Source organism: Orbicella faveolata, unplaced genomic scaffold (assembly GCF_042242905.1).
Source record: "Orbicella faveolata isolate gen_17 unplaced genomic scaffold, um_ofav_v1 contig_2, whole genome shotgun sequence".
In the NCBI taxonomy this organism is placed as follows: Eukaryota; Metazoa; Cnidaria; class Anthozoa; order Scleractinia; family Merulinidae; genus Orbicella; species Orbicella faveolata.
In genome coordinates this window covers 10512501-10577500 of record NW_028301547.1, presented here as the reverse complement: position 1 = coordinate 10577500, position 65000 = coordinate 10512501, and the positions used below count along the sequence as shown (strand labels likewise).

Here is a 65000-nt window from a genome sequence, read left to right as displayed (position 1 = left end):
CGCAGTACGGACTGGAAATCATCTTAAGATCGAAAGCGAATTACTCAATTTCTGACAAACTTCAGTACACTTTTCAGATTTCAATAAAAATAAATCTATTGAATTAACATATCGTACACATTATATAAAAGACTAAAGTTTACGGACACCGTTTTACTTTGGAACTTATGGAGCTTTCACCAACATGATGATTTAACCTATTTGTTTGCCTGATATTTCCAGGTTCATGTATTTTCCATTTTTTAAACGCGCCTGCCTTTGTTTAAAATCAGACTCTTACATATGCATTAATTGTTTGTCAGTGACCTGATTCATATTTTATAAATTGTTATTTAATAGTCAATTTTATATATTTTCATTGCTCATAGTTTATATCTGTTTTATCGTTTTATTTAAGGTTACAGTATATCTTCAGGGGTGTCTCGCGCGCAAGCGATGTAGCGCGTGCAGTTTAAGCTGTAGATAACTAAACCCCTATATCAAATTAAAGCTTATGGAGCTGGCTATCAAACTATACCAACAATTTTGAAAGAAAATGAATTGTCGAATTTTTCACGACCACTAAATGCGAGCGCCCGAATCACCTTTCGAAAGCTACAAGTCAAAGCGAATTTCGTTTTTCGCCAATTTAATTTTTTCCTCGGTTTCAGGGCCCAAAGCGCTTAAAAAACGTGTCTGCGTTTTGGCATATTCGATTGCAGTAAAAAGTTACAGAACATTTTCGAAATAGGATTAAAAAAATGAGGAGTGATCGTACAAAAATCGCTCTCGAAGAAAAAGTATTTCGAAATTAACAATTCCCAGACACGCTTTTGTAGTTTATATGTTAAACTAGCCACTGTCCAAATTTAAGAGCAATTGAACAAATTTCCTTTGAGTTATAACTCTTTAAAGTGTCTGCTTCAAGTGAAAGAATTTATTCGAGAAAACAGCGCTAAAAAAATTTTCTGCTTTGCGAACAAACTCCGCCCACAAACGCCTTCAACTGGCTTCTCAGGTAACTAAGCCAATCAGTGCAGGGAAAGTTTACTACCGTTAACCTCCTGGTGAAATTTACGCGCGAATCTCTAAAAAACTCTTGTGTTTCGCAATGCGCTCAAGGAACCGAAGGCAGAGAGATAATTTTTCTGTAGCTCGGTATTTCTTGAAGCTGGTCTGGCAAAATGGGGAAGACTAAAAAAGGATACGAACGCTAGAGTGGCTGAGCGAAGGAAACAAACAAAAGACAGCGCGGAGAGCTACTGTGTGTGAGCAACTGTGCATGGATAATATTTCAAATGGTCTCAATGAGTCCGACGATTCGTCGATATCGGACTCATCAGAAGAGTCTCTGTCAGCATCCCTGTTATTGCTGTCAAGTTCCGAAATTTTTACAGAACCTTTCTTTTCTCTCACCACGAATATTTGCCCGCCTTATACGATGACTATAGCTTCATCCGCCTGGCGAACTTTCGCTTCTTCACTCATTGATGTATTTGCATTCGTTCTTCGCTGTTTTCGCTTTTTCGAACCGGTCCATGGTTTAAACGTGGTCTATGTTTACTTATAACTTAATAGAGACACGCCTAATATCAAAAATGCTCGGTAGTCAGAACGACAATGCTGATCAACTGAGTAGTCAATTCGTGACATCCATATAGGTAATTCCCGCGAAAATCGTCTCGGTTGATTGCATACGCGCCATAGGGCTGTCAATCAAGAGGTAAACTTTTACTTCCGGTGAAAACGTAAAACCGCCATTTCTCCGCCAATATTTAGCCTTTTTCAAAAAATTTTTTCAGAAATTAGAGATTATTCTTCGACCTCTATGACCCAAAAATCCAAATTTGAAGAAAATTGCCGACCCGAAGGTATACTGTAACCTTAAGGAAACGCCATAGGGGTCGACCCCTAGTTTTCCTTTTGACGATGTGCTTTTTCCTGTATTTTATTTTCATCACCTTGAATAAGACACGTTGTCATCTTGTCATCTTGTGATTGGTGATCGACCCGGAAACGGCAGCCTTGCCGCTTCTCAGAATTCTTTATTTTTTTAGCTGTACGACTAAAATTAAATGATTCTGGAAATAGATTCGCAGAACATAAGAGTAAACTCCCTGCTTTTGATAAAGCTTTCTAGCAAACTGAATCCAGTGCAAAGTGCCAGATAATTTCTACGGCAGTTTCATAAATATATAATCTCGTTTTAGTGTAATAGAAAGGTATATTATATGCCACTCTATTTTGTTTTTTGAGAAATAATAAACAGTAAGCTTTCATTATAGATTCATTAAATATACTTAAATAAAGATCAGCCGCTTAGAGCCGCTTGCGTGGCGGTTTTTCCCCCTGACTTGTTTTGTTAGCTGTCACGTCTGTTTGAGGGAAGAAAACCGTTTAAGTCGATTTTGTCTTCATCAAATCGAAAAGAGGAATTCAAAACAACCACACAAATAAATAAACTCCAACCAGTTAAAAGCTTAGACAAACGATAGTAACTTCGTCCCTCCAGAGAGTTATAACTCTTCAAGTTCAGCTCAGTTCACAACGACGTGAAACTATTCCTTTTGACGTCGTCAGTGACGAGTGAACGACGACGGATTTTTGGCTCGTGCTTACGCACTGACGCTCACCTTACTTCCCGTCGTCAACGTGAAATGACCGAACGTAGTTGTCCGTTTCGTAAACGGTCGATGTCATTTTCGCGACACTTAGAATTTTTTTTAACCATTAGCGAATTTTTCTCTACTAAATTTGTAAGTAAACCACCCAGTGTCTTCTGTTTCCTAACGTCCCTCTTATACCACTACACTACTAGGTTGATCCACCAAATTTTTAAAATTAAAATGATAGAGTTGCCCCAACCATCAAATAAAAGCTAACCGCAAGTGAACCAGTGTGAATGTGTTCAACAATTAAGCATTCGATGAGTGCGTTTTACTCCATCAACAAATTGTAACCAGCTTCTACCTGGTCCAGACCTAAACTAAAGCAGATATGGCATCGTCCATTCTGAAAGTCTTGGTTACCAATAACCTGCGATCATACTCTCCCTCCCTTCGAAAAAAACAAAAACTCCTGATTGCAGGTTAGGTCATAAATGATGGCATCGACCGTTAAAGGAGCTACGTCACGACCCGCGCCTGTGCGAAATTTGGCTCCGTTTCATTGAGATTCAAATGCATCCGCCATCTTGAATTTATCGGAATTGTTAAATTTTGCGCGAATTTAGCCGTTCTTGGTTAAAATTATTACGTATTTTTGTCGCGTGTGTGGATTTCCTCTCGTCGATCTACTTATTTTATCGCAGAGGCAAAATTATGGACGCACAAGAGGCAAGAAAGGCTACGGTGGTGAGTTTCCTTCTACTCCATTACGTGACAGATTTGAATGTGTGAACTGTTTCGTAGTTTCTGGGAACATGCTCCAACGCAATATCCATTTTCTCTTTCTTCTGTTCTTATCCTGTTAGGAAAATCGCATCTCCTGTTCGTGCGAAAGGGCTTTTTCCACGAAACAGAAAACAAATGCAAATCGTGGTTGCCCTTGCAAGATGTGGAAGTGAGTGCAAGTGTGGTTCGACAGCAAATCCGTGTCGAAAACACGGTGAGATTCCTTGTTTATGCACTTAGCTTTGATGTAACATTGTTTGTAAGTAGGTATTGAAGGCTGCGCGTGAATGGAACAACTAGATTTCTGGCTATTTTTGGTTCTGTTTGTGTTCAAGTCTTCATATGTACATATACTCATGTGTACAGCATGTTTTTTTATTTAGACCAAACATTTCACCAAGCATAGAGTAGTTTCGAGTTTTTGCAGTTTGATTTGTCTTTCCCTTGAGCTGAGAAGGTTTCTAGCAGAGTTTGATTTTTCATATACAAGGTACAACAGCTTAACATGACTCTTTTTTATCAAGGCTGGTGCAAGTACAACTTCATTTGTGGATGAAGAACTGCTACGGAGCAATAGGCGAAGTAGTCCCAACCGTTCTTTACCGCGACCGAATTATTATTATTTTAAGTTCACTCGGAGTATTGTTATGAGAATATTGTAAATTGCTCGCTTCCGAGCCCTTTAAATGTAATTTGGTTCAGTAATAGGGAACTTGCGGATCGCAGTTTTATTCACCAGTTGTTCATTTGTCCGAGTTGGAATGCATGTATTCGCTTTCGAGAAATATTAATGGAGTTTTTAATGCTTTCTATTCATAGGATAATTTTTCTTGCTGTCGGTAACACCAATTCAGAATTTCAAATTTAGGTATCTCACTTTTAATTTCCTAAGTTGGTCTATCTTAATCTCAGCCTGTGTAATTCTAATCCTAGCACTCTATTTTTAATTTTGGAAGCCTCGTGCTGTTGATTAGAATTCGCTATCTTAATTAAGTACTTTCCGCTCGTATTGTATACTTGAAGTTACATTAGCATATTGTAAACACTTGACGTGTAAAGGATGATATATAAGCAAGTACGTTTGTAAAGCTTTTTCGATTACATCGATTACATCGATTACATCGGCTACATCGTTACGATTTTACAGCGGCTACTCCGCCGAGTATGTCAGTTTCACCCTCGACGTTAGAGTGCAGAATAAACTACTGTTGGACCAAGTTATGTCTCTTCCTTGACGTCCGTAGTGAAGACCATTGAAGTAGATCCTCGTGTACCAGGAAATCGTGACGAATTTCCGTTCCCGCAGCCAAGCAGTGCTCGCCAAGAGTTAGATTCCCTCAGTTGTCAATTCAAGTGTCCGTTCAGTCCGAAAATTTACAGTGTTGCAGGAAAAACCTATCGTCACAGTAGCTTACCGAGAAAACTTATCGTCACAGTGATTGGAGAAGAGTGGTACTTTGTGGATCTTCCAAGGACGTTATCAAGGCGCCAGAGCAGATTCAAGTTCACCAAAGACGCTAGTTGTTGTAATCCCTTGAGTGCGAACAAAGGATAAAAGCCGCTCAAGTAACGTGAGTACAAAATCAATTCTTTGTCCTCATATATGAAGTCCGTGAAGAGAGTTTTTAAGAAGAAACTTTCGCCGTATAATTTACGAAGTAGGAAATCAGCCGTTCCCGTAGTTAAAGCCAGTACGCCTAAAGTAAATAAAGAAGTACAAGCTTCGTTGTCAGAAGAAGAGAATTGTACATTGTTGTGTGAATTACCATATTATCAAAGTGTCGTCCACGAGTCGTCGACGCACGCGTTAGATTTAAACGAGGAAATCCAGCCAAGCAAACCCAGCGACGGCCCACGTTTGTCCACCGCATTTTCCAGTCCAAGTCAGGCCGATAGTACGAACAGAGAAGCCATAAATATCAGTATAGATCAACGCCAAGAGTCGTCCATTGTTCAACCGAGTTCATCAAAACAAGCCACTCCCTGTGGACCGCGTGTAACAAGCGATAGCAGTTCCTTAGAAGACTTCACTCCAATTGACTCCAGGCAGTTACAGATTGGCCCTCAGATTGCTTTAGAAGTCGAAGAAATCAGCGAACCCGAAAACGAAGAGCCAGATCCAGAACAGAACTTGAGTTTCGCATACAACTCAAACCCGTTAATTAATTCACAGTTGACTAGTCACAGTCAAGTAGGAGATAGCATAAATTATAAAAAATCAAAACAAAACAAAACAAATACTCGCCGAGGATCTTGTTCCAGCGACGAAATCGGAAACGAAGGTTTTGAGCATCCATCTACAAGTAGTAGCAGAGAAGACAGCGAAGAAGAGGAGAGTGACGAAGGATCCCGTACACCTTATAAACCAGAACCAGAAGAAGTTATGGATCCGCATTTAATTCAAACTTTGACCGAAGCTCTACAACGGATTGGACAGCAACAACAGACGTCCATAGTTGTTCCAGAAACTATCAGGATACAACCTTTCCGTGGTTTGGATGGAGACGACGTTGTTGAATGGTTTGAAGTCTTCGAGAACCGTTTAAAACGGAGACGCATCCCCCTGGACAGCGAGAGTGCGTTAACAGAATTGGTACTCCATCTAGCTGGACCGGCCAAGGACTTCTACAGCGATTTAACCCCAGACGAGAAGGACACGCTCGAGAACGTAAAGCGAATCATGATAGAACACTACTCCAGCAGGGATCACGGCTATGGCCAGAGAGAATATCTGTTGAATAGGCGACAAGCTCCTAGTGAAACTCTGGATCATTACCTAACGGATATCTGTACTAAATTCCGCCGCCTTGGCTTAACAAACAAGGAGAAGATGACATATTTTTTGCAAGGTTTGCGTCCCGAAATCCGCCAGCTTGTGTACATGAAGGAACCGAAAACATTTGCCGAAGCCGAGAAAGCCGCCCGATTTGCAGAATCCATTTCTCGAGCTCCTCAATCGTCGGCCGCTGGTGCCGCAACTGAACACGAACTTATTGCTAACTTACTAAGCCAGAAAGCTGTCAAGGACGACAACGCGATTTTAACTAAGCTCGATGTCCTCATTAACGGACAGAATACCAAGACAGGGGACGATCAGATACAATCCTTAGTGTCAAGGCTTAACGGATTGATTGATAAAGCTACGAGACAACCAGCTGGTCCAATCACAGAAACAAAAACAGCGAGCCTGGCAGCGTATGCAGAACCCAACAAGAGGGAAAATCCGGATTTCATGCGCGAAATTCGACGAATGGAAGATAAGTTAGAAGAACTTTCTCGCCAGATGGATGCTCGGATTAAAGGGCTGGCTCGACGAAATCCGCCAAATCAGGTTGATCAGCCAAGACAACGAACACGAGAAGGTCGACCCATATGTTATACTTGTGGAAGAGTTGGACATATTCAACAAAACTGTAACCAGAGGTCTTCACTAGAAACCAGTAACTACGACCGATTCCAGCCGAACCAGCAGCGACGTCAAACAAGTGAAAATTATCCTTCCCGCTCAGGCTACAATCAATCCCAACGACGGAGCGAATTGCCTTCTCAGTTCAATGCAAATGGCCCACGAATGGCCGTGCTCGATGATGGAGACTACGATGATAGTTCCGTCGCTCCGTTAGAACAAAATACAATTCACCAGGCGATTCCAGAAGAAGGAGGCGAGTTTCCAAGAATAAACTGGAGCGATGTCGGATCGCAAATTGGCAAGGAACTATCTCGGCAGTTGCCAAATACGTCTCACTTGGTCCCAGAAGTGTTCCAGCAAGGTCAAGTAAAGGAAAACCAGTCGCCAACTGTGGTTATTGAAGTATCAAAACCACACTCCGAAAGTGGTCAACGAACAATGGCGCCGAATAATGAAAACAAAGCAACTGGTGAAGTAACAACCGCTGCCCGTCCCGAGCGCGAGTTACCTGGAAACCTGGCAACTAAGCCCGAACCGGAAATACGTCAGCCCCTGGTCACTAGTCCGCTGAAACCGAACAAACTCAGTGGAAACCAAAGGAATAACCTACCACAGAGTCAGAAAAACCATGATGTCCCATTTCCTAACGCTGTACGCCGTACCAAAACCAGAATTTCAGCGGATACAGATGTTATTGTTGACCTGTGCACGGACGAGAACATCCGGAATCCCTCGGACCCAGACCTCTCTCAGCCAAGACATAGTACTTCCGCCGGAAGAGAATCCACTGAAGTCAATAAGGACATCTTGCCTAACCATAAGCCAGATCCTGCCCAGACAGAACGTGAAACTTCACCTTTAACCGATGAACAGTGTAACATTACAAATAAGCAAGCCAAGCCACGTGACCTAACAGTCACCGCCCAGCTACATGGCCAAGACATTAAGTTACTCGTAGACACCGGAGCAGGCATGTCAGTAATTGATGAGCAGTTTGCACGAGACATCTATCAAGGTGAACTACCCAAGTTACAGAAAAGCGCCCTCGCTAACGTCAAAACTGTCAGTGGTGAGGAACTGCCAGTGCTTGGAAAAATTAAAGTCACGCTTCAAATAGCCGGAGGAAAATATCCCTGTGAGTTACAAGTAGTCAAGAACCTCACATACGAAGCTGTTCTGGGTCGAGATTTCTTGAGAGCTAATGGTGCAGTGATAAACTTACGACAAGGAACTTTACAATTAGATGACAGCCCCACAGACCAGTTGGCCGCCGGTATTTCTTGTCCAGTTCGAGTATTATCAACTTGTGTCATCCCTCCTAGTTCAGAAACAGTACTTCCTGTCAGTCTGGATTCCGAATTTTCAGCTGGGACTGTTGGCTTGATAGAAACATCTCAGCACCTGATGGACCGTTATCAACTACAGGGCGCCGCAGTTTTGGCTACTGCAACCGCTGACCACACAGTACCCTACAGGCTGATTAATCCAACAAGCAAACCTGTTACGCTCTATAAGGGAGCAAACCTTGGAACTTTTACCAGCCATAGTAGCAGCTTGCAAGTTTTCAGCCTTGACACAGAAGTCTCACAGCAAGGAAAACCTGAAACAGACATCCCTGACGTCCCTGTTGACTTCTCAAACTCTGCCCTGACGGAATCACAGCAGAAACAACTTCAGCAGTTAATAAACGAATACAGGGATATCTTCGCTCTGTCTCCAGAAGAACTAGGAAGAACCAACTGGGTCCAACACACCATAGATACTGGTGATGCCTCTCCCATCCGCATGCGACCTTACCGAGTACCTGAAGCCCAGAAAGAGAGAATAGAGAAGTGTATTGACGAAATGTTGGACCAAGGGGTTATCCGCCCCTCAGCCTCGCCCTGGGCAAGCCCAGTAGTGCTTGTTAAGAAGCCCGATGGCTCTGATAGGTTCTGCGCCGACTTCAGAAGGGTGAACGCTATTACCAAGAAAGATTCCTACCCATTACCACGCATAGCAGAGAGCTTAGATGCCCTGGCTGGTACCCAGTACTTCTCTAGCATGGATTTGATGTCCGGCTACTGGCAGATCGAGATGGACCCTGAGTCTCGAGAAAAGACCGCCTTTGTCACCCATGCTGGCCTGTTTGAGTTCAATGTGATGGCATTTGGTCTCTGCAATGCACCGAGTTGCTTCCAGCGCTTAATGGAGTGCGTTTTAAGAGGTTTAAACTGGAGAATAGCGTTGATTTACCTAGATGATGTGCTCGTATATTCCCGTACCTTTGATGAGCATCTACAGCATCTCCGCCTGGTGTTTGACCGATTCCGAGAAGCCGGCCTTAAACTCAAACCAAAGAAGTGTTCCTTTGGCCAGAAGAATGTAAAGTTCCTGGGCCATGTTATTTCACCAGAGGGAGTACAGCCAGATCCTGCAAAGATCGAGGCCATTAAGGAGTATCCAGTCCCCCGCAAGGTAAAAGATGTCCGTGCCTTTCTCGGTGTAGCAAATTATTACAGGAAATTTGTCAAAGACTTCGCCAAAATTGCAGGCCCTCTGCATGAACTCACCAAGAAAGGGTTAAAATTTCAGTGGACCAACGAGTGCCAAGCCGCTTTCGACCTTCTCAAAACAGCTCTGACCCAGGCCCCCATCTTGGCCTATCCTGACTTCACGTTGCCATTCGACTTGTACGTTGATGCAAGCGATGACGCACTTGGTATGGTTCTAGGACAGATACACAACGGCCGGGAGGTGGTAATTTCATACAGCGGACGCAAGTTACTTCCCGCTGAGAAAAACTACAGTGTCACTGAACGAGAAGCCCTCGCCGCTGTAGCTGGTGTCAAGTACTTCCAGCCATATCTGTACGGTCGTAAATTTACAATCCACACAGACCATAATGCAGTGCGCTGGTTAATGAATATCCGGGAACCAACCGGCCGCCTTGCTCGATGGGCATTACTCCTCCAGCAATACGACTTCGAAATTGTCCACCGTTCCGGGAAAAGCAATGGTAATGCTGATGCTCTTTCCAGAAGAGAATATGACTCCCTCGTTGCTGCATTAGACACCCCTGGAGTACAAACAAACAGAATTAAGGACTTACAACGCAAAGATCCCGCTCTTGCCGATATCATTGAGTACCTGGAATTTGAAGACCTCCCCGAGGACAGTAAAGCCGCCAAGAAGCTTCTCTACACGATTGAGCAGTATTACCTTGACCCTGATGGAATTTTGTGCCACATTTGGATTCCAGGAGGAAAACGGGTGCCAACGCCCAAGTCTCAGCTTGTGGTCCCTTCCTCCTTACGGCACGAAGTCCTTATAAATGCCCATGACGTACCGACTGGCGGTCACCTCGGAGTAAACAAGACCTATGCCAAGCTTCGAGATCGCTATTTCTGGCCTAAGATGTACATGGATGTCCAACATTGGTGCTTGAGCTGCGCACATTGTGCCATGAAAAAGTCCCCCAAGCAGCGCCAGACAGCACCACTCCTTCCAATCCCAGTGGAAGCACCATTTGAGAAGGTTAGCTGCGACATCAGTGGTCCGTGGCCCGTAACACATAATAATAATCGCTATATATTGGTCTTTGTGGATATGTGTACGAAATGGACAGAAGCATTCGCCATACCAAACATCGAGGCCAAAACCGTTGCAGAAATCTTCGTGAACGAAATTGTCAGTCGCCATGGTGCCCCACGTGTGCTCTTGTCAGATCGTGGATCTAACTTCCTTTCCAGCCTGTTCCGTGAAGTTTGTTTCCTAATGAATACCGACAAGATCTTCACAAGCGGATATAGGCCCCAGACAAATGGATTAGTGGAGAGGTTTAACGGTACCTTGGCACAAAGTCTCTCTATGTATGTCAGCAGCCATCAAAAGGACTGGGACGAGCAACTGAGTTCCGTTCTGTTCGCCTACAGAGTGTCACCTTCAGAAGTTACCGGTGAATCCCCATTCTACATGCTGTATGGTAGAGAACCGCTATTGCCAATGGATACCGCCCTGCTGCCCCCAAGGGAAATGTCCCCGCTGGTCGCCGAGCATAGAGCCCGTGTAGTAGAACACGTGGAAAGGGTGCGGCGAATAGCGGCAGAAAACACACAACGGGCGCAACAGAAGATGAAAGAACTCCATGATCTCCAAGCAGTACCGCCTCCGTTCTCCCTTGGAGACAAGGTGTGGGTTTATACCCCCAAGAACCGTAAGGGGCTTTCCAAGAAGCTAGCTCACAATTACCATGGCCCTTATCGTATCGTCGAGTTTCTCTCTCCAGTACACTGTGTTCTGCGTGCAATGGATAACCGCCGTGTATCCACGACAGTTCACGTAGCTAGAATGAAACGTTACGTGGACCCAGCGTCCCGTCCAATACGTCAACTTCCCGACGACATTGACGAGCCTTACCTGTTGGACAGTGACCTCCCAGACGATAGTTTTGCCGGCGCCCATGTTCCCTCAGCGGACGCCCCAGATCAGATGCCAGAGTTAATCGACTGTTCCGACTCTGAAGATGATGATAATGCCAGTACTGCCGGGGAATTAAACTACGACGCTGACCAACCCGATGATATTTATACTGCGGAAGAAATTGTTAAACACCGATTGCGAAATGGTAAACCAGAATACTTTATCAAATGGTTGGGCTTTCCCGCCAGCCACAACACATGGGAACCAGCAGAAAATATCCTTGACAAGCGCCTCATTACTTCATTTTACAAGAAACACCCCCGCGCTAAACGTCTCGATGCAGATCCAGACTATGCTCCTACTAATGTAGCATTACTTTCCTGGACGGAACGTTCCGCCAGTACTGCCACAGTGGCCGCCCTTGCTCCAAGCTACAAACGACGCGTTTCCCGCCAAAAAGAACCGCTGACCAGTCCTGGATACGTCTCTCATGTGCATGCCACCGATTTGGCCGCTAAACCAAACCTGACCCAGGTTCCTGTGATCCACGCAGACGTTCACAAGGGGTTGAAACCTAGTGCGAACCCAGTTCCCCGCCCACGGACACGGTCTTCTACCAGTGACGTAACTTATCGCGCCCACATCGCCCCAGTTTCCTCTCCCTGGCCTCGACACAGATCCTGGTTGTCACAGTTCCCAGCTACCCGTTTCTGGTTATTTTTGTTGTTCTCGCTAGCAATGGTACCAAGCGGAAGCGGAAATGAATACGACGCGACAGGCCGAGAAGTTTCATTTTACCCTAATGCAATGATGTTAGCCACAAATCCAAAGGCTATGGTTTTCTTTCGAGACACCAAGCTCGTGAGCGTGCATTTGAATTTACCGCACGTTCACAAAGGAGATTCAACTGTAATAAATCCCCTTTGTGATCCTGAGTTGGCCAAATTTTACGATCGCGTTCTTATGTCTATCCGCGGGGTACAGCGCGCAACTAGTCGCCTCCTCTCAATTCAGGGAGTAACAGACCTTTTGGAGTGTGACTCGTATCTGCGACGCTTCTACGCGTACGTTACCGGTTCGCAATCGACCCTACAGTGCCAGAAACGACATTATGCAAATAGCCTTCAAGATTGTAAAAGTTGGGCCTTGCGTGATTGTCACGCAACCTCCCCACACGAAAACGCTTGGTTGGGTAGTACGAATGACCGCAAACGTCGTTCTCCCTGGTATTGTTATGCTGGATTGGCTGGCATTCCGCGATTTTTCTACACCCTAGGTGGTGGACATTGCGATTCTCCAAACTATTTCGGTCTCACCACGGTCTTACGAGAATACGCCTCAACAATGGACGCGGCACAACGCCTGATTCGTGTTGTTAATGGGAAAACGGTCTACTTAGTCAAAACTACAGATATGCTGAACTCAAAATTAAATCAAGTCATTCATTCCCTTCGCTTGATGGCAGGAGCGTACTCTGGTTGGAATACTCGCTTTGCTGAATACGCAAAGGACCAAAACTGTCACTTTAATTTGCATCATGAGTTTATTTCCCTCTACACAATGGAAGTAAACAACGCCTTGACCTCTTTGTTACGCTTAACAGAGATTGATGACCTATTACGGCAACTGGCGCACGTTTCTCGCACGAACTTGGTCAGCTATGCCGATCTTCCTGGTTTTCTGACCGCCGATTTGTCAATCAAGCTTGCCACTGTCCCTTCCCTCGCGAACACTCTCGATGCTTTAAAAGATGGTTTCCCACTGCTCATGGAGCCTTTGATTGACTACCACATTGCCAACTCCAGAAACCTTCAATTACATCTTTTGTTCACTCTCCCAACATTGGATCAACATGCCGCTATTTGCACAATGGAACAGTTAGTTCCATTGTCTTATCAAATTAACAACAAGTGCTTTGGCGGAACAATAGCGCGGCATGATCTGGTTTTATTGACCTGTGACAACAAAAGGTATGTTTTGAAACAAGCCGAGCTAGACCAATGCTTCAAGGAAGAAACCACACTTCTGTGCCCAGCTGATGTCCTGTCTACTGTGGAAAACCCGTTGTGGCTTGGTCTCAAGTGGACCCCCCAAACTAAGCTTTCTTTTCAACATGCCCATTCCCCATTACCCCATTGTCGTAACTTAAGACCACTTGTGCATCTGGGGGGGCGGTTTTATTTATCCACCGTTTTTAATAATATTTCTATTCATACTAACCACAGTTCAAAGTTATTAATGTTACAGCCATTCAGCATTTACCATTTTCCATGTAATGTATGGTTTTCACACCAACGTACTGGGTTAGGACGTTGCCCCGAGCAGCTGAGGTTTCAATTCCCTTTGTTCCATGACGGGCAATTTCAGTTTGTACCTTGGGTTGCCCTCCCCTTGCAAAATGACACCGTATTTTCCGTACCCAATTTTGTTATTCCGACTCCGTTGCACATTGATAATTCGACTCTTCAGTCCCTCGATACCACTTATGATACCCTAGACCAAGATTTGACCCGTAGGCTACAAAAAGTACGAAAGGATATTAAGAACATTCATCAGGTTTCCCACCCGAGTTTGTTTACAGTGCTAATCTACCTTTGTCTTGCTTTTACCATCTGCAACTTTATTGTTTTGGTCGTGTTTTATCGCTTATTGTCCAAAAAGGTCTCCGGTCCTGTTCCGCCGATTTCCCCTCCTCGCCCTCTGGAAAGCATTCCCCTTACCTCGCAAGCAACCTCAACCCCTTAAGCACGGCAATCATTGCCTTGCGTTCTTTTCATTTTTAGCGATATATCTATACCTCTACATATTTTTTTTTCCCCGTTTTTTCCCTCATCTTGTGTATGTGCGTGTCCCTTAACCCACGTGTTCCGTCGGTTTAGCTCCAGTTCGGGAATTAAATTTTTCGGTTTCTGTGCGCCGCATCTGCACCCCTATTCATGTGAATTGTGTTCCTTTCCCACTTTTCATGGCCGATCTCATTCTTTTCGACCCCTATAAAATCGGGTTCATTTGAGACCAAGTTACTTTCAATTTTTCGCTCTTGTAGCCGTTATTTACTCCGTGTTAGCTCTAGTTTCAACCATGTCTGCACTTTCCTTCGTTGTGGAGTGTGATGGTTTCCAGCATGGAAACGACGAATTTTCCCTGAAGTGTATGGCGGTAGCTTGTGGCCGTGCGAGGACGACCTATTATAGGATCTTCAACACTAACGCCCTACTGACTAAAGGTCCGGACGCCTTGCGGACCTATCGGTTCCAGACACTCCACCATGGTCTCGCCCTGGCATCGACAGGCCTTCCACAGTCAATGGCCCGTCCGGTCCTCATACACGCCATCCTTGAGGCATTCTATGACCTGTACGAGCGGGGGGAGGCTGTGCCCGCCCAAGTTATCATCTGGACCAAAGGGACACAAAAGACCGCACTTGTCAGGGACCTCGTTAACTGCCCCGGGTTGCCCTGCCCCTTCCTCGTCAGAAACTTGGAGGACGTAGCTTGTCCTACCGCCAAACAGCTGCAGCCCGCAGATCCTGGCCCGCTCCTGACCCAGGAAAAGGCCCTTCTGTTCAGCACATGGTTGCTCACGGAAGGCCTAGATAGCGACCCCATCCGACGGCGCACCCTCTAGTCCACGGCCTGATCTCCGGAGGTAACTCACCCGAGACCGCACGAAGAACTCATAGAACTCTTAATTCCGTTCTTTACCTCGCCCGGAGGTCTCGAATTAAGGTGGGAGGAATGCTACGGAGCAATAGGCGAAGTAGTTCCAACCGTTCTTTACCGCGACCGAATTATTATTATTTTAAGTTCACTCGGAGTATTGTTATGAGAATATTGTAAATTGCTCGCTTCCGAGCCCTTTAAATGTAATTTGGTTCAGTAATAGGGAACTTGCGGATCGCAGTTTTATTCACCAGTTGTTCATTTGTCCGAGTTGGAATGCATGTATTCGCTTTCGAGAAATATTAATGGAGTTTTTAATGCTTTCTATTCATAGGATAATTTTTCTTGCTGTCGGTAACACCAATTCAGAATTTCAAATTTAGGTATCTCACTTTTAATTTCCTAAGTTGGTCTATCTTAATCTCAGCCTGTGTAATTCTAATCCTAGCACTCTATTTTTAATTTTGGAAGCCTCGTGCTGTTGATTAGAATTCGCTATCTTAATTAAGTACTTTCCGCTCGTATTGTATACTTGAAGTTACATTAGCATATTGTAAACACTTGACGTGTAAAGGATGATATATAAGCAAGTACGTTTGTAAAGCTTTTTCGATTACATCGATTACATCGATTACATCGGCTACATCGTTACGATTTTACAGCGGCTACTCCGCCGAGTATGTCAGTTTCACCCTCGACGTTAGAGTGCAGAATAAACTACTGTTGGACCAAGTTATGTCTCTTCCTTGACGTCCGTAGTGAAGACCATTGAAGTAGATCCTCGTGTACCAGGAAATCGTGACGAATTTCCGTTCCCGCAGCCAAGCAGTGCTCGCCAAGAGTTAGATTCCCCCAGTTGTCAATTCAAGTGTCCGTTCAGTCCGAAAATTTACAGTGTTGCAGGAAAAACCTATCGTCACAGAACACAGCCACACCAGACTGACAACAGGCCAAGTGAAGAGCAGGAGAGGATGACATAAAATAGAGGTGTGAGGGTCTGCTTGTATAGAAATATATTTTTATTTATTTTTTTATTATTCCAAGAACAAAAATATGCCTAAATATGGAAAAGACCACAAAAATCAAAGCTTGAACACCAATTCAAATGCATAAAGTTTAGCAAGGCAAGATTTGTTTTGTTCCTACATTTGACTTTTTATATTTCTAGGCCCGCTTGACAAAAACTCTGTGCTTGCTAGCAAGCTGTCAAACTTGAATCTTTGACACAGTTGCTGGCTCTACCTAAAATAAATCAATTACAACACTTAATTTTGTCAGGCGAGCACAAAATACTTTACAGTACTGTACTTTGTTGGTGATTACCTCTATAATGTTCTTTTAGGAATTCATTCAAATGCTTGATGAAGCAACGTGTGCAAACTGTGTGCCAGAAGCCTGCCTAGAAGAATTGACAATTTAGATGAGACCATCAGTGAAAACGACATTTCTCAACCCACCCCTGGCACATCCACAGAAGGACAGATGACAAGTGTGGATGGAATGCCTAACCCTGCACCTCCTTCTAGCAACTCAGCAATACTATTGTGCAATTGTGGCATGTACCAAATTAAACCAAAACAAATGCAAGTAGCAAGTTATTTTTCCCTGAAGAAAAGCCCACAAAGAAAGCATTTAAAGTAATAATGGAAGAGGCAGTTGTTTTGTTAATTTAAATCACCTCCACACCTGGTTTTCATCTTTATCATTGCACATTCAGGATGGGTGTTGGTTCATTATGCTGAAATAAAATTCATGCTCAATACATGGTTCTGAGTTGAAAATTCACCAACAGCTAGTTCATGAATTTGTTGCCTTTATAAAAGGCCAATGTTTATTACTGGAAAAAAAAATCAATACAGAAAAAAGATCAATAAGTTCATGGTATAGACAGAAAAAAGATCAATAAAAACAAGGTATAGACTAGAAGAGCACACTCGGATTTTTAATGAACCAGATTTTCAAGCTACATCTCTAGGCAGGCTTGTGCAATTTTAAAAATATTTCCCTACAACTGATGGCAGTGCCAAAACCCAAAACGAAACCACTGAAATGAAACTCCTCACAACTGTCAACAGCCAACTGTAACCTGAGTGTTATTCAGGTTAACCAGAGTTTTATAGGGTTAACCTGAGTGCTATCTTGTTGTTTCATTTTGTTGGCAGAGCTGCAAATAACAGTCGGTCATCGGTCATTGGCTGACCAAAATTTGCTCATGTCCAACAAAATCCCAACTGTGGGTGGACATGATGTCTGGACAATTTTTTATCGGAAATTACTTCACAGTAAGGGTGAATAAAGATCTGCTGTGAGTAAATCTTACTTTTTTTGGTGATGCCCGACCACAATTTGTTTTGTCTGACCAAGATGGTGTTTTAGTAGGACATATGTCCTTTCAAGAGAAATAAATTATTTGCAGCCCTGGTTTGGTTATTTTGTTTCTGGTTTTAGTACCTGACCTATACAATTTTCCATTTTTGCTCGCAATGTTTCATAATATCCAGTAGTTCTAAAAGACTTTGCTTAATTCATCAAACACCCTGGGACGTACTGTATTCAATAACTAGTCATGGTCAGTGCAGTCACCAAATGGTAATCAATAAATTTTATTGGCTATATACATGTACTTTACTGGAGATGTAATTTATTTTAGTGTGGGGGAGAAGTAAAAATTAGCTTGATCATGTCATTGAAATGAAAGAATATTGGTACACATTGTAAAAAATAAACACTTTGTATGTTTGAGGACAATTTGATTTGAAGCATCTACACTGTATTGGAAAAATAATTTATTTGACAGTATTAAAAGACAACTGTTCCCATGGAGATGCTCTAAAAGAGGCCATATCTTGTAAACAGGACTTCCCTATATGTTTCAATAAGATGCTGATATGCCTGTAATATCAACATTGGTAGAACTCGCTGTAACATCAATATCCTCTCTGCAACAAAGACATTGAACACAACACATATTAATCTACATTCAGTACATATATGCATAAGTGAAGCCTTGGAGCCGGTGGCTCATAGCTGCCGGAGTTTATCCTGGTTTCTGTAGCATGAAGCAGCTAGGAGTATTTCTACTACCCCTGGATGGGATGCTAGTCCATCACAGGTCACTCCCCTGCAATTTGTTAGGTTTCCCCAACAATTTGCCGCTACCCATTTATACTCCTGGGTGGAGAGAGGCACTGTGAGAGTTAAAGTGCCTATGAAGTAAAAAATAATTCCTGCTTATTTGAAAGGCTTTTCAAAGTAAAGAAGAATGGCGTTTTCCTTTTTGGAATATCTTCTTTGTTTTAGAGATATTCACGTTTTTGTATTATGCAAATGAGGAAAGTGATGACGTCATAGGTGGTTCCACTAAAACAGCACAACACTCGATCGAGAATAACTCTAGAAATATTAAAGCAGTGTTCTTTAAACTTGGCACCAGGAATGTACATCACAAAAGAAACAGAATGACAACTACTATGTTGTTGCCATGGCAACACTCTTGACTCCAGTCTGTTTCTGTGAAAAACCAAATATCCCCATTTGCAACCTTTTAAGGTGGGACAAAGGGTCTAACTCAGAACACACATGATTCCCATATTGTCTTAACTCTCCACATTAGATTGGTGGGGGTGGATGATCCTTGTTTAAGATAAGATCTGGGAATTTTAGTCTTAATTAGGACAGACCCAGCGGCATAACTGTTGTCATGGCAATGGCGCGACTGGTGTCATTCTGTTTCTTTTGTGATGTACATTTCTGGTGCCAAGTTTAAAGAACACTGCTTTAATATTTCTAGAGTTATTCTCGATGGAGTGTTGTGCTGTTTTAGTGGAACCACCTATGAGGTCATCACTTTCCTTACAAAAACGTAAATATCTCTAAAACGAAAAGAGACATTCCAGAAAGGAAAACGCCATTCTTCTTTACTTTGAAAAGCCTTTCAAATAAGCAGCAATTATTTTTTACTTCATTGGCACTTTAAGTGTCCTGCCCAACAACACAACACCGTGTCCCTGGGCCAGGGCTCAAACCTGGACCACCCGCTCCAGGGATGAGCACACTAACCATACATGCATACATATACTTTATTGGCTCAGCCGCATATAGTTGATGTTTGAATGCAACAAACAAAACAGTGACAAATATATAAAAAAAAACTATCAAAATAAATGCGAAGTCACGCCAAGTAAAATTTTGAGCATTACTGACAAGGATACCGGTAAAAAATATAACATGTGGAGGGCAGGATGACTGCAAAAAACATCAGTTACTTGACTGGGCCTTTATGATCATGACCATTTTCTCTTGTCATGACTGATCATCCACCCTTACAACAACAGAGCCAAGAGTTTATAGTGATAATAGTCCTGATGATGCACTAAATAACACACTTGTAAACCATACAGAATAGCAAGGCATACTAAATTTAAGTGTAAGTGGCAAATTATTTTGTTTTGAAAGGGGAAATTTCACTCGTAGAAAAATCTAGTTCATATGCCCAGTTAGACTAAATGAAAATAAGTAAACAGGTTGTATTGACTACGAAGGAAATGAATTAAATGAGACGACTACACATAGTTATTCCTCCTCTAATAAAAGTCAAAGTTGCGAGTGGTAACTTGTTTACAGTTGCACATATCAGCTCACCTTCGACATGGCGCCGTCATTTTGCGGAAGGGCTATCTTTCCGTATCTTCTCTCGTCTCGTAATTTCCTCTACTGACTTACTTTCCTTTATTTGAGAAGCAAAAGAATAGGAAACATGTAAAATGACCAGATAAACGATAAAAGCAAAGTGGCAAACTGCACGTGAAAGGTAAACGAAAGGTACTTGCCTCCGTCGTTCCAGGGAAAGAAAGTGGCCAGCAAACGCTGAATCACTCCGATATTCGCCATAAATCATCGCAGATACTGAGGAAGAATAAAAGCGGCAGTCTAGCAAAATCCTTCGATGGCCTTTTTACCAAAACGTTACTCCCTCAGAAACTGAAGTGTAAATCCTCTTTCGACCACTTGCAGATCGCCGACCGCCTTGAGAAGACATCACACTGCATCACAACATCCACGAAAATTCACTCACAAAACATCGAACACGAGCCAAAATCTACATGGAAATACTCTACAACAATCAATTGACTTATAACCGCTATCAAAAGAATAGACCACTCAAGGATGGCAGAGATATTTTCCGATGAAGTTATGAATAAGTCCTTGCCAACGATTTTGAAAGTTTGAGGCTAAAACTTTCAAACTGTTTCGTGACCGCACGCGCATACGCGACCGTGACCTAGCTCCTTTAAAAATGGCATCGACCGTTACGGAAATCAGCGTCGCCGTCCTGTCATGGTTAGTAGGGACTTTAAGCAGCGGGAACGCGGACGGCGACGGGGACGCCGAAACCTGTGAGAAGGCTGGGGAGAGAACGCCGTTGTCGCGGGAATTCACAAACATTAAGCAGCACCGTCGGAAACCGCGGTTTCCGCACTGAAAGCTTATTGACATTATCGATATTCGTCCTCTGTTTATCAGGATGAACTAGGATCACTTTATTGAAAGAAGTTCGCAATCAACTCTTGATAATCCACGATGAAGGTGTGTTAAACGATCACGAACTTTTACTCTTGTACGATTTAAACCGGTCGAATGATCTCGACCAACCTTATGATTCCTTTCCTGATTTTAACTTCGATGGTTTGAAGACGACGAGTGCCGGTCTGAATTTCGCTTCCACAAACGCAACTTGCCCCTTCTCGCTGAGTTGTACAATGAAGTAAACGAACTTGTTATCAGCAGGTGTTTAATCAGACTGGCGCGACAAAACAGTGTGCTGACTGATAAAGATCTAAGTAAACCACTGATTTTACGACTGAAAATGGAAACAGCTACGCACGTTTTAATGGTGTCTACCCTTTTAAATGTGTTAGAATTTCACCATCATGAGCCATTTGACATTTGAGTACTTCTCGAAAGGAAAAATTTCGATTGAAATTCATGTAAGTTGTCTTTATTTACATTAGCTTTCAAAAAGATATTTCACGGTACTCACATGTTCGCCGACTGGCTTGAGTTCGCTTCAGATTTCCCGACGTTTCTTTAAAATGAAATATCTCACATAACAAGAGAAAACAAGCATTAAAGTTCCTCGAAATTAGTAACACGGGTTATTTAGCGTTGACACAGCAGAGGAAACGAAAGCGAAAACTCACGTTTTCAGACAACGCGAAATGAGCTTCACTCACGTCGGGCTCGAACGCAGAACGTCAACTTGTTTCCCGCCAGTCATGCGCAGTGGACCTTTTGGCTTTTCCCTGATCTTATGGCGTTCCCGTCGCCGTCCGCGTTGTCTTTGCTTAAAGTCCCTAGTTAAACTCCCTAATTCAACTTGCTAATTATTACCACTTATGGACGAGAGACATAAACTCATTAAGCCTGAGATTGTTCGCATATCTAACGAAGAAAATCACATCATACATTTATTAGAGCTTATGCTCTAGTGAAAACCAGCCGCTAAAACTGTAATATATTATGTGAAGTATATATGAAATAATTCATATTTGAACTGCGGTAGTAGATGAAAGTGAAGTATGATCATCGCAGTTAATTTTCCATTTTAAGCAACTGGAAAGAAGAAGCCTGAAAAAAATCAGGGCTTCAACGGGATTCGAACCCGTGACCTCCGCGATACCGGTGCGATGCTCTACCAACTGAGCTATGAAGCCACACATTGGGAGCGAGGTCAATTAATTGAGTTCATATCTTCCCGTGAGTGAAATTATATATATATACCTCGCTCCCAATGTGTGGCTTCATAGCTCAGTTGGTAGAGCATCGCACCGGTATCGCGGAGGTCACGGGTTCGAATCCCGTTGAAGACCTGATTTTTTTCAGGCTTCTTCTTTCCAGTTGCTTAAATTGGAAAATTAACTGCGATGATCATACTTCACTTTCATGTAATATATTATCTTGCAGATTACGAATCTTGCGCAGAATCTTGATAAAATGAAAATGTAGCTGAACTTACCTTGACTGTAGTGAGTTAATAAACTTCTCTACGACAGATTCAGCTGTGTTGTTATCAACAAGCGCGTTAGGTTTGAGCCATTCGTCCTCAGGACGGTTCTGTCTAGAATGCAACATATTGGTATCATCTCGCGGGAATACTTGTGACAAATTTGTCAACGTGACGCCCTGATACCGTTTGAGTTTTTCACGAACCAGAAAGCTCGGGCTATATAAGCAAGTTGGAATAAGGTTTATGTATTCTTTCCTGCTTATAAACGGAAGACGACTAAAATAATATAAATAACTCTTGCTTCGAAGCGTTCTTTTATCATGTTTACCCGCGTGCAGGGGTATAGATTCGTGATCAGTATTTTCCCGAGAAAAGCTGGACAGATATTCGGAGGAAATAATTTCAAGTGTTGAATTCCCGTAAGACCAAAATACAGCAATATGAGCGGCGCCAGAACCTTGCTTACTCAGAGACTCGATGTAATATTTCTTGCCGGCGTGAAGAAGGATTTCTTTAGAAATTTGCTCAGGATATTTTTTGTAGTCTCCTTCTACAGTCCAAGCCGATTCATGAGGCGAATAAACCCGCGCGATCATCTCGCTTGAAGCGGGATCTTCATTTCTACTCAGCCACAACTCTGATGTATCATCTGATGTGATGGCAAACTTATACATGCCGCTTACCTGTGGATGGACAAATCCAAAAATTCTTTCTCCGTTGTCTTTCATATTCAAAACTTGAGTTTTACGAAATTCCGAAACAAAAGAACGCTGGTCTGGAAAGTAAGGAAAATGAGGCCAGTTTCTTAAAATATCCACGTTCATTCCACATATTCCAGACCACATGTGAGCATTCAAACTTCCGATGGATGTCGAGGAATCGTGTTCAACCTTTCGTTCACCTGCAAACGTTCTTGTCGATGTCACGATCGCTTCTGTTTGTGGTTTTAAAGTGCTATTTTGAGTTTGTTGCTTAGTTGCGCAAGGGCAGTCACATACAATGTTTGTCGAAAGCATTTTTCCAGGCACCGAAGTAGAGAGTCCAGTTTCTGAAGAAGAGAATAGAAGCAGGTATCCTAAGAACGGTAAACTTGCAAGCAGTACACCTGAAGTGAAACGTCGCTTGATAAACAATCTCCTGATGAAACTAACCGCAATAAGCCGGAAAGCCATTCTTCATAGCACGAATACTTCTTGTAACGGACAATAAGAAGCTATGGATTGTTCTCCAAGTATTTCCTCGCGTAAAGATACGACCGAACTACTATTTATGCTGATTCGATGATTACACAAACGCAAACGGAAGAAAGACAGTCTCAGACAGTGTAGTGCGTCCTTCACACTTAATTTGCATATCATGAGGCGTTATTGACAGCTTTCACGTTCCGTTAATGATTAATCCTACCTACTTCTTAGGTCTCGACAGTTCGCCACGGCCAATTCCTTTGGCTCATATGAGACTTTATATACCAGAACACGTATTTTGATAACAACGAAAAGCGATGTACCTTGGGTGGTAGAGGGTTTTTTTTTGGTTTCGTGGCGAAGCCGCAATCGACAAGAAAAAGAACCCACCCAGGTATAATTAAGCGATGATGAATATTGATATGAATTGAAGTCTTGCAATATTTCAGGTGATCACGGTTCAGTACGTTTGACAGACAGACAGAGATGGACAACCTTTATTTAAGCAAGGTGAGCAGATATTTAAAGGTAGCTCGCCAAATTGAAGGCTAGTAACTCATAACAACTTTCTGTCGAAAGGAATTCTAGTTTACTATCAGGAAACAAGTCAAATTCGACTGGAAATAATTCCACGTATGTTGAACCATGACACCCAAAGGCAAGTTTTTAATGAGACTCATAACACTGATTAGTATGCAAACTCCGGTTTTAGCGTGTGAGCGAAAATGATCTCTGAACAAACGTTCGTTAAAGCCTGGTTCACACTAGCGACAAAACGACATCGAAATAACGACACAAGGAAAAATTCAGTTTTATCCTGAGTGTTATCTTTATGCCGTTCTGTTCATGCTGTTATGTTGCTAATACATGTTTGTCATTATGTCTACATGTTCACACTACAAACATCGAGATAACGTCCTTTTTGTGTCGTTCGTGACGATGTCGTTTTGTCGTTATGTCGCTAGTGTGAACCAGGCTTAAGCCCTGGCGAAACGGACAACATATTAGTCAATGAAACTGACAGGATTTTGGCTGAAGAAATGGTTTAAGTTTTTGCGACCTGCGTGCACTTGAGTGGAAACTTGCGAGTCCGTTTGGCCACCCAACACAAATCTCTACGAAATTTCAACTTGCGGGCTACTTGCGACTACTTGCCAGTCCGTTTGGCCAACTGAGATTTAAGAGAAAATCACTTTCTGTTCCCATCTCACAGCTAGAAACCGTGACACCTTTTTACTGATCCAGTAAGTGAAATGCGGTTAGAAGTAAAGATAATTATCTTTGTACTTTGATTGTTGCGATCGGTAGACGTTGATTATTCAGTTGACTTAAATACATTTCGTGTTCAGTTTTTACGTGCTTAGTGAACACTTGTGCAGAGTTTAAACTGGAAACATTGAAAGGAGTGCGCAGGTTTCCTTTGTTTCAGAGGCTACAGTTTCTTCGTTCCAGGATCAAAAAATTTTCCAATTAGGTGTAGGCCAAAACGATATTAAAATTCCCAAACAATTGAAATACGAAAATTCCTGAGTATATTTTAAGTTATTCAAAATATGCTTCTACATAACGGAGTTATTGTGGTTTCTCAGTGCCACCTGCTGGTATCCTCAATTGAAATACAGAAATTCCTAAGTATGTCCTGTTAAGCTTCTACAAAAGGGAGCTATTTATATTGAATGCCGCACTTGTATCCTTGATATCTGTTTGTGGTGAAATCGCCCAGCCGTCTCGAGCTCCGTCCGCAAAATTAAAATAAAATGTTAGTGCTGAATTCGATTCGTTTATGTCTATGGAGAGACATGCCACTTCGGTGTGCAAATCAGCTTTTTACCAGCTTTTATCCCCACATAGACACATCGCTGGTTTTAATTTATTTGCATTGGCTGCTTCTTAGAGAACGTGTTAATTTTAATATTTTTTTTGTTGAGTTATAAGACAAACATGGTTGGCACCTACTTATTTGGAAGATCTTATTAAAACTGAACCAGTCAAGTGTTAACGAGTGTAAGCCGAAAAATCTACTGACCATGCGAAAATATGAATCAGAGAGCTGTGGACCGATCCCTCTCTGTCGCAGTACTGTGGAACATTTTACAAGATAAGATAAGATCAGTAGCCTTGAAATGGTTTAAGTTTTTGCGACCTGCGTGTACTCGAGTGGAAACTTGCGAGTCCGTTTGGCCACCCAACGCAAGTCTAACTTAGGGCTACTTGCGTCTACTTGACAGCCCGTTTGGCCAAAGATTTAAGAGAAAATCACTTTCTGTTCCCCTCTCACAGCTAGAAACACCTTTCAATGATCCAGTAAGTGAAATGCGGTTAGAAGTGAAGATAATTATCTTTGTACTTTGATTGTTGCGATCGGTAGACATTGATTATTCAGTTGACTCAAATATATCCGATTTGTAGAAAAACGGACGTTCGTTATAACGTAGCTCGTGTTTTTCCGTGCTTGAACACTTGCGCAGAGTTTAAACTGGAGACACTGACAGAAGTGCGCGGGTTTCCTTTGTTTCAGAGGCTACAGTTACTTCGTTCCAGGATCAAAAAAGTGTACAAATACGGTATGGGCCAAAAACGATTAAAATTCCCAAACAATTGAAATACGAAAATTCCTGGGTATATTTTAAGTCATTTAAAATATGCTTCTACATAACGGAGTTATTGTGGTTTCTCAGTGCCACCTGCTGGTATCCTCAATTGAAACACAGAAATTGCTAAGTATGTCCTTACTTATTTCGAAATATTCTTCTACAAGACGGAGCTATTTATACTCAATACTAGCTCTTTCCTGCCGCACTTGTATCCTTGATATCTGTTTGTGGTGAAATCGCCCAGCCATCTCGAGCCCTCCGCAAAAATTAAACGTTGGTGTTGAATTCGAGTCGGTTATGTCTATGGAGACACATGCCACCTCGGTATGCAAATCAGCTTTTTACCAGCTTTTATCCCCACATTGACACATCGCTGGTTTTAATTTATTTGCACTAGCTGCTTTTTAGAGAAAGTGTTAATTTTAATATTTTTTTTGTTGACTTATAAGACAAACATGGTTGGCACCTACTAATCTGGAAGATCTTATTAAAAGTGAACCAGTCAGGTGTTTACGAGTGTACGCCGAAAAATCTACTGACCATACGAAAATATATGAATCAGAGAGCTGTGGACCGATTCCTCTCTGTCGCTTGCCCCAGTTCTGTGGAACAGCACACAAATAAGATCAGACAAGCAAAAGTGATGGACTCTTTAAACCTCTTTGAAAGACACATCTTTCAAAACAAGCTTCTCAGTTATACATGAATTAGTATGTACACTAACTATAACTTTTCGTCCTGTTCTAAAATTTTTAAATATTTTCTTGTGCGTGTACCTTATTACAGGAATATAACGAAGCATGTTAACAACACGAACAAAATTTACGCGTCATAAAATTAACGCGAATTTTCGAAAAGTTATGTTTACATACCTTTTATTAACGCGAATATCCGTGTGGTACGTTTGCATAATTAAGACGCGAATTTGATATTTTTCGCACTTTTTTCGTTAGAAAATAACAACGTCCAACAACAAAATTTGCTCTTTATTTCCAGCAAAAAACACAAGGTAGCCATACAAACTAGGGCGTGAATGGGTCCAGGGTTGGAATGAGTCCCTTCCTTTTCTGGATATGCTTTGAACTCTTCTCTGCCATCGTGACGTTATCCGTCGGTACGAACTTTGATGGTGTTTGGTCAACGTTTAGAATAGGTTCATCGGGAATTTCATCTTTAACTATAGCGGACGCTATATCATGTAGAAACGTTGCGTGTACTTCCAGCCAAGTTGCTTTGCTGATAATAAAGGTGTCGTAAAATAACGCTGCTTTCAATTAACGTCATTTTAATTAACAGTGAGGTAAATTAAGATACATAAAATTAACGCGAATTTTTAAAATTCGCGTTAATCACATGCATTGTTAATTTCCTATAATTAGGTATATTGTTGTTTTTTTTTCTTACGTTTTAAAGCGCCATTGGATCGAATTGGTGTTTCGGATTTTCGCGCTACATTTAACAAATAAAGAAGCCTCGACTGTGCTCTGTTCTGTTGCAAAGCACGCAGGAAGCGGTAGAGCACGAAAGAAGTGTAGGGGAAAACACGAGACGAAGTCGAGTGTTTTTCCCCACTTCTTGAGTGCTCTACCGCTTCCTAAGTGCTTTACAGCAGAACAGAGCACACTCGAGGCTTCTTTATTTGTTTTATGATAAAGAATCTAATAATTTCCCCACGCATTTGGCTGAATTTTCAAACCAAACTTTATTTTCCAAACGAACAAAAGTGGCGTCACCCGTGCACTGTTCTCTGATAAAGCACGCTAAAATAAGCCAATCACAATCCTTGTTAGAATTGTTCAAATAATTTGATTGGCTAACGAAGCGACAGCTGTCAATCACTAACTGGACTTCAGCTAAGCTTTCAGTTTCGAGTAGTTTGAGCGGCTTTTGAGAGAAGAACGATGCCTTCAAAGTTCGCTTTGAAGTTAATTTTTAAATACGGATCTAAAGGCAGGTGAAGGTTTATAGTCCAGAGGAATCCGGCCGTATCGTGGCCCATGGAAACGTGCACTTTTCCAGTGGAAATTACGAAACGCGGAGCTCAAAGCTTGTGGATGAAAATGCGAAATGCCGAGTCGAATTTGAAAGGAGCTACAGTTATTTACGGCTTGTAGCCGCATGCAGCAAGATTGCCCGAACTAGCGTAAAAGTTAGAAAGACTAAACGGCTCCCACTGGTTCTACTCCGAGCACAGAAGAGAATATCAGAGCAAGCTTTGCACTGAGCACTCGTCGGTTCACTTCGCTGAGATGACCGGACAACGAGCGTTACTACACTGCATGTAAGTGTTGTTCGAGCAATTGAGCATTTTTACAAAAATAAAGCTTCTCATCATAAACAGAGACACTTCAATTGTTGTTTTCTATCGTTGTTTTACTTCTTAAGTATAATTTCTGCCTTCGTAACAAATATAATGTCTTTTATCGAAGCACTGTTTAGGTTGAGAATTTGTTCATTTCGTTACGTGTTTTGTCGGCGGGAATCTAGCAAAACTTGTTATTTTAGTACAGTTTTAACAATGGTCTCTGTGAGCCATATTTACTACAGACAAATAGCTCGTTTCCACTGCGTTTGTCTGAATCACAGGGGATGTTTAATTTGGCGCAAATTTGTCAAAATTCCGACGCAAAAATTTGAAAGCCAACTTACCGTCATCAACCCGTGTTCTCTTCTCTGATAAAGCACGCACTTTCAGCCAATCAGAGCGCGCGTTATATGGAAACTTTATTATAATTTATTATCGTGGTTGTTGACTTGTCGATCTACGCACCACTGTGTTTACAACTTTTTGGTCCAAAGACAATGGGAGTCATTTTTGAAATTTCCCATGTTTTTATTATTATTATTATTATTATTATTATTATTATTATTATTATCCTGGACTTGGGGTGAAATGAAAATTTCAATTACCGACTGTCTGCCATGTTTACTTGCCTTGATGGCGAAAGTGGCATCGTGACAAAGTGTAGCTTCGTAACAAAGTTTAGAAGTACCGAGTAAGCCGAACTCGTCGATGTCAAATGAAATCGCAAACAGCAGCAGTAATTAGTTTGTGGTTTTGTGGCTTGCTCGCGTGTCCTGAACTTCAACCTGATTGGTCACAACACAAGCAACACTTCCTGAAAAAATTTCAGCTGTTCATGGCTTTCTGAAATTGACAGTAATATTAATGATAACGAGTGAGAATACAAAATAGTATTATTAACTATATTATCTTTTACACATCCATGCTTTACAAATCCAGAACATGTTTTACAACACCAGTCCAGTCAATATTTTACAGTAGGTATATCGGCTATTTTGTTAAAGAACAAAAGTTCAATATTATAGAGAAATTTTTTTGATGGAAATTCTTGATGGAAAAACTCGGTAAATACTTAATTTGCGTGTACTTAGGATTAACTTAGCTCAAAGACTTTCATTGAGTTTCGAAGTTGGTTTCATTTAATTTTAATCGGGACGGTAATCTCGATCTAGGTTCAGTGTTTTGGCCAGGTGAAATATTCTCAATTTAGAGTTATATTTTCTACGAGGTAAAACCAAAACAGACCTTAGTTCTTTGGTAGAGATTGCAGATGGGCAATGTTAGCTAAAGCTAAATATACAGTACACTTTACTTAAGAAGAGGTTTTTGTACGCGGAAACCTTTTAGCAGAAGTCGGTTTCCTTCAAAGGAACTCTGATTATTACTTCAGAGTTTTACTTCGAAGAAAATATAACTCTAAATTAAGAACAGAACACACCAACAACAGCAATAACTTGTTACAGGAAAATGGTCAGGTAAACTAGGTGACATTTCTCTCGAGAATGATCGGAGTGTTTAGATTTCGTCGTGTTTCTTTGTCAGAAGGCTGTTGCATAGCTACTGCAACTATGTGTAAGATTAATAAAGTGTATTATCGTTTGTCTCACGATGTAGTCACTTGAGATGTAGATCGTGACGTTTCGACTGCTTACTGCTAGTCTTCTTCAGGCGATAAGGTCGACTGATTGCACGGTATCATTTATATCACAAAGGTCGGCTGTGATTGGTGCATTTCGATCCTCCTATTGTTCCATCATTCCGGCGAGTAGCTGTTCCCTCAGTGGTCCGCTGTTGTACCGTTCTCCTGTTGTTGTGTTTCTTGATCGTGGGCATCCATGCTTCAGGAATTTCAATTCCACTATCCCTGTTGATGTTATTAGGGTGAAGTCTTATGTGAATAGCTTCCTTGACCCTACGTGTGTACCAGTGAGGATCTCGTTCAATAAACTTGACCTCATTCCAGATAGGATAGTGGCCGGTCTCGTGGGTGTGTTCAGAAACGGCGGAGGTCTGGGTACGGGCGAGTCGTATATCCCTGTCGTGTTCTTTTATCCTCTCCTGCACAGATCTCCCTGTTTCCCGATGTAGACTTTGCTGCACTCACAGGGAATCCTGTAGACAACACCATCTTGTTTAGCCGGGTTGACGGTGTCCTTTGGCCGCACTAAGTGTGACCGAAGTGTCGTGTCGGACTTGAAGACGGTGCGAATGCCCTGTTGTTCTAGGCAGCGGCGGAGAGACTCCGAAACTCCTTGGACATAAGGTAAAACGGCGGTGGATTTAAATTCCGCGACGGGCACTCTTCTTGGGGTTGTTCGTGCCTTTGTGATGTTCTGTACAAAAGAGGATGGATATCCGTTGGAAACAAGTACAGATGACAGATGTTTCTTCTCTCCAGCGACTACTGATGCTTTGGTCACGAGACGTTTAGCCCGGTCGTACAGACACTTCACAATACCGCGCTTTACTGACTGAGGGTGGTGTGAATCATACGCTAGGTACTGATCAGTATGTGCTGGTTTCCTGTAGACGCTGGTGGTAAGGCGGCCATCAGGTTCTCCATAAACTGAAGTGTCGAGAAAGGCGATCTTGCTGTTATTCTCGATCTCCATGGTAAAACGGATTGATGGTTGTTGACTGTTTAGGTGTTGCAGGAAGACGTCAACTCTATCCCGATCCAGGATGGTGAAGGTATCATCTACATAGCGTTTCCAGATCTTAGGCTTCCAAGGTGCGGACTCTATTGCTTGTTCTTCAAATATCTCCATGTAGAGATTAGCAATAACCGCTGATACAGGGCTCCCCATGGCTGCGCCATCTCGTTGTTCCTAAATCACCACGCCCACAAAACAGGAACTTGGTACTTCTAATATCTTAGGGGTTCTTTTCAAAGTTTCCGGCGAGTAACCCCTTCCTTTTCATATGGGAGTTCCCCCGGGACCAGACTACCCATAGCGAGACCAAACAAGCCAGATCTGTCACCGAAGAAAAATGAAAAGGTGTGATTTGGAATTTACCGTTCCCAAATTTGACAAAAAAATCCGGCCATATCAGGTCAGCGGCTTTATATCGCAAAATATCAGTACAGCGTCTGATTGGTTAATTGTGAATTTGGGTAGACTGAGCTTACATATCCTAGCTGTTATTGTAGTTGGCCACATTACCGTCCGAAGTAAATCAAATGCGAAATGTAGCTAGTATCGACAACGAAGACAGCAAAATGAGAAATAACCATAGGATCGAAACTATGTATCAACAGGCTAACCAAGTTTATTAATACCTAATTAAGAAAATAGAAAGCATGTTTCTACCCTGGTCCCAGAGGTTTTCTTGATTTTTCTCCGCATGAAAGAGCTGCGAGAGAGCCGCGAAGCGGTGAAAACACGAGTCGCGAAGCGGCAAGAAAGAAAAACCTCTGGTTACTTGAGACTTGAATCTCATTTTCATGCAGACGCCAGGGTCAGGATCTGACCCTCGGTCTCGGATTGGTTGATATTTTTACAAACACGCAAATCAATATGATTGGTTCGTTTGATTGGTAATACCGATTAATACGGATTGGTAATACACTGATTTGATGGTGATGATGAGCTCTCAACCGAAACACGTGAGATTTCTCTCGAAAATGTTCAGAATGTTTAGATTTCGTCATGTTTCTCAGTCAGAGGGCTGTCAAAATCCAATTTGCTGCTACATACGCTAGTGCACTGAAAATAAATGTATAGAAATGCAAGAAAGAATAAAAGAGAGTATTCAATTTTTCTGATCTAAGACTTCCATTTTGTTTGTTTGTTTATGGTCAAATGTTTCTCTCTTGTTGGTATTTCAGGTGAGTCGAGCCAAATTTATTCATAAAATCGAACCTAAGTACAAGTTTCTATCAATCTCTAATTCCAGCTTCTATTTCTGGAGTGAAAATGATGATAAAGACCCGGATGTTTTATTCGTTCCACTTCCACGGGTAACATCAGCACTCGATCTAGCAGATCCCAGTCTTCCCCGCCCCACTTGTATTTGTAGTCCTCAATATTCATTCCTAACGATGAAAAGATAACAGTTAATTGGAATAATCGTAATTGTTAGAATAAGGGGTGCAGAGCCAATGGAAATTTTATTCCTTTCTAAGGAAGCACAGAACAAACAGAACTAGAATAAATGGCTAGAAAAAAATAATGAATTTGTTACAAGGAAGGCAGTTCAAGATGTTTACTTAAGAGATAAATGGAACTTTCTGTTGTAGCATGCATGAAGTACACCCCATTCTTACACCCCTCTGTTAAAGGCCGGGTTAAGCCTTAGTGTTCGTCAGGGATTCGGTGAAGGGAACTGAAACTAACTCAAGATAAATTTCCTAAGAAAACGTTCATTCCTAAACAAAAAAAAAACAAAAAAATAGGGGACCCTTCCGAAAGCGAACACGCTTGGGACCGGAGAGAGTGTATTCTAAGGAGGGGTTCTCGTTAGGGTATATATAGGTAGGTTGAAAAAGTAGTATTTTGTTTCATCATAGCCCTGGTCTACAAGACTTATTTGTAAGAGGAAATATTGGCCTCAGTAAACCAGCCCTTCTGTAGTAGTGTCAGGCAGCCTTGCATTAAGTTTGGATTATAAAAACTAGTGTCTGTACATAGTTTGCACCATGGCTGAGTGGCAGCTCACTGGAGATGTCTACCTACGGTGGATGTCTTTTAGTGAAGCTTCGACTGCACTCAGAATTTGATCATTTCACTTTGTTATTTTCCTTGTCCAGTCCCTGATCTCCCCTCTTCCACACGCTATATAGGGGTTAAACCCTCACGGGTGAAGAGAGGGTGCAGGTGTCGATGCAGGATAACCTGTATGCGCATGCTCAAAGCGAGCCAATCAGAGTGTGATGTGAATTTAAATTGCTCGTTCAAATGACGAATTTAACATGTTAAGCTACGCGACTAAGCTCTAGCAAGACATTTTGTCGCTAATTACGTCCAAACCTATTTCTTTGAGCATGTTCAAAGACCAGGAACGCCAGGATGGCCTGAAAGGTTTTTTCTTTTTCCGCCTGAATTAATCAATTGCACTCACCACCAAATCTGTCCCAGTCTGATTTATAAATTGCTAAAAGTCCATAGCCATTCAATTGCCAAAAGCCTTGATGTTCCACAGAAGAACTTCCACAGTCAAGACGGCCAACTGCAGGGAAATAAGCCATTCGACCTGCAATGGTGTTCTGAGAAAATAAATCACTACTTTGATGTGTTATAAATCAAATGAAACAATGTTAAAGCCGAGTAATCAAGCCTGTTACACTGATTAGGCCACAAGACAGATATATCAAAAAAGCAAACATATCGTGATACTGAAAGCCAGTTTTAAATGTAATAACCTTTGACACAGTATGAGTGGTGAAAAGTGAAAAATGTGATCAGCTTTGACCCAAATGTGATAAGATACTTGATATAAAGTAACAAATGATACCAAAAACATAGCATAGCACGAAACATGATTTTCATTTCTGCTGATAACGGATGGGTAACGAGCATAAACAAGCTACCTTAAGGTTTGTTTTAATGTTGGAAAAAGTTACTGACGTTTTTAATTTTGCTTTTATACTGGGTGATCATAAGCCCTGATCCGAGATAATACATTAGTTTTATAATGGTAATTGAACTGAGTGGAGTGCAATTTGGTCTGAAATCATACGCGTGATTTCAAAATCGAACGAGTGCGCAGCGCAAGTTCGATTTGAAATCACAAGTATGATTTCAGACCAAAATTGCACGACACTCAGTTCAATTGCCACTTTATTAGGTCCATTTTGAAATCGCACAATTTTATCGCCTTAAATTTTAGATTTTTGGTGTATTGTTCCAGTAGCCGGTTTGTTAAAAAAAAGCGGAACCGGAAACGCCGTTACGTCTAATTTAGTAGGCAAAACGATGTCATGTGACGAAAACTCATTCGAGCATGACAAAGAAACAAGCAATTCTGATCTGAAGTCGAAAATAGTCTACTTCAGGTATAAAAGTGCAATTCTCGTCGCCTGAATCAATTATGGAAGGCCTACCTTTCTTCTGTGGTTGAGGCTGCGACTTTTCATTGTCTTTGGAGAAGAAATTTGAAGGTGCATATCCTGTGTAATTCTGCGATCGATTTCTTTTGAGTTGTGAAACTCCCTCGAGTGTACGATGCCAAGTGGATAGTACGTTTTTTTTCTTTTAAATGCCGTTCAATGGTATGATTTTACGGGGTCCAGCTCGTTATCATCTCCGTTTCTTTTTGTAACCTCGGCGTAGGACTCAATACTCAGGACCTTGTCAAGTTCTGGCAGCGCCATTTGTTTTAACAAAAGATATTTCCAAGATGGCGGGACTGGCACCGGCTTCGTAAGACGTTCGTTCATTCACTATTTTGTGCAGTGTGGCGTATTTTGACTATGTTTATTCACAGCAACAGAGTTGAGCTGTTTTGTGGCTTCGTTTGAAACTACCGGAAACCTGGAAACATCTACCTTCTTGAGATGACTCTGAATTTGTTGTTGTGTGGTTTTCGTTTGTTTATGTTTTACTGGACTCAGTATCATACGGATCTTGAGCAGATGTTGAAGAAAAATCGCCAAAAATATTCGTCAAAATGGACACTGAAAGTTGGGAACTTCCATTAAAGTAGGTCTTCAGCCTAAAGGAGCTCATAATCGTTATTCAGAAACTGTAATTAATTAAATTCGTCAATTTTTTTGGAAAAAAAGCTACAATAACAACAAAGTTTTGGCAATAGTATTTGCAAAATTCTCCACACAGTGGCTTTTTACCTTTCATTTTCCTGAAATTTTATTGATTACTTTAAACTAATCTTCAAATCTGATTGGTTGTTTTGTTTTACTGGCCCATTCTCATTGGCTGAGAAAAAGATGTGATTTAGAGCAAAAAATAGTGCGATTCGTGAATAAATCGCACCACTGAGAGCCAATCAGATTGCAAGGATAACCAGTGATTTCAAAATGGATTTAATAAAGAGAGTAATATACTGATATTAATACCTAAGGTGTTGCGGGAACGTACTTATTCCTTGCAACCTATGTTTAATGCAAACTTTCACAGTGTTAAATAGCCCACTTTTAGTTATACTTGAGAAAAATTACCTGTCTCTGACTTTATCTGCTAAGAAGAATTACGTGTCTCTGACTTTATCTGCTAAGAAGAATTACCTGTCTCTGACTTTATCTGCTAAGAAGGACACATACATGAAGTACTTACCATTCGAACGTGGTCCATTATGTCTGCGGGCACATCAATATGCAGATCAAACAGGAAAACTATGTCATGCGCATTCGGCACTTGTTCAACCGCCTTGTTTAGAGCGAGAGTCTTGAAGAATTTCCCCGTTAATGAAACAATAGTATGTCTACTGCTGAGAAGAGATGTGTTAAACGCCTTGCCCATATCAATATCTTTGCTTTCAAAATCAACAACTATGACGTGAAAGTTCGTATCACCGGTTAATGAGCTGGCATCAGTCAGCTGATTAATAAAATGATGCACCCACTTTCCTTGCTCCTTAACAGGGAGAATAAAGTACACTGTAGCGTTGTTATTCCAGTTAATTCCTTCAGGAAGGCACAAGGTGTCATTTCCCTTTATCTGATACACATGTTCTGTCAGTCGAAATGATTGATTGGTGTTGTCTAAGCCAAGTTCGAGGTTCAACAGGAAACGGTCGCCATTCTTGGGGTCTGGCTTGTGAATCACTTTGTGGATTTTCTTCAGGTAATATTTTCTGTTAAAAAGGAGCAAAATAGAAGTTGCTAAACAGTTTTAATCAATAGAACTTTTGAACTTTTTGAATACGAACCATTGCACGAGCAAACTCGCCTGATTAGGCAAAAAGACTCCAAGTATTTATTCAATTATGTAGAAACTCTTTTAATGATACCACGATGGAGCTTTTGAAAAATGAGTGCGAATGTTTCCTTTAATTTTATCAACCTCGTTACCAGGGTCTCTCATCTTCCCGTCCTCACTCGCTCCCAGAGAGCGGAAAAATGAGAAACCCTGGGAACGAGGTTGCAACAACACAATGGAACATCTTTTTCGACTTCCCGTAATCACGTGACATCCATCGGCGGCAAAAAAAGCGGCAAAATGAAGCGAGGATACTCCAGGACGGCGACTTAAGAATTTTCTTCAGATTTTCTCCATGTCTAGCGTGGACATCGCTTATTCTTCTCAATCATGGTTAAAATTTTATTGGCGGCGAGGAGTTTGTAATTCTAGTGACATGTTAGAGCCAAACAAAATCCAGGCTTTTAGATTCTTTGCGAAGCTAACCCAAAATTTGAATTTGATAGCTTTTGATGAAGACGCCGAGTCAGAGTGTCTCGCCGGATTACAGAATACATGGTTGAAAGATTTGCTAAACCGCCTCCCGTATTCAGCATGGTTTATACAAATATTTTGATCGACTGCAGTAGAATAATGATATGTTCTCAGAAGTCTGATGTTAAATTGGAAAGGTGGTTGTACCATCTCAGCACATTACTATATCGTGCTTATTTTCATGTCAGCTAAACATGGCAAAGCCGGTGGAGTGCTACAAGTCAACTATTCCGCTTTTGATCCGTCTATACATTTGGTTGTATTAGAACTACCAAAGTTTGTGGGGAAATGTACAGCTCGCTTAAAGATGCTTTCCAGTCCGTACTGCGCACTCTTGCGAGTTTGTTTACGTTTTTTTTGTTTCATGTAAGACATTACAAAATGTAACATTTCGTAACTACTTACATGAAGTAAATTCAAAGTTGTCAACCGCCATTGCCTGATTTCAAACCGAAAAGGACTAGGTACGAGTCTGTAAATTATGGGATTAGCAACTATTGATCCATATAGTCATAAAATACAGACCAAGCTTTACAAAATCCCCAAGTTTGGTGTAAATAAACCCAATAGTAGGCAAGATATAGCCATTTGAAACCGTCAAAATTTACAAAGAAATGTATGGCCATCCGGACCCTGTGTCCGGATGACCAAACATTTATTTGTTAATTTTCGTGTTTTCAAATGACTGTATCTCAGTCAAAACTAGCCTGAGTAACACTACACTTGGGGATTTTGTGAATCTTGGTGTGCTCTTTCTGGCTATGTGGATCAATAGTTGCTTATCCCATAATTTACAGACTAGTACCTAGTCCTTTTCGGTTTGAAATCAGGCAATTATGGATGCGAAGCTTTATGCTTCGTTCTTTGTTATATCACTTGATGAAACAACTTCGCAGCAGTAAAAATCAATGAAGCTGTTGGAAAAAGAATTTCAAAGGCCTCAATTGCAAAGATAAGATATGTGGGTCGTAACGAATGACATTGATTCGCATTTCATCGAGTGAGACACATAAACATTAGGGTGCTGAGACTGCGCAGTACGGACTGGAAATCATCTTAAGATCGAAAGCAAATTACTCAATTTCTGACAAACTTCAGTACAGTTTTCAGATTTCAATAAAAATAAATCTATTGAATTAACACATGGTACACACTATATAACAGACTAAATTTTACGGACCCCGTTTTACTTTGGAATTTATGCAGCTTTCACCAACATGATGATTCAACCTATTTGCTTGCCTGATATTTTTTTGTTTTAGGTTCATGTATTTTCCATTTTTTAAACGCGCCTGCCTTTGTTTAAAATCAGACTCTTAAATATGCATTAATTGTTTGTCAGTCACCTGTTCATATTTTATAAATTGTTATTTAATAGTCAAGTTTATATATTTTCATTGCACATAGTTTACGTCTGTTTTATCCTTTTATTTAAGGAAACGCCATAGGGGTCGCCCCCTAGTTTTCCTTTTGACGATGTGCTTTTTCCTGTATTTTATTTTTATCATCTTGAATAAGACACGTTGTCATCTTGTCATCTTGTGATTGGTGATCGGCCCGGAAACGGCAGCCTTGCCGCTTCTCATAATTCTTTATTTTTTTAGCTGTACGACTAAAATTAAATGATTTTGGAAATAGATTCGCAGAACATAAGAGTAAACTCCCTGCTTTTGATAAAGCTTTCTAGCAAACTGAATCTAGTACAAAGTGCCAGATAATTTCTACGGCAGTTTCATAAAAATACACTCTCGTTTTAGTGTAATAGAAAGGTATATTATATGCCACTCTATTTTGTTTTTTGAGAAATAATAAACAGTAAGCTTTCATTATAGATTCATTAAATATACTTAAATAAAGATCAGCCGCTTAGAGCCGCTTGCGTGGCGGTTTTTCCCCCTGACTTGTTTTGTTAGCTGTCGCGTCTGTTTGAGGGAAGAAAACCGTTTAAGTCGATTTTGTCTTCATTAAATCGAAAAGAGGAATTCAAAACAACCACACAAATAAATAAACTCCAACCAGTTAAAAGCTTAGACAAACGATAGTAACTTCGTCCCTCCAGAGAGTTATAACTCTTCAAGTTCAGCTCAGTTCACAACGACGTGAAACTATTCCTTTTGACGTCGTCGACGAGTGGACGACGACGAAATTTTTGGGTCGTGCTTACGCACTGACGTTCACCTTACTTCCCGTCGTCAACGTGAAATGACCAAACGTAGTTGTCCGTTTCGTAAACGGTCGATGCCATTTTGGCGACTTTTTTTTTTAACCATCAGCGAATTTTTCCCCACTAAATTTTTAAGTAACCACCCAGTATCTTCTGTTTCCTAACATCCCTCTCATACCACTACACTACTAGGTTGATCCACCAAATTTTTAAAATTAAAATGATAGAGTTTCCTCCGAGTCAACCATCAAATAAAAGCTAACCGCAAGTAAACCAGTGTGAATATGTTCAACAATTAAGCATTCGATGAGTGCGTTTTACTCCATCAACAAATTATAACCAGTTTCTACCTGGTCCAGGCCTAAACTAAAGCAGATATGGCATCGTCCATTCTGAAAGTCTTGGTTACCAATGATGGCATCGATCGTTACGGAAATCAGCGTCGCCGTGCCGTCATGGTTAGTTAAACTCCCTAATTCAACTTGCTAATTATTACCACTTATGGACGAGAGACATAAACTCATTAAGACTGAGATTGTTTGCATATCTAACGAAGAAAATCACATCAAACATTTATTAGCGCTTATGCTCTAGTGAAAACCCCGGTGTGGGGGGGGGGGTACTCCCTTATATGGGCTATATAGGTATGTGCGGCCCCAAAGGGTAGGGTTTTTCAGCCGTTTTGGTCATAAATATAGGGTAGGGAATATAGCATAACTAGGGTAAGGGTTTTGGGAAGCGGGCCGCACACCCCCAGTCAATTTTTCTGGAAGTACCTCCCCCCCCGTGAAAACCAGCCGCTAAAACTGTAATATATTATCTTGCAGATTACGAATCTTGCGCAGAATCTTGATAAAATGAAAATGTAGCTGAACTTACCTTGACTGTAGTGAGTTAATAAACTTCTCTACGACAGATTTAGCTGTGTTGTTATCAACAAGCGCGTTAGGTTTGAGCCATTCGTCCTCAGGACGGTTCTGTCTAGAATGCAACATATTGGTATCATCTTGCGGGAATACTTGTGACAAATTTGTCAACGTGACGCCCTGATACCGTTTGAGTTTTTTACGAACCAGAAAGCTCGGGCTATATGAACAAGTTGGAACAAGGTTTATGTATTCTTTCCTGCTTATAAACGGAAGACGACTAAAATAATATAAATAGCTCTTGCTTCGAAGCGTTCTTTTATCATGTTTACCTGCGTGCAGGGGTATAGATTCGTGATCAGTATTTTCCCGAGAAAAGCTGGACAGATATTCGGAGGAAATGATTTCAAATGTTGAATTCCCGTAAGACCAAAATACAGCAATATGAGCGGCGCCAGAACCTTGCTTACTCAATGACTCGATGTAATATTTCTTGCCGGCGTGAAGAAGGATTTCGTTAGAAATTTGCTCAGGATATTTTTTGTAGTCTCCTTCTGCAGTCCAAGCCGATCCATGAGGCGAATAAACCCGCGCGATCATCTCGCCTGAAGCGGGATCTTCATCTCTACTTAGCCACAACTCTGATGTATCATCTGATGTGATGGCAAATTTATACATGCCGCTTACCTGCGGATGAACAAATCCAAAAATCCTTTCGCCAATGTTTTCCACACTGGCATGTTGAGTTTTACGAAATTCTGAAACAAAAGAACGCTGGTTTGGAAAGTAAGGAAAATGAGGCCAGTTTCTTAAAATATCGACGTTCGTTCCACATATTGCAGACCACATGTGAACGTCCAAAGTTCCCGGGGATTTCGTTGATTCGTGTTCGACCTTTCGTTCACCTGTATACGTTCTTGTAGTCGATGTCCCAATCGCTTCTGTTTGTGGTTTTAAAGTGCTATTTTGAGTTTGTTTCTTGGTTGCGCAAGGGCAGTCACGTACAGTGTTCGTCGAAAGTATTTTTCCAGGCACCGAAGTAGAGAGTCCAGTTTTTGAGGAATTGAGTGGCAGCAGGTATCCTAAGAGCGGTAAACTTGCAAGCAATAGACCCAAAGTGAAACGTCGCTTGATAAACAACCTCCTGACGAAACTAATCGGAATAAGCCGGAAAGCCATTCTTCACAGCACTGGGAATAATTTACATTCGACAGGAAACAGATAAAGCTCTTTTTCCTAATTATTCCGTCGCTTAAAACAGTACTCCGTTGAGCTCCGTCAGCAAGGAACTGAAACCATTTCAGACAAAACATGCTATTATCACCAGCGGCGGACATGTAATAAATTTGCATACAGCAACGAAATAAAATGTTGACTTTTGGATATTTATCTATTTCAGCTATCATTATTTTTTCATCCATTATCATTTAATATTTAGGTGTATATTAATTAATCATTTTAGATAGTGCAGGTCCACATCAGGACTTATTGTCTTGCCAGTTCCTCAACCTGCTTTACCAAATAAATAATGTTTGCGTGTACGTATGTATGTGTATGTATGTATGAAATACGTGTAATTCAACTTTCATGGTCTGACTCTCTTTTCATAATAGTACAATACAGTGAAAGCCGTATTGAGCGGACACCCTTGGGACATTCACTGATCGATGGCTTCGGCCTACTAAATTATCTTAGTTATTCAGCGGACACCGATATTAAGCCATTTTGTTGCCCAAAACCTGCAATAAGCGGACACTTCAAGGGCTTTTTACTTCTAAAAGCTCAGCTTAGACTGGTATGCTAGCTATTCTTATGTACAAGGTTAAGAACAAAATATGTCCCAAGTGTATTGCTAACCTATTTCAAAGATCTGAGAGGACTGAAATACACCACGTGAAACAATAAATTTTTTACCCATAGATTTAATCCAATAACATATGGGAAGCACACTATCAGATATACTCGGCCTAAGTTATCAAATCTTGTACCAAGGAATATAATAGAAGTTTTGTCAGGCTTTAAGTAAACATTCGCAAACTTGACTTGGATGTTGATTGATAGTTGTAGTAATGATTTCATGTGCCTCTAAGATGGCTTTTATGTATTTTTATCTTAGATATCTTATGCATTTTTATCTGACAATTTTTATATTGTAAACATAATATCTAGATCTTGTTATTTTTATGTTTAAGTGTCCGCTTTTAATAGTTTTATTTCTGCCATTTTAGCCTGACACATGAATAAGGGTATTCATTACTTACTAGATTCAGATTTTGGAATCGAAAACGAACTCGATTAAAATGAAACAGACTCATTTCAGACATTAATTTACAAGTTTTTAGCTAGTCCTAAATGAGGTTCACACGTTCACACGTTCTTAAAAAACATTTATACCGTTGCGTTTTGCGTTATTGCTGAAGAAGGTACTCGGCAGCCCTGCGTTTTGACTGTAAACTTGTGCCCAAAGTTTTCCTTTTTTTCTCTCTCAGTCGAATAGGCCAATTCCGTTATATTAAACTTCGCTCCGAGGTTTAGGGGAATCAAACAAAAGAAATTAATTATTCATCTCTCATCCTCGATGCGATTTCTTTTGTTTTATTCCCCTAAGCCTCGAAGCCAAGTTAGAATTTTAATATATCGAAATTGGCCTATTACAACCGTAACATCGGACCTCAGCGACGAGTTCAGTTTTAAGTCAGTAGAAGAAAGAAAGCGGAAACTCAAACGGGTTTTCGCTTTTTGGGTTGGTCTCATTCGTTCGATTTCGTGTACATTATTTTAGGCTAGCCTTCGTCAATTTCTTTTAAATTTGGTCAAAATTTGAGAAATGCTCTGCCAGAGAAGATGTTTAAAAATTCATTAAATACAGTTGAACCCCGCTATCAAATTCGCACACGTGCACGTGTACCTTATAAAATCATTTCAGGAGAAGACACTCGTATAAAAACGAAGTCCCGGCCCTTTTTGATCAAAGGCCCGTTCACAAAAGCGATTTTTTTGTCGCGCGCCCCAACCCCCTGATGCAGTTTTGTTACGCCGAAATTGCGAAAAACCAGCTGCGATTTTAGAGCGATTTTACACGGTGATGTACAAGATCTATTCGCAAGAGATTCCGCGGCAACTGCCTGGTTTGCTTGCTCTCCCTTCCCCATTCCCGCGTTTTACGATTACTACACAGGTTAACTGGCATTCCTGGCGCGCCCTGCGAGTTACAGGTCTATTCCGACCTGTAACGCAATCTTTCCTAGAAAATCGGCGTTACTTTCGATTCTCACCAAATTTGGACAGTGGGATGATCTCATCATTAGCCAATTACAGGCCATTTTTTAGCTCTTTTCCTCATATGCCCCCCTCGGGAGAGTTTTGGCAAGTTAGGTTGTCTGGACCTTTGGTAATTTACCCGCTAATTCCTTACTAGTTACACTTGATGTTTCATCATTATATACTAATATCCCACATAATGAAGGTATTAATGCTTGTGAGCATTTTTTACGTACTTCCTCTCATAATACCATTCCTACTAGCACACTCTGTGACCTCATTCGCATGATTTTCACCATGAATAATTTCTCTTTTAATGATAACCACTATCTTCAAATCCATGGCACCGCCATGGGTACTAAAATGGCCCCCTCATATGCTAACCTTTTTCTAGGTTATTTGGAAGCCAACGCTTTGGAAAATGCCCCATTTCAACTCCACACTTGGCTACGATATATCGATGATATTTTTATGATCTGGACCGAAGGTCCAGACAACCTATACATTTTCATCGATTATCTTAACAACATTCACTCCACCATTAAATTTACCAGTTTACACTTTTCTACTAACGTACCTTTTCTTGACGTTAGTGTCTCTTTGACTAACGACGGTAGTATATCTACTGACCTCTACACCAAACCTACAGACAAACACCAACATCTACTCTCTTCATCTTGTCATCCCTTACATACTAAAAAAGCCGTTCCTTTCAGCCTAGCACTCCGCTTACGACATATCTGTTCTACCGACGTCACGTTTAATACTCGCGCTGCTCAACTTACCACTTACCTCCTTAAACGAGGTTACAACCGTAACTTCGTCACCAAACAAATACGACGAGCCGCCGACATCCCCCGCAGACTCACTTTACAAACCAAAGACGTCAACAAACCTAAATGTATACCATTTATAACTACCTTCAATCCATCACTTCCTCACATCTCTAATATCATCAAAAAAACATTACAATTTGTTGCTCTCTTCTCACCGCTGCAAAAACGTTTTTCAGCGTTTGCCTGTTGTAGCGTTCAGACGCTCCCCTAACCTTCGTTTCTTACTAGTTACAGCTTAACTCTCTTCTAATTCTTCTAATCCCCAACTCCCTTCTGGTTCTTTCCGTTGTGGCAAAAACTGTGCTACTTGTCCCTACATTTCTCACAGACTTACTACACATACCTTCTTTTCTACCGGGGAAACGCGCCGCATAAAATCTAACCTGACCTGTGACACTAAAAACCTCATCTACATGATTCAATGTAATCGCTGTAATTTACAATACATAGGAGAGACGAAACGACGATTAAAAGACCGATTTAATGAACACCGCCGTACCATAGATAACCCTAACAACAAATCTAAACCTACTACAGCCGCCGAACATTTCCTATCCTCTCCTAACCACACTGCTAACGACATGCAATTAATCCCCATCGAAAAAATCTTCTCGAACCGAGACTCTATCCGTAAGGCCAGGGAAGCCTTTTTAATTCAAAAAGGCAGAACAATTGATCCTAATGGTCTGAACATCCGTAAAGAAACATATTAGTGTGTTTCCATTTGTTTTCTTTTATTATGTTCTTTTATTATGTTATTTTATTTTACCGTATGTTTATCTTTAATTTACACTGTCAATTAGTTTTACGTATTTCCGGTATTACGAAAATATCGGCTACATAAAAACACGTCCCAATGTAAAATTTTCATTGTACCTGAAGAAGGCTGGTTTGGCCAGCCGAAATATAGTATACCTTCAAAAAAATCATCCTGGGAACGAGGCTGAAGGAAATACAAAGGGTTTTTCCAGATTAGGACCATGCGGAAAAAGTAGATCTTTGCCGGACTTTTGTATCACCCATAAATGTAATAAAAACCATAAATGTAATACCAACCATAAATGTAATAAAAATTAACCATAAATGTAATACTAACCATAAATGTAATACCTTTTAACCACAAATGTAATAAAACCACTAACCATAAATGTAATAAAATTTGCCCATAAATGTAACAAACTGAACAACCATAAATGTAATAAGGCTTAACCATAAATGTAATAAACTGGCTGTGACTTCCAAATCAAGGGGCTACAAACTTGCCATTCTCATTCTTCGTGAAATTGACTTGAAATTTTCAATAAGACAGTCCTAAACGAGGCCCATACGGCGTGAAATATCGCGGTTTTTCCCGAGACACCCTAACGAGACCAAACTTACTAAAGAAATTTAGATCCCAAAGTATAGGTCCAGTAAGGTTTTGCTATAAAGAGTGACATAGTGTGTGTGACACCTCTACAATACGGACAACGGACTCTTAATCTCGGCCCCAGAGATCAAAGTACACCTTATTCCGGACAAATCCGTCTGTCGTGTGATTTCCGGATGAAGTCCGTTTCGTTCCAGAATTCCAGAATGTATATATAGGAATTAATGAGGCACTCAAGAGTGGGCGTAAATAAAGAGAACCTCAATCTCTTTCAAATGGATGGAATATCATCAACCACCAGCACTTCAAACGCTCTGGTATATAGACTTTCTAATCATACTTGGGTACTTCCTTAATGTTCACAGACCATAATTATAACTTCTTCGGTTTTGGTCTCTGGGTTAATTAAAATACTAACTTGATGCAAGAGGCCCGTGTCCTGAAGTAAGAAGTGCACAAAGAGAATGACAAGTTTCTAGCCCCTTGATTTGGAAGTCATAGCCAGTTTATTACATTTATGGTTAAGCCATATTACATTTATGGTTGTTCAGTTTGTTACATTTATGGGCAAATTCTATTACATTTATGGTTAGTGGTTTTATTACATTTGTGGTTAAAAGGTATTACATTTATGGTTAGTATTACATTTATGGTTAATTTTTATTACATTTATGGTTGGTATTACATTTATGGTTTTTATTACATTTATGGGTGATACAGACTTTGACTTTATTGAATTTGTTGCATGTAAAATAAATTTAAAAAATAGCATCAGCCACTGGAGCAGAAAACAGGACGATGTCCCAATTGATATTCAACCCCAATAAATATTAACAAAATAGTAATAATAATTATAATCGTAGAGGTAGTAGTAAAAGTAGTAATAATTATCATATAATGTTGTTTACAAACAAGTTAGTTTAAAATGACTTCATTAACTTACACCTTCACTACCTGGAAGATTATAAGAAAGCGTTTTATCATCATAAAAATCTGAAAGCCTCCATGAGTCCACGCTTTTTATATCCGTTGGTAGTTTGTTCCAAGAATGTAATAAAACGAATGTTTTAAGTAATTTTGTTTTGCGTGTGGTATTTGGTAATTTAATTCACTCGAATTACGCGTTTTCTACCGAACTGCAGTTTGACAAAAAGTCAGGTCTTGGTGACCCAGATCAGCATGGCCTGCTCTGGCATTGTAGACAAGGACCAAGCCTTTCATTTCCCTTCTATGTTCTATTGGTAATAGAGAAAGTTTAAGCAGCCGATCCCTGTAGGAAATATCCCTTGGCTGATCCAAAATAAATTTTGTGGCCCTGCGCTGAACGTTTTCTAGCAATAGTTTGTCCTTTGACGTGTAAGGTGACCATAGTTCACAAGCGTACTCTAATTGTGGTCGAACAATTAGTCAGTACAAGAGTTTCTTGGTGTCAGGATCAGTAATCTCTACAGACCCTACGAATAAGGCCAAGCGTTCGGTTTGCTCTGGAGGAGATCTGCTTTATATGTTGAGACCATTGGAGAGTGTTGGTGACGGTTATGCCTAAATCTTTAATTTCGCTAACTGTTGCCAGTGGGGTCCCGTTAAGGTGGTATTTTCTTTTTGTGGGAATTTTCTTCCTAGAGATATTCAAGGCATTGCACTTGGGTATGCTGAGACACATTTCCGAGGTATCACTCCAGATTGAGAGCTGTGTTAGGTCTTGTTGAAGTGAAAATTTGTCCAGAGGCTTTTCAATTATCTTAAACAGCTTAGAATCATCTGCAAATATGGCAACTTAAGAAAAATATGAAAAAATAAATGAGAAAACAAACGAACACAGTTGCAGAATAACAGCCTCGTTCCCAGAAATAGGTCCTGGGAACGAGGCTGAAGGAATACAAAGGGTTTTGGCCATCTAATAGCACTTTGCAAGAGCTATTGGAATCCACAAAGAAAACTGGGGGTAGCCACGCATTTTTTCGAGATAATTAGCCTTGAATCTCAACAAAAATGCTTACATCAACATTTTCCTGAAAAAAGTAAAGGATATAAAAATATATCTATGTATAACTAAATTACAGTCCTAACAAAATACGCGTGCTGATTGGTTAAAAGTCGTGTTTCTATTAAACAATTAGATAGATTATGAGCTCGAGATTTCTATCGCGTGATAGTTGACAGGGTGCAGCCCGAGTTAACTATCACGCATAGAAATCGAGAGCGAATAATCTAATTGTTTTAGTATAAATCTACTAGTCGTTCAAAACGTTATCTAAATCCTCTTTACAGACACTTCGAAAACGCCAAGAAGCGGTCGTCATTTCGTTAACAAGCGCACAATGCAGCGTTACTCACTATCTATCACAGAATCGACAGTGAGTAGCGTAACCAATCAGAGAACGGCATTCGTGATAGAACGCTAGTAGATTTATACTAAAACTCGATAGAAACACGGTACATGTTTTCTATTTTTTGATAGTATTCTGTCTGTAATCTATACATGAATGGATATAGGCAGCTGTAAGGCTACAGATAGGGGTCAACATTATTGAAAACAACGAGTATTTTTGATATATCGTCTAAAACATCAAAATGATTGTATTTTCTATTTATGTCTTCAAAACATTTCAAGCGTAAATTATTGTAAAGGTGACAGGAAAGTATAAAATGCAGTCCATTTTCAACTTCATTCAAATGACAGAAAGGACAAATTCTAAGATTTTCTCGGGTTTTGGGAATTGTATGTCTGCCAGTTTCAATCCGTAATCGATAATTTCCGAGGTGAAATTTATTTGCCGCTTTCAGTGAGGGATTTTTTATTGTCTTCAAAAATTAGCTTTATGACGCAGACAATCAGTTTTGAACATTGAGTACAAAATCAACTTCTTGTTGTGTTTTATAAAGTTTAATTGATGTTGAGTCATTTCTTTGTTGACGGTTAATCGAACTCGAGAAATAGATGACAGGGAGTTATTTTCAGTTAAGTTTAATATATTTAGATTTGATTTTTTACAGAGGTCGGTAACTTTTAGCATAGTGCTTTTCTTGTTTTTGTCAGCCAGGCCCTTTGATATTTGTAAACATTCTTTTGCAATACTGTCTTCTGGTTGGTTTTCTAGGTGTATCCAAAATTTAATAACATTTGTGTTGGTTATTTCTCTTAGAAGCAACCGCTCAAGTTCATTTCTACAGGCTGCATTTGAACATTGCTTTTTAACACCTAGAACTTGTTTACAGAAATATAGATGTGTTTTTTCAATTATGTCTTTCTCCCACAAGTTATAATCATCTTTGTCGTAAAAACAGAGAGCCATACACGAGAACAGGAAGATATGCTGAAGGAATTAAATATTCTGTTGATAACATCGCCTGGCAATTTAAGAAAATCAAGGTAACGACCAGTTGCAAAAATTGATCTTCTGGTTTTCTCCTTTAAGATCATTTTGCTTTCTTTAAAACTACCGTTTGTTGAACTTTGAAACCTGACGCCGAGATAAGTGTAACTATAGTCAATTTTATCTTCATTGATGTAAAAAAGATGTTTAGCGAGAGTCGACTTTCTATGTTTCTTTTGGAAAATAACAGCTTTTGTTTTTTGTGTGTTAATTCCATCATCCAGTCATGACAAAATTGAGAGAGTGTGGACAATGTATTTTGTAGCCTGGTAGCTGAGTGAGATATATATAAGTATTAGATCATCTGCATATAATAAACAATTTAAAGAAGAACCACTTGGTAATACTATAGGATCGGTGTCTTGTTTATCAAGAAAAAAAGCGATTTCATTTAAGTAAAGATTGAAAAGCATAGGTGACAGAATGCAGCCTTGTCTGACACCATTTCCATATTCGAAAAATTCGCTCCTTTGGTTACCATATTTGATGGAGCATTTTGTTTTCGAATAACGAGTTTCAATCGGGTCATCAAATTTTCTTCTAATTTTGTTTTTGAGCAATTTTTAGAGTAGAGCGTCGTGCCATATTGAATCAACTGCTTTTTTAAAGTCCCCGAAACATGCATAAAGCTTGCCATTGGTTGTTTGAGTGACGCGGTATTTCTCAATCAAAGTTCGAAGGGTGAAAATATGATCAGTTGTGCGATGATTAGGGATGAAGCCAATTTGCGCATATGTTGATCGTGTACATAATTTTTCAGTCTGTTATTGAGTACTGCGGAGAAGAGTTTTCCGAGGCAACTGTTTATGCAGATTCCCCTATAATTTGAGGGATCTTGTTTGTCTCCTGATTTGAATATGGGAGTTATAATACCCTTGCACGAGCTACTGGGGAAGAAACTGCCAGTAAGAATAAGGTTAAAGAGCTAGTTTGCAAATTGCAGTTTTCAAGTGAGGTGAACCCGTCCTAAGCATTTCGTTTCGTATTCCGTCGGGACCCGGGACTTTCCCAGACTTAAGTAGTTTTATTGTGGTTTCAATTTCATGTAAAGAAAAAGGGTCGTCTAAGTAGTTGTGAGTGTCTTTCTGTTGTTCTAGGACTAATTTGTTTCATGATAACAGATGTATGGGATGAAGACAAGGAAGAGCGTTTTGGTTCCGAGTGTAAGCTCATAAAGTTTATCGATGGGCACCTCAAGCTCATTGGAGTTGTAACTCTGAACATTTCCGTTTATTGATTTCAGGTAACTCCAAAATTTTTGATTTCTTTTGTGTTTTACCAGGTTATCGATTTCTGAGTTAGGTAGTCCAGTTTTCTTCAATTTAATGAGCTTTTTAAAATTTTTACGGGCTTTATGGTATTCTTGTCTTAGATTTTCATCGTAAGGGTTTTTATGCTTTTTGTTAGATAGCTCGGTTAGAGCCCTTCTCATAACGAAACATTCTTTATCAAACCATTTTTTAGAACGTTTTTTGTGAGTATTTTTCGGGCAATTCAGTGCTTTGAGCGAACGCAGAGATATTTCATTTAGTAATTCGGTAAATTGTGCAGTTGCAAGATCAGTTCCCTCACTGGTAAAGTCAAAATATGTTTCTTCAAAGAGAATTAAACGCGATTGAAATTCATCACTATTTAGAGTATTAAAGGAATTTTGTTTCGAATTGTTATCCCACCGGAATTGTTTCGGTAAATTAAAGGTTTCTATTTGTGGCTCTTTTTCAGTACGCCGCACAGAGTCGACTGAGATTGGCCGTGTATTATTTATAGAACAAATAATGTGGCAGTGGTCGGAGAATATTGTGGGTTGTTTTACAATGGAATTTTCCACTAGGTTTAGCATATTGTGGCTTACAATAAAGTAGTCAACAGTGCTTATTCATACTGGGGAGTGGTACGTGATCTTGCCAAAGGAATCATGCACCCTTTGATATGCCATTTCAATTCGTAAATCACAGGTTTTGCACATGTCAGGTAAACTGTTACCATGTTCATTGATATGGTTGTCAAAGTTTTTGCCTCTCTTTAAGTTTTGTTAAGAAAAAAGGTTGTCGCCCGGTATGTGGGGGCAGTTATCACTATCATTATAATCTAAGGCGCAAGCTGTTGTCGCGTTAAAATCACCTGCTAACATAATACTGATGACCATCTTCGTTTAGGATGGCAATATCATTTTCAAGATCAAGATAAGTATCCGGGTTAAAATAGGAAGAACCCGGAGAAGTATATAAATTGCACATATAAAGATATCTTTATTGGTGTGGACAAATGTTTTGTCTAATTTACACCAGATATAATCTGCGTGTGATGAAATGTGTGTGATGCCGTGTGCTAAGTCTACCATGCTTCTTTGTGCGATATTTTTTAGCTGGGATTGATATCGTTTTAAAACCAGGAATTGAATCAAAGGCTCCCTAAGCCAGCTCAAGTACGAATAGTTGATTTTTGCCTCTGTGGCAAAACGAGTCTTTGTGCAAAACTATTTGTATGAAAATGCATGTCACCTGTACTTTCATTCTCTTGAAAATCAAGTCATTTTCATGTGACATGTTTTGCACGAGCATTCGTTCTAAAAAAGAGGCAAACAGCAACTCCAAGGTGGAAGTAAAGTCTGCATACGAGCCAAGTGGCCCATCAGGTCGGCACTTATCCCAGTTTCTGTAGCATGAAGCGACTAGGAGTATTTCTACTACCCCCCGGATGGGATGCTAGTCCATCGCAGGGTTACCCCGCAATATTAAATTTGCCAGTACTTATTTATACACCTGATTGGAAAGAGGCACTGTGAGAATGAAGTGTCTTACTCAAGAACACAATACAATGTTCCCAGCCAGGGCTCGAGGCCAGACTGCTCGAAATAGAAAAGAAATAGAAAAATCAAATAACAGGTTGTTTACACAGACAGCTTATAAATTTTAAAATGGATAATAATTAATTTTGATTGGAATTGGAACATTGTTATCATATTAACTTGTAAATGATTTAGTGTCAAAGAATAACAACAGTCTGTTTCAAAATGAAATCATTAAATGAAAGTTCACCATATTTACCAGTCAGTCCAAAATTGACAATATAATTATGAATATGACTCAGCAGTGCATTTTGGGTCAAGGTAAATTGGTTATGGTCCTTGTTTAGTTAACATTATGAAACAGCTGTATAACAATGATTACTATTATGCAAAAATTACAATACATGATTTTGAAATATATTTTAGACAATCAACTTGAGAATGCCGGGACTGCCAAGAGTATTTTGCCCAATTTCACTTAAGTGAGACATGGATACTGGCAAAATGTTGTTTACCTTAAGCTACGTCAAACATAAACAATTTGATTGTAGCTTGCGGGTAAACAGGAAATCTATAGAAAAAAAGGATTTCCTTCAATACTATAAGAATGATTTCAGAGAGTTTTGTTTCAATCACGAACCTAAAGTGAAGGTAATGTTTTTATTTACAATTTATAAGTTTTTTTTCTATTGAACTATGTGCATGAAGAGGAGGAAGGGAAGTAACAAAGTTTTATATACAAGGACGCTATGGCCCAAGGTCAAAGACCTATCCATTTAACAGTGCTCTTGACAGGAAAGGCTTTCCTTTCATACACACGCAACCTCTAGCCTGAAACCCCTTTCACAAACCTAATGTGGCCCACTAGATCTTATCTCTGGGATAAATAATCAATTAATGTTTGAAATCCCTGTCCTATTAAGTCTTATGATAACTCCAGCCTGAAAAAAGTGCACCTTCAGTCAACTGTAAGAAAAAGTCCCCAACTTGGTGCAATACAATAATCCTTAAGGGTATTACATATTGTAGTGCATGCAAGTAAAATAACAATAATTTTCTCTCTTGGAAACAAAAATCCCGGTATTTTATTCCTATATATCTTGGTAATTGTTTGTGCTAGTCTCACTAGCAATGCAGTAACATTCAAAAGGACGGCAGATATGTCTCTTCTAATAGATTTTTGCAACGATTACAGAACATACTTGTGTTGACAAGTATCAAGCATTCTCTTCTCCATAATTCAAGTTTTGATGTCAATTTGTGTAAATCTCTCATTTCTAGGAGCGAAAAAAAAAAAAAACTCTACATTACCAGCCACCATTCGTCCGGCTTTTTGACACAATTGGACAGCATATCTTTCTTCCAAAAAAAATGGATCTACAAAGTCTCTTGGACTTAATTTGTTCATCCATCACTAAAATATTGCAGTGTATATTTACTCAATCGTACATGTAGGTTGCCTTGCATATCATCCGTGAAGAAATTTTCACTCTGGTCGAACTGCATGAAATACAAAAGAAATGTAGTGTGACCGACAACAAAACCAAAAGATGAGGCAATTCGAAATTTTTTCCCCTTAGTATTTAAAAACAAGCTTACAAATTTCGAGCTTGCGATACCAACACAGGCAGAATTTCAATGTGTGTGTACAAAATAAAACAATAAAGAAACAATGAAACCCAAACCTAACAAGAATTTAAGCTTACCTTGGACTCCACAACGAGAGAAAGCGAGTGGAAACCATCAAATTCTCTTGCCAAGAAAAAAAGCTACGAGCTTAACTTCCCCCATATCCTACTCACGATCTCACTTTCTGGCTTTGTCTTCCCTTTGACAGCCACGTGCATTAGAAACAAAAGAATGGACACCTGCTGTAAGGGCTGCATCCTATGCTGCACATAATGCCCTTCAAGTCATTTATTTTTTTATTGTATTAATATTAATATTATTATAGTTTTTTAGCAGTGTCCCCTAATTAGTATGGTGTATTATTTCCAGGCTATAAGGTTTTTTTTTTGGACACTTTAATAAAGTTCTCACTGACTCACACAACACACCGCGCGGACTACGTACCTGGTCTTCGCGTGAGATAAATCTCCAGCTAAGTATAAATGTTCGAACAAAACCAAATTTCAACGCCGAAATGGAAAAATATTCACTATTTGGTTCACTGATTTACTTTTCGATAACCGCGGCCAAGAGCCGTGAAAACATAGGGATTCCCTGGCTGAAATATGTTTATGTTGTGTGCAAAATTTTTTTTAGCTGGAAAAGTCGGAAAACAACCGAGCAAAAAAATGAAATAGAAAAATGAAAAATATAAGTTGGCTCATCAGTAAACAACGTTGAAATTGTTCGGTTTTGTTGCTGAAGGATTTTCAGAAATTCGACGCGGAAATTGCAGTCAAGGCCGGGCTGCCGTCCATTGTCTTGTTTTTACTCGTACATATTCACGCGAGGACCCTCGCAGGCTGGTCACCTCAACTGTAGTCAAAGACTAGACGAAAGCTCTCAGTAAGTTTCACCCTTTGTCTCTTTTCGCTTCTAAAACGCGCGGCCGCTCCCCCGATGAGAGTTAATAGTTAACGATAATAATGGAAACTTGAGACGTAATCGGGGCGCGGGAAACAAGATAACATTCGAAATGTAAACCACCTTCGCTTCATTTAAATCCCTTCTAAACCACTACAAAGGACACAGGAACACAGGAACACAGGTAAATAACAGTATATTTATTTTTACTGCTGATGTAGTGTTCGGGTCCCCTGTGTCACAACTCTAATTTAAGGTTACCGTATACCTTCAGGGGTGTCTCACGTCCAAGCGATGTAGCGCGTCCCGTTTAAGCTGTAGATATCTAAACCCCTATATCAAATTAAAGCTTATAGAGCTGGCTATCAAACTATACCAAAAATTTCGAAATAAAATGAAGTGCCGATTTTTTCACGGCCACTAAATGCGAGCGTCCTAATCACCTTTTGGAAGCTACAAGTCAAAGCGAATTTTGTTTTTCGCCAATTTATTTTTTTCCTCGGTTTCAGGACAAAAAGCGCTAAAAAAGCGTGTCTGCGTCAATTGCAGTAAAAAGTTACAAAACATTTTCAAAATAGGATTTAAAAAATGTGAAGTGATCGTACAAAAATTGCTCTCGGAGAAAAAATATTTCGAAATAAACAATTCGCAGACACGTGTTTGTTTTTTATATGTTAATCTAGCTACTGTCCAAATTTGAGGGCAATCAAACAAATCCCCTTTGAGTTGTAACTCTTTAAAGTGTCTGCTTCAAGCGAAAAAATTTATTCGAGAAAACAGCGCTAAGAAAAATCTCTTGCTTCGCAAACAAACTCCGCCCACAAACGCCTTCAACTGGGTTCTCAGATCACTGAGCCAATCAGCGCTTGGAAAATTTACTAAATTAACTCGCGGTGAAATTTACGCGTGAATCTCGAAAAAACCCTTGTGTTTCGCAATGCGCTCAAGGCGGAGAGATACTTTTTCTGTAGCTCGGTTTTTCTTGAAGCTGGTCTGGCAAAATGGGGAAGACGAAAAAGGATACGAACGCTAGAGTGGCTGGGCGACGAGAACAAACTGAACAAAAGAAAGCGCGGCGGAGCAAATGTGCATGGATAATATTCCAATGGATCTCAATGAGTTGGGCGATTCATCGGTATCGGACTCAACAAAAGAGTCAACGTACACGTCGTTGTTATAGCTGTCGAGTTCCCAAACTTTTACAGAATCTTTCTCTACTCTTGACTCGATCTTTTTGCCCGCTTGATACGATAGCTATAGCTTCATCCGCGAGGCCAACTTTCGCTTCTTCACTCATTGATGTGTTTTCATTCGTTCTTCGCTTTTTCGAACTGGTAAACAGAGTTTTCCGTGGTCCATGTTTACTTATAACTTAATAGAATTACATCTAATACGAAAAATGCTTGGATCTGAGTAGCCAGCCAATTCGTGGTATCCATATATTCCCGCGAAAGTGGTCTCGGTTGATTGCGTACACGTTATAGGGCTGTCAATCAAGAGGGAACATTTACTTCCGGCCGTAACGTAAAACCTCCATTTCTCCGCCAATATTGAGTTTTTTTCAATTTTGTTTTCAGAAATTAGAGATTACTCTTCGACCATTACTTTGAACCAAAAATCCAAATTTGAAGAAAATTGCCGATCTGAAAGTATACTGTAACCTTAATTTAAGCATTTTTATTGTCGAAAGCATGTATAGTTGAGATATAAGAATTGGGCTTTCTTCTAGACTACGAGTAGTCCCTCTTTCGGTAGTCCGTCGTGCGTGACGCGAAAGAAAACTGCGAGGAAAAAATGGCCGCGCGAAATCCTGGGGGCGAGGTCGAGGAGCGCGCGAAAGGAGTTCTCGCAGTTTTCTTTCGCGTCACGAACGACGGACTAAGCGAAAGAGGGACTACTCGTAGTTTGGCTTTCTTCTGGCTTCTGTTTTTCGCAACAAGAAGTTAAAGTTCGTATAAATTTTGTAGGAGCCGTCTTTATCCTTCCCTCTCCTAGTGTTACACCATTTTCTCCCACCACAGACCGGTTTTACCGGCCTAATCTGAGTTTAATCGACGGATAGTTAATCAAAGATTAAACTGTTTTTATCCCCCGATTAGTTATCCCGGGAATAAGCAATCTCGTTCCCAGAGCCTTCGTTACCCTTGTCCAGCGGAACGGGAAACCGAAGACCTCTGGGACACAGTGTTTCAGCTCGATATTTCATTGGCCATAAAGAGAGCTTGCGCAGTTGTACCGGAAGTTGAAAAACAATAAATTTGTTCCCAGATTTCCAATTCTAAGCCGCCCGCGATGTATGTACAAGCTCTTGGTACGATCGCTTCGAGCGCGAACAAGGCGTACAAAACACTGGGAAATCGCTTCAATTTCTAAATCAACAACGTGTTCGTAGATGCTGGAATATTTCAGCTTCGTCAGCAATCCGATTGATTTGTTTGGAGCTAGATTTGAGAGCGAGAACCTTTCGAGTATTACAGTGAAGGTATCTGGTCTCAGTGTTTATAGTGAAAGTGATGGTCTTGGACTAGCCTGCAGAGCAGGCGAGATTTTTTCGAACGAGCGCTCACATCGTAAAAAGTTTAGCCGCAATCTTGAGTTTTTCACGCAGTGGAAGACTGGGGAGAGAAAGAAAGTTTTACCAAGGGGGTGAATGATAGGCAAGAGGAAGGATAGGGGAGGGGTGGAGCGAAGAAAATCTCGCCTGCCCGAGGTCATTGTTCTTTTAGGAAACTCCGTTCGCCCACGAACGGAGTTTCTGATTGGTGCGGCTTGACCCTGCCTGTCATATTGTCTGTCAGTCAGTTTCGTTTCGTTCGTGCGGGTAAGAAACATGGCAAACTCTGTCGAAAGTGATGTTGTTAGTTTCGATTCCGCTCTCGAGGAATCTCTCAAGCGTTTATGTGAACTTGGAATGTCTCGCGAATTACGAACGGAGCAAAAAGACGCAATTTCCACACTGGTATCCGGAAAAAATCTATTGGCAGTGCTACCCACTAGCTTTGGGAAAAGCTTAATATTTACGTAAAATGGGGTTGACTAGCCTACACGACTTCTACGGTTCGTGACATTTGCACATTTGCCGTTCTCTGTTCGGTCACTCGACCTTTCTTGTCGCTTCACTCGTGTTCATGAAGGGCACTTCATGTTGTGTAATAAGGAGGAATTTTAAGCGGAGTTGAGCCGTTAGATCGTGCTATGGCAAATTTTTATAAGTCATAGGTCTGCATGGTTTGCGCCGTTATCTGCATGTCGACTAGTTGAGTTTGACACCTCTGTGATTTGCCATGTTTTTATGCATTGTTTAGGCTCATTTCTATTGCAAGATATGCTTTTAAGTCTCCATGAATTTGCTTTTGAGGAACAAAATATGAAATTTACCGTGACATGTTGCTTACTTGCATTCTATATTGTGACACCGGGCCCGGCTGTGACTAGAACTGTTTACAAGCACAGTAGGTAGATCCTTATCACGGATATCATATTTGTTCTCGTACGATTTCCTTCGGAGACGCCGTAGCTTTACTTTGAGAAAGCTATACGTTTGTCTAGAGACACTCTTATGTTTCTTGCAGCTATCTGATCGAGCTTATGTTTCTCTTGCTCGATGTATAGGTTTATTGCTCCTTTGGTTGTTCTGGCACCACATGATTCAAATGTAGCTGTTTACGCGCAAGTCCTGTTAACTGTTTTGCGTGTTTTATATGCCATTGTTCGGCTTAGTTCAGAAAAGACCATGGTTTCGATCCTGCATGTGGATCTCATCAGTTGCCGGTATTTCTAAAATACTCTGTACGTCTGAAGTCGCTAGCGCAACACGTACCTCTGTGAGAATGCTAGACATCCTGCGGCTTGGCACAAACTTCTCGTGGTGTGTACCCTTGTGAGACTTCCGGTGTCGAGAAAACCTCATTTTGATTGGTTACCCGCTCATTTCCGGAAATGCAGTGAAGCGCAACTAATCAGGAGGTGTTTCGCATTTTAACGGGCTTTTCGGGCAGGCGTCTTCTAATTTTTCCCCTCCCCCATCCCCCACCGTCTAACATGGCGGTCTAAAAAGGCGGTCGCAAGGTTGTAACGCTAACTCGCCCCAATAAGACGCCTGCACTGCAGGCTAGTCTTGGACAGGAAAATTGGTTGAAATTAATTATCATCACACTCGACTGTAGCAATTTTCTGAGTAGAACTACTTGTGTCAGAGGTCTCGTACCGAACAAGAAAACTCACAAGAGGGGGAGGAGACGGAGAAAAGTCCTTTTGCGGCGAAAGAACGAGAATCAAAGCGGGTAACACAATTCAAAGGAATCGAACGCAGATCGACACCAATCGGTTTTATACAATTCTTCCAGAATCTATTCGGGCACTTCCAGCCGCTGAACCAGCCAAGAAATGTAAATTTTTGTCTGTGTAATTGTGAGGTTTGTACAGTTGCAAGATGGCATAATGTTTTTAATTTTCTGACTTTGTGTTTACATACCATTGAGTTCAAAATTAATAAAGTTTTTGATTTTAATATTAGCCACAGTAGGGAAAGAGGGTAAGAGGCATATTTAGCTTTTCTAATTTCAGCTCAGTGACAACTGGGTCTAAAATTTCACCGTATTTGTTATCTCCCCTGACTGCAGTAACATGAGAAGCATAAAAGTTATTTTCCCTGTTTGGATTACATTGAATGACCACTGGATTCGATAGCCCCATGATTATTTCACACTTTGTGTCTCTCGTAGCAGTTCCTGTAAGTGCAAGTACTGGCACTGGGGGGAATATTAAACTAATTTGTAAGGAAACCAATCTTTGCAAATGCCATAGTAATTTTTCTTGGACAATTCTGTCCAAGGGTTAAAGGTGCAACAAGGTTAACCCCATGTAAAGCACCAACCTGTAACACAAGACCAGACCACAACACCGGGAACTATGTGCCCTACTCTTTGCGATAAGTGTGTGGGTTCTTTAACGTCCCCTGCTATTAAACCATGTAACACTGAAGATGCAGGAGACTGGCCGTACGGTTTATAGTCCTCATCCGAGAAGACTTGAGTGTCTAACCATTTGCATATGTAATTACAAAGGGAGTACATTCTCAGTTATTGCAGGGTGTCCAGCAGCATGGTTTTTCAGAAAAATAGGAAAATAGGAAACACACTATTGAAAAATAGGAACTTTCTTTCAAAAATTAGGAAAATCAGTACTACTTTAATGGACAAAGATAGCCTCTCTACACCCCTTCTATCCCAATCCACTGCTTTAGTCCAGCAACATTGACACAAATTTACATATTCATGACAACGCAGACATTTGGATTTTAAAATTAGTCTTCTTAGCTCTCACTGTGATAACAACATCAGTTTATTTAACATTGGAGTATAAATAAGAAAAATAATTGAAGAGCAATGGGGAATTGATAATTATTGTCAATTGTCATTTGTATAACTGGATACAACAGATTTGATACAAAATCACTGAAAACCATGGAAACATATATCTAAGCTATGACCAGAAATCCACTAAGCAACAGAGAACAAAGAAATAATGACTGTCCCTAACATATTTTTGTTAATTTTAAACACCAGAGTCACAGACACCAATAGCTTTATACTACATCTACCTTTGAAACATGCGAGGCTATAAATCCATTTTAAATTTTGTAACTGTGCTACTTAATTAACCATTAAAAAATAGGAAAAAGACGCACTGGCTAGCCTGAATGTGATGGAAAAAAAAGTATTACGTATGTAGAGCAAAGTATTAAATTGTGCAAAGTGTCTCTGATCAGTAAACAAATAGATTTAGAATGAACCTAAACTTGAAAAATCTTAGGCTAATGTTTTTCAAGTTCTTTCTTTTTAGAACATGGACAAATCATAAATACTTCCTCTTTCATGCAATCATTTTGTTGCATTCTTTTCTCTTCATTTTTAGTATTATTTTGTTACTAAGTAATTTTGACCAAGTTAGGTCAAAATCTTGATGATACTTCCCCTTTATGTATGAATATATATATTTTTCAAGAACATAACTTTAAGACTTCTCCACTTTTAATAAACAATTACTTCACAAATCAAGTCACTTGCCTAAGTACAGTGTGGTCAAGAGTTGGATATTGATTGGAATATTTAAATGAAAATAATTATTTCATTGATACATTAAAATACAGGTACACATTGTTGCCACAGGCATCTTTTTCAAAATTCCCTGACTTTTCCCTGATAAAAATAAAATTTCCCTGACCAAAGAAATGCAAAATGTCAGGTTTAGTAGTGGCTTCATCCTCCACTTGCCCTAAAGTGTGATATTTTTCAACAAATTTTCCATCTTCATACTGAAGGAAAAATATTGTTGAGATCACAGTGGCCCAAATGTTTCTTCCAGCCTTCAATGGTATTAATTCAATTTTCCCTGACTTTTTTTCAAAATGCCAATTTTCCGTGACTCCAAATAAAATTTCCTTACTTTCCCTGACGTTGAAGAATTTTTTCCCTGACCATTTCCTGACCTGTGCCAACCTGGTACATGCAAACATCAAATATAATTAAGTATTGCAGCTATCACTGCTCAATAGACTGCAGAATACAAATAACAACTTGAACTTGCTATAAATACAGTCGTGAAAACATATGGAACTAGAAGGACAATGTTGTCAAATCCAAAAACACTTTGTACCAGACAGTAACTAAATTCCTATAAATCATTAAACGTAAAACATGAGATAGCTATTGAAAACAATGATAAGAAATAACCGGCACCATTGCAGAACCAAATGAACTACGGCTTGGGCTATCCTGTTAAACTCCTCTCGATGTTCTAAGCATTTTGTGGTGGACCGTCTAGAAAAATTCAGGGATCGATAGCTGTGTTCTTGTTGTTTCATCTCTTTATATTCGATAAAAAGGAGAAGTTTAAAGAGCGAGGTGCAGTTGTTAAAGCTTTCAAGCAAAGTAATCAGGATACGACATGTATTACGTCTATCGATGACACGGTAAAATTTGTTTATGGACACACGGAAGCGTTTGTGGAAATCAGCCGTGGAAATTGCATCACTGACCAGAGGATTTAAATAAAAGCCGTGCTGATAGATGAAGGGAAAACTTTTTAATGGTAAGAACTATTTACTGCCTGGTTATTTAAATAGGTTTGTAAGCTTCAGCAGAATAAAAATCTGTTGAACTCAGGAAAGTTTTGTTGTATTGGAGTTTTGCTCATCTTTCCTTGCAAGGAATGCAGTAAAGGTGCTCACTTTCACATGATCTTTTGTGTCCTCATTTTTTCAAGTAACCCCATTCTGTTCTATTTTTTTTTTCTTTTTACAAAAAAGAGTCTTACACAATCAACAGATCATTAAACTGTCAAATTAAATCAATCAATCAACTTTTATTGTGCATTATTTACAGAATTAATTTACATCAGTAGTATAATTAAATAAACGAGAAGAGAAATCTATTTTGCATATGGCTATGGAAAGAATAAAAAAATATGTGTGTGGTAACCAGGGTATAGGGTGGCAATTGGCTTTTGAAGTGGTTACTACCATGTTAAGAAAAACGCCGAGAAAAAAATAAGTCCTATGCCAGTTGTTATCGAGTGGTTATATATGTGTGCTGGAGGCTTCCATAACGGCTCTGCAGCAATTTTAGGCCCGATCCAAACACTGCTCCACTCATGTGACGAACCAAACTTGATTAAGTTCAATTTTAGAGCGACTTTGGAGCGCCGGCTGGTTCAGATGGCATACTTGCGTCGAACTTAATTCGGGAAGCCGGTGGTAACAATTTTCGACAAGAAAATATGTGTTCTGAATTGAAGAACTCTGTCCAAATAGAAAAGCTGTGACTAACATTTCGCTGTTATAGCAATATTTTGGGAAGCAAATTCAAACTCAAGGTTCAGTGTGTGTATTTAGCCAGGTTTTCTCCCGATTAATTCATCTTGTTAAAGGGAAATTGCATAACCTGGGCTATTACCACAAAGAAAATGCAAAAAATAAATTTGTTTGATAGAAACTCGCTTGTACAGTCCCGTCTCTCTTAAATCGAAGGCATATTTAATTTTGTTGTGTTTATTTTTAGCGCCGACTTCGAGCTTCATGCATGACTGGTCACGCCACCCAATTTTAAGCCAATAACGAGTCCTGTTATATGAAAAATACATTACAGTAATTTATGCTTTAGGTTCGACACATGAAGAGAACGCCGTATGAATCAGCTGCCACTCCAACGTCGCACAGTGCGACAGACCCTGCCGAATTTAATATTGTTTGCCGCACCAAACATAACCTGCCGAACCAAACTGATTCAAACACCGCTCTTCTGTCGTACTTAACTTACCAGTTAGGTTCGGCGCATGAATAGAGCGGCGTTTGGAACAGGCCTTAATTAGCTTATCTGGAACATCTAATGATGATTTTTGTACATTCAGGCTTGAGAAAAGCCTGCAGACATTACAAAACTAGATATAGGGCTATTCTGATCATTTTGTCCGCCACCGCCCACTGCTGTTGTTGATGTAATTGTTTTGTTACTTTTATACCTTTCAACCAGCTTATATAAAGCTCAATCTTTTGGGTGCTTTAAACAACAACAACAACACCAATTTATTTCAGTATTCCCATATGAGTACATGATGTTACCAAAAATATAATACAGCTAAAATGATGTAACCATAACATTAGTATTTGGCATTGGTATACATGTAGAGGTGCCTGATGTGAAGAGAGTGATTCATATTGGTGTGCCTCAATGTACATTAAGGAAAATTTTTTTTTAGGAAACTGCATGGACAAAATGAATGGGAAACAATGCAATGTCATTGCTCTTTTACTATTCATGTTACTTCATGGTAATAAGGCTCTTCAGCCTGTTATACAACCATGTACAACAACAAATCTCGAACGCATACTTTCTATGTCTTGTGGTTGATCAGAACATCAACCACATAGCTTTACTATTAACAATGGTTCTATCTCCATCTCCTTTTTTTTCAGTATTATTTATTGAACTGCAAGAGCAACATTCCTATTTGAATTATCCATATATGGTCATCCTTCGAGGAATTTATGTAGCACTATTATGGTCTGAAAATTAACAAAGAATAGTAAATAATGGCAGTAAATAAATTATCTTTCAAAGGCTAACAAAAAGATTATGATATTTTTCTTATGGGGATATTAATGTAACTCTGTACACCTATAATGTTTGATTTGCTTTTAGCAGAGATAATTCCCACATTACATTTGGAAACCCACTAGTCCTGATGATTCGTTATCAGTTATACATGTATAAATAATTGTCTCTTATAGCTGTTTGCAGTTATTTGCATGGATGATAAATTATTGTTATTTACTGATTAATGTTATTGTGATGGAATAAAGTTTTGCTGGTTGCAGTTGCTTCCTAACTAAAGTGGGGAGAGAGGAAAGGGCCTCAAATTTAAGCTATGGTTATTTTCCTTTACACATCATTTCCACAAGTAAATTATAAAAATAAATAAATAAATTTGGGTGAAGGCTCTAAAGCAAACTAAACTCTTGCCTGACCACAAAAGGTTTGTTCGTTTGTTTTTTGGGGGGAGACTATAGGGGAGGTCTCAATAATAAAGAGAGGGGAGCTAAAAAACAGATATTATATATATCAATAACAGCAGAAGCTTCTTAACAGATAGTAAAAGATACATACATAACAATATGTGGAAGAAACAAACCAAACTTCATGTTCAGACCATTTGCTACATCATCCAGGTACGTAGCAGAGTATTATAACACGGACCTTTGACTCACTTTGGCAATTTAATATCAATACATTTTGGACTGCTAGAATCTGATCTGCTTGATCTTTCAGAGAGAGAAAAACACACTCACCTTCGGATTTCCAGTGCCACAATTGCTTAGCAAGAGTGATATTTCTTCGTCTTTTCACTTGGCTCTAAGTTTCTTTTTGAGCTTTTCATAAAGGAAGTGTTACGGTCTCGCTTGACCGCCAGAAAGAAACTACAAAACTCTTCTACGAACCCAACTTATTTATTTAACAATATGTGCTGGTAATATAATCTTAGCTACAAAGGAGCGATTTCTAAACAATACAATCTACTACTAAGCTAAGTTAAGCCTACTGCTAAACTTGAGTCACCACTGACACAAACTCACAACAAATCTCGGTGTCTCCTTGCGGTCCACTTGACCTTAAACAAAGTTCCTCAATAGCTTTCACAATTGCAATATCACTCTATGGCTTTTCCACTCGGTCTTTGCCGAGAACTAACTGGGCTGTAGCTTCTTCTCTCGGTCTCTGCCGAGAACAACTAACGACACAATCTATACTACCTAGATGATTCTCTATATACATTTATCAAATATTCTAGAACATTCTTGGAGCTTCTATTTATGTAACATTGCATTATCATTGTGACATCGTTGCAGGCGACTTACTTCTTTGGTTACGTGGAAACTTTAACGATTCCTTCAGATCGATCGGGAAAGATCACCATTTGTTTTGGGTTCGTGTTAGGGTTAGGTTTAGGGTTTAGTGTCTGTATCAACTGTGCGAGGGTGAAATGACGCCGTCCGGGCCGGAAGTAAAATGGAATGCGTAGAGCTTTGTAATTTTCATTTCTGCTGCGCATTCATTTTTTGTCAGCCAATGAAAAAATTCGAATTTTTTGGTGCGTCCAGACATTTTAAGACGAGTAGCACTGGGGACGAGAATGACCTTAACTGAACTAAATTTATTCATTCGGGTCCATTCAGGTACATTCAAGTGAATCTAGCAAATGAAGAGGGGACAACGTTACGCGAATAAATGGTGGGACAAGAATACTTAGCTTCTTATTGTCGATTATAGAACGTATTCGTGCTGTGAAGAATGGCTTTCCGGCGAATTCCAGTTAGTGTCGCAAGGAGAGTCTTTATCAAGCGACGTTTTACCTTTGGTGTAGTGTTTGCAAGCTTACCGTTCTTAGCATACCTTCTGATATTTGGACGTTCTATTTCGGTGCCTGGTAAAATACTGTCGACGAACGTTGTATGTGAATGCCCATGCGAAACTAAGCAACAAACTCAAAATAGCACTTTAAAACAGCAAACAGAAGCGATCGTGACATCCATAGCAGGCGAACGAAAACTCGAACACGATTCCGCGAAATCCACCGGAAGTTTGAATGCTCACGTGTGGTCTGGAATATGTGGAACGAACGTGGATATTTTGAGAAACTGGCCTCATTTTCCTTACCTTCCAGAGAAGCGTTCTTTTGTTTCGGAATTTCGTAAAACTCAAGTTTTGAATATGAAAGACCACGGAGAAAGGATTTTTGGATTTGTTCATCCGCAGGTAAGCGGCATGTATAAGTTTGCCATCACATCAGATGACACATCAGAGTTGTGGCTGAGTAGAAATGAAGATCCCGCTTCAAGCGAGATGATCGCACGGGTTTATTCGCCTCATGAATCGGCCTGGACTGTAGAAGGAGACTACAAGAAATATCCTGAGCAAATTTCTAAAGAAATCCTTCTTCACGCCGGCAAGAAATATTACATCGAGTC

The 65000-nt window shown here is 40.1% G+C and overlaps 3 protein-coding genes and 3 long non-coding RNA genes across 6 annotated transcripts in view; 2 read left to right on the top strand and 4 right to left on the bottom strand.

Annotated features, from left to right (window-relative positions):
- Positions 1 to 3076: 3076 nt before the first annotated feature.
- On the top strand, positions 3077 to 3932 carry LOC149111920 (uncharacterized). Its single transcript, XR_016207200.1, has 3 exons — positions 3077 to 3332; positions 3452 to 3585; positions 3896 to 3932. It is a non-coding gene; the product is annotated as an uncharacterized LOC149111920 (long non-coding RNA).
- Positions 3933 to 17430: 13498 nt separating this feature from the next.
- Positions 17431 to 21458, bottom strand: LOC149111919 (uncharacterized). The gene is made up of 2 exons (XR_016207197.1): positions 19485 to 21458; positions 17431 to 17782 (listed from the first exon to the last, which is right to left on the bottom strand). It is a non-coding gene; the product is annotated as an uncharacterized LOC149111919 (long non-coding RNA).
- A 179-nt stretch (positions 21459 to 21637) lies between these two features.
- LOC149111918 (N-acetyl-beta-glucosaminyl-glycoprotein 4-beta-N-acetylgalactosaminyltransferase 1-like) lies at positions 21638 to 23133 on the bottom strand. The gene has a single exon (XM_089289539.1). It carries the CDS (start codon positions 23019 to 23021, stop codon positions 21855 to 21857), a length of 1167 nt encoding a protein of 388 aa, XP_089145665.1. The 5' UTR covers positions 23022 to 23133; the 3' UTR covers positions 21638 to 21854.
- An 8045-nt stretch (positions 23134 to 31178) lies between these two features.
- Positions 31179 to 40674, bottom strand: LOC149111917 (beta-1,4-N-acetylgalactosaminyltransferase 3-like). The gene is made up of 4 exons (XM_089289536.1): positions 39327 to 40674; positions 35165 to 35684; positions 32994 to 33138; positions 31179 to 31968 (listed from the first exon to the last, which is right to left on the bottom strand). Exons 1-4 carry the CDS (start codon positions 40490 to 40492, stop codon positions 31820 to 31822), a joined length of 1980 nt encoding a protein of 659 aa, XP_089145662.1. The 5' UTR covers positions 40493 to 40674; the 3' UTR covers positions 31179 to 31819.
- Positions 40675 to 52334: 11660 nt separating this feature from the next.
- On the bottom strand, positions 52335 to 52829 carry LOC149111916 (uncharacterized). Its single transcript, XR_016207323.1, has 2 exons — positions 52651 to 52829; positions 52335 to 52444 (listed from the first exon to the last, which is right to left on the bottom strand). It is a non-coding gene; the product is annotated as an uncharacterized LOC149111916 (long non-coding RNA).
- An 11349-nt stretch (positions 52830 to 64178) lies between these two features.
- LOC110044435 (beta-1,4-N-acetylgalactosaminyltransferase 3-like) overlaps positions 64179 to 65000 on the top strand; it is a 12645-nt gene continuing 11823 nt past the window's right edge. The window contains exon 1 of the mRNA XM_020749984.2: positions 64179 to 65000. This exon is cut by the window's right edge and continues 453 nt beyond it. Coding sequence (XP_020605643.2) covers positions 64324 to 65000 — 677 coding nt within the window. The 5' untranslated portion in view covers positions 64179 to 64323.

Coding starts and splice junctions, on each gene's coding strand:
- LOC149111918 (XM_089289539.1), bottom strand. CDS start 23,021: ATGGCTTTCCGGCTTATTGCGGTTAGTTTCATCAGGAGATTGTTTATC.
- LOC149111917 (XM_089289536.1), bottom strand. CDS start 40,492: ATGGCTTTCCGGCTTATTCCGATTAGTTTCGTCAGGAGGTTGTTTATC. Junction 33,139..35,164: donor TAATGGACCACGTTCGAATG/GTAAGTACTTCA, acceptor TTATTTTCTCAG/AACACCATTGCAGGTCGAAT. Junction 31,969..32,993: donor AGACTGGGACAGATTTGGTG/GTGAGTGCAATT, acceptor TTTCATCGTTAG/GAATGAATATTGAGGACTAC.